The 72,089-nt window shown below is 34.2% G+C and overlaps 2 protein-coding genes across 2 annotated transcripts; one reads left to right on the top strand and one right to left on the bottom strand.

Annotated features, from left to right (window-relative positions):
* The first annotated feature begins 32,602 nt into the window (after window positions 1-32,602).
* On the top strand, window positions 32,603-37,238 carry LOC128546840 (uncharacterized). The gene is made up of 3 exons (XM_053518235.1): window positions 32,603-32,606; window positions 32,986-33,170; window positions 35,825-37,238. Exons 1-3 carry the CDS (start codon window positions 32,603-32,605, stop codon window positions 37,115-37,117), a joined length of 1,482 nt encoding a protein of 493 aa, XP_053374210.1. The 3' UTR covers window positions 37,118-37,238.
* Window positions 37,239-50,259: 13,021 nt separating this feature from the next.
* On the bottom strand, window positions 50,260-70,500 carry LOC123531569 (general transcription and DNA repair factor IIH helicase subunit XPB-like). Its single transcript, XM_053517900.1, has 20 exons — window positions 70,342-70,500; window positions 66,776-66,865; window positions 65,286-65,410; window positions 64,603-64,683; window positions 63,732-63,887; window positions 60,816-60,890; window positions 60,387-60,509; window positions 59,806-60,032; window positions 59,107-59,178; window positions 58,132-58,342; window positions 57,436-57,508; window positions 56,876-56,995; window positions 56,156-56,358; window positions 55,744-55,809; window positions 55,037-55,173; window positions 54,636-54,732; window positions 54,169-54,286; window positions 52,849-52,997; window positions 52,133-52,255; window positions 50,260-51,009 (listed from the first exon to the last, which is right to left on the bottom strand). The coding sequence occupies exons 1-20, from the start codon at window positions 70,373-70,375 to the stop codon at window positions 50,887-50,889; spliced, it is 2,403 nt and encodes an 800-aa protein (XP_053373875.1). The 5' UTR covers window positions 70,376-70,500; the 3' UTR covers window positions 50,260-50,886.
* Window positions 70,501-72,089: the final 1,589 nt, after the last annotated feature.

Below are 72,089 nucleotides of genomic sequence, written 5' to 3'. Positions count from 1 at the left end.
ATGATATTCAGCAGCCTATAGAACTATTATATTAAGATATGTTTGCTGGTTGACTGTGTGCTGAATCTAGGAATATGTATCTCAACTTGTATGTATTTTGTGGGATCACAACTATTTGATTTGAATCACTTACTATATATTATGTTGTGTATTTTGGGCCGGAGGTCTTTGTTACATTTAATAAACTTTTGACTTGACTTGACTTGACCTAATAATAGCTGCACCAACGTCGGAAGTTCATTCTAAAATCAGTTCATTTAATGACCTCTTGTTAAAACAGATACATTGTCATTTACTTAGTGAATGCCGAGGGGTACACATCGTCGGCAAAAAAGTAATCTTCAGTAAATCTTGCTTTTTAAACATGTACTTATCTTAAACAATACTTAATGTTCTAGTTTTATTGTGATAAGTATTTCGTTTTAGATCAGTAATATTCTTTGCTTTTTAATATCATCTGTTTTCATTAAAAAAACATACATGTATTTGTTCATTTAGGTTTGAGATGAGTTTATATGGTTAAGTATGATTAATATACTATTTGATTTTCTTGTAGTATTTTGTTTTCATGTTTTCTTCCCGTCTAGTGCTGAGCACCTGACCCTCAAATATGCCCGTCCACGCCCTAGATATACGAGTCACCTCCGTATACTTCTGAGAGACATTTTCTATTTATAGAACATAAAGTCCCTTTAGTATGACAGTCTTAAAATAAATTTATAATTATCGTTTCTGTTTATTACATTGTGAAGTCATTCTAAAAATAGAAAGATGATCTCATTCTAAAAATAGAATTCAAAATGACCATTACGTCATTCTCATGCATGCGCAGTCCTGATGCCAAACCGAGCAGTATACTACTGTTTTGAATCAATACTTAAGTCTAGTATAACATAATTACCTTCAATATGATACGATTTATTGTATATGTTGAATTCTAACACGGCTCGATTTGATTTTCATTCAAACAAACTGTGTATTCTGCGATAAACAATGGTTGACGCACGGACCTTTAAGAGAGCATTATGATGTCAATTTTGACGTCAAATTGCCACATGACGCCCGGTTCATTCTTCCTCGGGTAAATGAAGTCCAGCATAATATTAATTGAAATATTTCAATGAGCATGTCAGAATGAAAACTATCAAAATAGAGAAAAGTGGAAACTTCACAGGTCGCTCAACACGACAAAAACGAAAATGTTGCAGGCTTGGTTTGATTGAGCCTGTTCATGGACGGTAGTGGAAGTGCATGCTACCGTCCACGCCCTCTAGCCCCGGGTTGAGCAGAACTCAACATTTACACATGCTAAAAGTACAAAAAGCAATTTGGAGACCTTTTTGTGAATTATCGTCTTATTTACCATGGTTCATCGTTCAGATGTTTCAGAATTGTATCACTTTGGCTCGTGGTTCAATTCCTACGCATCTGAACTCTGAACAGTGGTAAATTAGACGATAAGCAACTCAATGGGCTTGATTATTTGTTAAATCTACATTTCGTTTAATCATACTGCCTACACCTCTAGAATTTGCTTCGCCAAAGCTGAAGAAACATTCTCCATTCTATTCTGAGTACAAAGTGTTTGCATATCAAATGTGCATGTCTTGTACACAAAATAAATCAGCCACCATCCCCTCCCCCTCCTCTCTTTCAGAAAACGACACATATCAGCTTTTTTCTACTGTCTTGTAAGCCTCTACAATTGTACGAAATTATTTTTATGTTAGCCATTGTCATAAATAACATTAAAAATGTTTTACAAAACCAAAGTATACGATACATAAAAGATACAGTTCTCTGTACATAAATATGACAACGGCCTACGGCCTCGGGCAAATACGACAACCCTTGGATAAATAACAAGACCAATATGAAATTGCTTGATTAACGACATTATTTTATGAAACTCATATTTTAACATATAATTATAACCATCATAACAATTCATAAAAAGTGTAGTTCAAGTTTGAATTTTATTTAATAGTTTAACTTACTAATTATGCTTTCTCTTGTTGCTCTGTCTTCTGAAAAGGCAATGAGTACATACGTTTTTTGGTTCTTAAGGTTTGCTTTTCATATATTTATACATGAGCACTTTTGTGTTTTACATGCCATGCCTTTTTGTTTCCATTACGTGTGTTAGAGATTCACCTGGAGGGGATTGCTTTTATTTACACTGTCCCGTATCTTTGGAACATGGTGGGGGTAAGAGTGTGGTTGGGTGCGCACCATAAACTGATTTAAGCTCCCCAGTGGTGTTTCTGCCTCTCACTTTCAACGACGGTGCCCCATTATTTTTCTTTATTTGTTCGCTTTGTCCTGTGTGCAAGTTTGCGTTTGTGTATGTGTGTTTGTGGTGTGCACGTCTGCGTGCTGTGGGTTTCGTTTTGGGGAGGCTGCGTTTTTGGTAAGTGACATTCCCGGTTTGATATTTGTCTTTGTTTTTTACCTTTAGGATTTATCTCCCTTTCTAACGTGCAGACTCGCCAAACGCTTGAAAAATAAAATCAAGTGTCTTAGTGATCGAAACTGGAAGTGAAGCACACATGTGCTCAAGTTTATCCTTACGGTCAAAACGTTCCTATTATAAAAATTACCATGGGATGAATGTGGCATCAGAAAGTTAAACTATTTCATAAAATTCATACTTGAAGTTTAAATTTTATAATTTTACTACAATCTAGTGTAACTTACAGATTATGCTTTACCATTAGGATAGATTTCAAAGCAGGTTTTACCTTTCTATCTTGATGGTGACACTGGTAATTTCATCTTACTATCATTATCCCAATATCACTTGTCTGAATATTCATAATCATCCTAATAGTGTTACATGATTCTTTAAAAATAATATAAAATAAAAACTTCTTTGACTCCATCAGATTTATATCGTGTTACCTGGCGATCCCTATGTACATCACTTATATGCATATATGGATCAGATTCATTAGCTGTATTTCTAATTCATTGATAAATAACCATTTGCGACTCGCTAAAGGGACAAAATTATCCTATTTCAAAGAAAGGAGCACTTCTTGTGCTTTTTTCTACTGTGCAAGATAATCAATTAAAAATGTGACTTGATATTTAAGCCGACTTGCCCCTCAGACAGTATTTTACAAATGTTGACCTGCGGCTCCAATCAGCTGCAGCGAAGATAGAGTCTAATGAAGCACCTTTATACAAAGCATAAGAAGATCCAATTGCTCTTGTGCTATGACCACTTGTCCCATGGTTCCTAGTGTTCATGTCAGCTTTAAAGTCCAGAGTGATATTGTTTGAGAGGATACACGTTTGTGAGGGTCTTTCAAACTGAGAAAACACTTATTTCCTCTGTTCAGTCAGGTTTCTTACGGATTTTATTCTGTTTTCATTAAATAGTAATACATACTGCGCTTCTTCAAAAACTGGAATAAATATCTTTGCACCATAATGGTGTTCTCTGTCTTGTTTTGACAAACCATGTCTTGTAAATGTGATTCCTGTGCTCTGTACATTCATTGAACCCTCTTCTAGTCGCAGGGATTGAAGATCACTGCTTCTCCGCAAAGATGTAATTGCAAAGAGGAAAACAGTTTTGAAAGTAACTAACTTCATAGAAGCAGTTTTTAATGGTTCAGAAGGTTTCTTCCTTAATGCTGACAATACAGACTTCAAATTCCACTTTGGTATCAGTCTTCTTTGCGATGGCCTAGAATCAAGGTGGAATAGCACTTTGTATTTTTTTTACAACCTGCATATGATTTTGATATCATATTAAAGTAGAAGTTATCCCCTGCATGAATTATTTTTCCCCTGCATGTTTATTTTTCAATTTACGGCGATAAAACTTACATCTTTATGTGTGTTATTCAAAAGCCTAAGGCACGGGACAGTATTTGTCACTTTTGTTTTCAAAATTATGAAAAAATGAAAAAAAAACAACATTCTCAATTTTTTAGATTTTTAGAAAAAATGGCACACTTGTCCATTTAACGGAAAAACAGCTCGAAATATTTTTGCCATTTTTTTATATTTTCAAGATAAACTTAAGTTTGATATAATATAAAAAAATTAACTACTTTTACCATACAGTTATTTTTTAAATTAATGGTTTATTAAACATATCCGTCAGTAAAATGTGACGTCAAAATATAACGCATAAACTCTGTCTAATCAATCTTGCGTCAATAGAATAATATGGATGAACAGATACATTACGTTTTCACTCACGCTTTTTTGTATGTGGATATGACAAAAATAGCAAAGTATCAAGCTTTAAGTATTTTTGCATTATGTATTGTTCTTTTAAAAATACTTTATGTTAAATGTATAACATATTACGTACTCTTCCTGTGTGAGGTAATAAAGGAATTCTATTCTATTTTCTATTCAGAACATATTTTACTGAAAAAATCCAATCAATAAAACAAAAAAAAGGCTATTGAATGAAAGAACAAAAGCAGTATCTGCATTAACTCATTTTCATAACAGTTGGGGAAAATGTAGTATTGCATTTAGTTTAAACATATTTTATTCCCAGTAATACATATACAAATTAAATACTTACATCATAGTTTGAACAAGATAAGTAGGAAAGGATAAGAATGAAAGACACATAGACTTATAGAATTAATTGCACTTGATTAAACATTTGATATATGTTGTTCCGCGCAATATCTATGCGGTTCCAAACTTTTACTAGAGCGTGCAGTAAACTTCTATGGATGTAAAAGAAACTTGCATAATTTTTACAAATAAATTCCATCTTTTTGCCCGCTACATATACAGATTTATGTTTTACAAGTGCATTTTAAGCGTGTACAATGAACATGCACAAGCTGTCGTATTCTGAATTTCAACAAGTCGGGAGTTTAAAAAAATACGAAATTTAGAAATGAAATGCTACTCGTATATGCACACTTACAACAGCACTGAAACGTACACTAAAATTGCATTTGCTACAGTACATTTTCATTTCCTATCAAAATATGATGACATCGTCGTTTATATGACTGAAAAATTGTTGAAAAGGACGTTTAACCCGAACACACACACACACAAACACACACGCGGATGCACGCATACACACACACACACACACACACACACACACAAAATATGATGACAATGAGTTCATTATTTTTGACCTGTTAGTTACACTAGCACTTTTCCGACCTTTTTAGTTAATATTGCGCGTATGCCCTGCTCACGGTCTCGACAATGTGCAAATTAAGCATTTCATCCTGTTGGAAAAAAAGTTGCAAATAATGGTTGCAAATAATTTGAATGTTGATATACTTTTAATGTTAGGAAAGATCCCTACAAACAAGATCGAACTTTACAGTGTTAATATTTTAATGATACCAGCACTGTATTATGTGATGTTATGTTTAGGAAAAAGACATTTGTTTTAGATTAAATCGTCTTATCTCGAGCTCACGACGTCCTATATCGAGCGCATGACATCTTGTCTTGTGCGTTCCACATTTTATCTCGTGCGCGCATATAATCTCTTGAGCATAACAATTTATCTCTTCCCTTGAATAATGCACAAACGGGAACATAGGGTCTCTTCCATCATCAAAAGCTGGAAAGCCGCTATATGATTAAAAATGTGTCAGTGCGGCGTCATTCTCAACATCTGTCTCTTTAATTTTTGTTGCTCCACATTGTGAAAATGCTAAATGCAGTGTGATATTTTTGTAAGCACAACCTTTGTCTAACCCCCTCAGATAAGTGTGACATTTACCTTACAGATAGAGGTCCTATGTTTGCTCGCGAGAATCGATCTCACTGAGTAAATCATAAAAGTATTTTTAAAATATACGACGAAGTTAATATCTGGGCAAAAATTAGCCGGACAGATAGATGGACGGACTGACTGACGTACGCACGCACGTACGTACGCACCCTTGCATGCACTCACGCATGAATAATTATATCCCTGTATCTATATGACATGAAAAATTTTGTTATTTAAAAGTCACATCGTGTCACTGTTGGACTCACCAATGGACTGTTCAGGATGTGTGGTGGAAGGGGGTCAGGTAAGTGGGGATAGAGTAGTAATATTTCGTTGAGGACAGACAAGCATATCATAACTATTCATTACTTTCAACACTTTTTATCGCAACTTTGATTAATACAATCGTATTTCGTTATTCCGGAAGTCCAAACTTGATACGATGTTTCTTTTTCTTTTAATATTTATTTTTTGTTGGTGAGGGGGCGGGGGTTGGGCGGAGGGGGTAGCAGTAGTGGTGGTGTTCAGATGGGCGAGAAAACTGAATGGCACAGCGCCAATTAGCTCGACTATTTATAGAATAGTAGAGCTATTGGACTCGCCCATGCGTCGGCGCCCGCGTCTGCGTCGGCGTCCGCGTCCGCGTCCCGATTTGGTTAAGTTTTTGTATGTAAGCTGGTATCTCAGCAACCACTTGTGGGAATGGATTGAAACTTCACACACTTATTCACTGTGATAAACTGACTTACACTGCACAGGTTCCATAACTCTGTTTTGCTTTTTTACAAAATTATGCCCCTTTTTTGACTTAGAAATATTTGGTAAAGGTTTTGTATGTAAGCTGGTATCTCAGTAACCACTTGTGGGAATGGATTAAAACTTCACACAATTATTTACTGTGATAAACTGACTTACATTGCACAGGTTCCATAACTCTATTTTGCTTTTTTACAAAATTATGCCCCTTTTTCGACTTAGAATTTTTTGGTTAAGGTTTTGTATGTAAGCTGGTATCTCAGTACTCACTAATTTGAATGGATTGAAACTTCACACACTTGTTCACTGTCATGATCTGACATGCACAAAGCAGGTCCCATAAATTTATTTTGCATTGTTACAAAATTATGCCCCTTTTTCAACATAGAAATGTTTGGTTAAGTTTTTGTATATAAGCTGGTATCTCAGTATTCACTAATGGGAAAGGATTGAAACTTCACACACTTGTTCACTGTCATGATATGACATGCAGTGCAAAGGGTCAATAACTCAACTTTGCATTTTACAAAATTATGCCCCTTTTTAAACTTAGGAGTTTTGGGTTAAATTCTTATATGTAAGCTGGTATCTCAGTACCCACTAATGGGAATGGATTGAAACTTCACACACTTGTCCACTGTCATGAGCTGATAAGCACTATGCAGGTTCCATAACCCTATTTTGCTTTTTTTAAATTATGCCCCTTTTTCGACTGTCGAATTCATTCAATCGACAAGGCTGTTGAATAGTCGAGCGTTGCTGTCCTCTGACAGCTCTTGTTTTTTATATGTTATAATTTATTACTTAGTCAGTTCTATTTTTATCATTTTGGAAGCGGGTTTCGTTTATAGTGGTATAGTTACGAGACTGCGGAAGGCCGGTGCGCCATGCTAATTATAAATGCCAAAATGTCGTGCCCTCCAAATAATATTTCTCGCACACGTGATAAGTTGTGGAGAGCACACGATAAGAAGTCGTGACCACGAGATAAGATGTCGTGCGCGCGAAATAATTCAATCTTTAAAAAAAATAGACGCATGTTCTATACATACTACCATAGTATTAACATCCGCTTGAAAAAGTTTTTAATGACAAATGTACGCATACGTCTGAATTTTAATGTAATAATAAGCGTGAACTGGAACTGAAATGATTAAAACTGCGACATCTCTGATGCTCAACAAAATAAAGCACGAACTCTTACTTAAGTTACTAGCAAAGGTAACAGAACATGTATAAAATCTAAACGTCTATATTCTAACACCTATCACTGCAGTGTATTATAATTTTAAAGCAAAACAAGGTATTGTCAACACTACTACATTAAGATATATTACTGCGGAAAAGTCTTCCTGTAAGACATTGTCTTTATGACTACACTTGATTGAATCTGTTATGTCACATATTCTTGTGAACTCACTGTAGTCATGAGATTCTTCTTTTTGTTTGTTTGTCTTGAGTTTTTCAGCAGTATGTCTGTTATGTAACGGCGGGCAGTTGACCAAACCAGTCTTCCTGGATTCTGTACCAGTACAAACATGTTCTCCGCTAAGTAACTGCCAACTTCTTCTCATGAACCAGAGGTGGACGACTAATGATTTCAGACACTGTCTTTTATCATTTCGTCACGGAGAACGTACGCCTCGCTCAGGGCTCAAACTCACGAACCCGCGATCCGCAGATCTACGCTCTCGCTACTGAGCGAAACGGGCGGACTCGAGATCATACTTTAACGTTCTCCAGCTTTTACATTCTTCAGCTAATAAAATTTTCAAACAATTTTCTTTTCGTCGAAAATGCAAAATTGGTATATTTTCAAATGACTTTGATTGCCTACATGACGGGACATTTTTGCCAGATTTAACAGATGGAAACCAAATTGTTATAAAATTCATTCATGAAAAAGATTTATTATAAGACAATTAAGAATTGAGAAAAAATGAAGTACATTTAGAGGAATATTAAGTGCATACATGCCTTTTTAAGTACATGTATATAGAATATTCTTACGAAACCATACCCGCGTTGTATGTAAGAACGCACTTTGACGTCACTTTTTGTTCGTCGGATAGGGGACAAAATCAGTGATTAAAAAGAATACTAGATGGTAAAAGTTTTCAATTTTTTGAAATTTTATTAAACATAATTTTATCTTGAATATATAAAATTTTGGCAAAAAAAAAATACGAGCCGTTTTTCCGTTAATTAAACGAGTGTGGGATTTTTTTCAATAAAACTTAAATACTGAGAATGTAGTTTTTCTTCCTTTTTTCCATCGTTTTGTAAACAAAAGTGACAAATGCTATCCAGCGCCGTAGACCTTTGTATAACACACATGATGATGTAAGTTTCATTGCCGTAAATTGAAAATAAACAAATTAAAGAAAATAAACCGATTTTTTATCGTTGTTTAACGTGGCGCCAAAACAGACGTGCATGGTAATGTTTGCGACGTCATAGCTAAAACGTTTCACTAATAACCAAGAAAACAGTTACACATTCATGCCGATGATAACTTCTACTTTGATATGATTTGAAGAAAAAAAACTAAAAAAAAAACTTTGTGTCAAAAATCAACAGTCACTGCCAAAACATACCAAAAAGGCTTGAAAATACATAAAAGAAGCAAAGACCCTTAAATAATGAAGGTTTAATGACAATATGCCCAAAAAATACATGACAGCCACTCAAAACTTGAATCCAATATATCTTAATGTTTACCGACACACCCTACTATCCGACCAGGGATACCTGACAGTGACGTCATATTGTGTACATTCCATTGTTTACCTTATATTGTACTGGATTATGATTATGTCTCATCACCTATAGCCTGCATGGATACGTAGCCCAGAGGACAACGGCGCTATCGTAGTAACCGAAAAATACCGAGTTCGAATCCGGTCGGCGGAACTTTTTTTTCCCGCACGATATTTTTTTTATTCAACTATATAGTTATTTTGATTTTCTAGTGAATCACGAATTATGCGTACAGAATAAATAGTGTTATTTCCTAATTCGCTACGCTCAAACGTAAATAAATTATTTATCCCATAATCAAAGTAAATCGAGGGAAGAAAGGAGAACAAATACATAAATGCATTTTAGGATTTGTTGTCTGCATTGTCATGTATCCACATTGTTAACACATTTCAAACTTTAACACAACACATCATGCATGAACTATAATACTATTTTGTTGGTTTTTTACAGAGCGAAAACTGCACATATTTATATACATAATATATACAAAAACTGCATAAACCTTCTTTATAATTATATCCTGTTCAACTGACTTCAATCATATAAAATATCAATTTTCTTTAATTCCTACACGGAAAACTTACATATATGAATATACTTTCCCAGTCAGTGTGCTGCGAGGCGGCTACTCAACCCTAACTCCGTCGTGGGAGGGGGAAGTAGAAAGATACCAAGTCTCAAGACCAGCTACCATCTTCCGGCGGCCTGACAACCCCCACAATTTATTGCCGAAAAACATTATCCTCAGTGAAGATAATGTAGTCCATAGAAGTTCAATTGCTAGCCAAAAGCATGTACATTCATTAAATGTATGTCTTCCGAACATATCATTTCATTAAACTTATAATATACGAGTATATATAAATTCATTTGAATTCTTACAATGTATTTATATCTTAATGAGACTATGATAAAATCGATTTTGCACTTCTGGTAAAATACTGTCTCTGTTTTTCTATCTTACAAGAAAAAGTAACTTTCTATTTTTAAAAGATCTTTAAACAAGGCAAATGATTGTATCATTCGTGGTACGTCAGTCCATTGTAGAACAGTTCTCTATATGCATCATTATAAAACACATATCAATCCCGAGAAATCTAGGCGACAATGTATCCAGAAAAACTCCTCAACTCTTGGAATAATCTGTAAAATATAAACTAAACTGTATTATTATCAACATCATGTTGAAAACTGTACCGATTATACTTAAATCAGATATTACAATTAAGCCGAGCAAGTTAACCAAACACATCATAAAATACATGAGGGAAACTTCCATGCAGTGCTATGTGCTGTTAATATTCGAAATAATGTTAAAACTCGTATTACATTTGTTTATGACGTGACTGTCACACTTTTATGAACATAAAAATATAATTTATTTTTAGTTCCTAATTTCTTTCTTTTGATAATTGTTTTCTCCAATATTTGAAAATTTGTCAGGAGTTTGATGATTAATTGATATACAAATTCAATTGAAACTATTATTGAATTTTCTAGTTCTGATTGCCTCCCTTTATGCATGACTATTGTATAATTTCGTTATAAATATTGAAATAAATGCCACTCCAACCGTGTACAAAATGTACAACATGTATATCGACCGATTTGTTATTATCATTATTATCATTATTATTTATTTTAACTTTTATATCTTTTCAAGACTTCAATATCTTATTGAAATTCAAAAAAGCTTCCAATGGGTGGGCGGGATGGGATCCAGTTTGTATACATGTAAGTTGTGTGTGTTGTGTTAAGCAATGCAGACAACCTCGAATGATTTAACTGACTATTCAACTCAGCTATATACCAACTGAAATTTGCACGAAATAATCGTGCAACCAACACTTCAATAACTTTTCAATACAGTAAAATCTCGATTACTTTAAACCTAGAATAAATACATTAGAAAACGTTCGTTAATTAACTCCAAATAAAATGGCTATGAACACGTTTTTAACTGTAACGAGTCATTGGAGAATAACGGGAAAGTAATATCTATTCTAAAACACAATAGACTGACGGTGAGACAGACATATGTTGCATTAACATTTGATATACTTCATACTATAATAAATGAATGATGATGAAAAAAAAAAGTTACGAAAAGAAACATTTTTCCAAATCAAGGAAGCAACTGTAAATGGTCTTTCAAACAATACTTTTGCTACAAAAAATACATAAAATATACATCTCCTACCACTTGTTTCGAACTTAAATTGCCTGTGTGACAAGTAGCCGACACATCCGCTGGACTATACCTTACTTAGAGTTTCTCATTAGATAAGGACATATTTCTATCTATTATAGGCACTGGCATCAGATCAGAAAGAAAATGCCTCTGTACGTGTTATACACTACCCCTAGGTATTCTATAAGAACCATGGTCATGAACGGGAAAATATACTAACCCGTTTCAATTTAAACGCATATACTAACCCGTTTCAATTTAAACCCTCAGTTCGGTGAATGGGTACCTAGCATATTGAACAAGGATAATTTATCTTCCATCGCGCACCAGTCACATTGTCTCAATATTCCATATTGCTGAGATTATCAACAAATTTTATGCTTTCGTCAACGTTACAGAAAAAACTTGCTTGGCCTTCTCAAATGAACATCCGGTCTAGAGGTCACGACAGTGTGCACATGTTTGGCTAAACGTAAACAAACAAAAACAGAATTTAAAAAAATCACAATTTTACACTAAAACTCGAAATGATGAATGAAATTCATCTTGTATATGATCTTTAATTTGAAATCGTACATTGGTCTGCATCTGTTCTGTTTATTCTATTCATTTTGCATATTAATGCTGCATTTTCAAATTTTAGCGAACACGTGTAGTAAAATGACGATTGACATACATTTTCACAACAGCCAATCAGAATGGTTTTGTAATCTAGAACGGAACTTCACCAGGGAAGTTCAAGCAAGTTTTTTGTGTAACGTTGAAATTACTATAAACTACGCGTTCTTTTTCTAAGATATGATGGTTTAAGGTAGTAGATGTGTAATAGAGTACCTCCTTTTTAAAGAGTATTCAATTCCTACCATAAACCCACATTTACTGCAATTCTCAGGGGGGCGTAGGTTCAAGCCCTACTGGGACCAAATTTTTTTTCCCCTTATTTTCGATTTTTTCTAGTAAGTTTTTACTTCTTTCAAGACTTATGATAGATTTATTGTACAAAAATGAAAAAAAAACATTTGCTAAGCGATTTCTTGCTGTTCAAAGTGAATTTACTACTTAAACAGAAGGGGTAGAGTTACACATCTGTAAAAATATTGAGTTACATGTGGTAAAAGTTCTCTATTTGGCTTCCATTCTTTAGATTACATATTGTGGAAGAAATTTAGGTAGGATTTACATTTGTCCCAAGGTAATTTTTGAATGAAGTAAGCAAAATTCAAAACAGAAACAAGGATTCGACCTTATTTTTTCAACGTTGAAATAAGAATTCTGTATCATTAAATCCGTTTACTTGAGGAACACTATATAAAATGATATCCACATTTTTATTTTGTGTTTAATAATTGTTTAACTATAGTTTGATGATTCTTTTATTAAAATTAATGGTAAAATGAGTTCTCTGCAAACATTTTATATAGCGTCCATCACTTTGAAATTTTTCTCTACTTGAGCTAGAGGAGATACCACAAGTTATACAAAATTTAGAAAAAACGGCATGGTAAAAGTTGTTTAAAATTTGCAATGCAGTGCAAAACACGGTCATCTTTAAGAATATACTATGCAAATGCCATTTTGTAAACATTGCTATTACACCTCTACTACCTTAAAAAAATGTGACCGGTACACAATGGAAGATAAATTACCACTTGTTTGATATCCATAGTACACATTTACCGCGCTGCGTGTTTTAGGTATGAAATGCTCGACGGGTTAGTATATTTTCCCGTTCATGACCATGCTTCTTGTAGAATACCTAGGGGTAGGGTATAACACGTACGGAGGCATTTTCTTTCCGGTCTGGTGCCAGTGATTATAGGTATACTATTCGACCTGGGATACCTGACAGTAACGTCATATATATTACTTTCCAATGTTTACCTTACATTATACTGGATTATAATCATGTTTCTGTACCTATGACCTGCATGGATACATAGCCCAGAGGATAACGGCGCTGTCATTGTAACCGAAAAGTATCGAGTTCGATTCTGGTCGGCCGAATTCTTTTTTTTTTCCTGCACGATATTTTCTTCTTCAACTATTTAGTTATCTTGATCTTCTAGTACTTCAAGAATTATGCGTACAGAATAAATTGTGCAGGAAATTTTCGTCATTTTACCCCACATAAAATGGCTGAATGGCTATGAACGCGTTTTTAACTGTGGAACGAGGACTTGGAGGATAACGAGAAAGCAATATCTAATCTAACACACAATAGACTGACAGTGAGACAGGCATATCATGCATTTACATTTGGTATACTTCATAATAAAATAAATGATTGATAATTATAAAAAAAAAACACTTACATGAAAAACATTAAAACAACATTTTTCCAAATCAAGGAAAGCAAAATATTAATGTAACTGGTCTTTCAAACAATATATATTTTGTTACAAAAAATATATACAAACTATACCTCGCTAACCACTGGTTTCGAACTTACATCATCTGCGTGACAAATAGTCAACATATCCACTAAGCCATACATTACTTATAGTTTCTGATGTGATAAGGACATATTACTATTCATCATAAGTATGCATCCGTTTTGGGATATACCGTAGTTGTTTATAGTTTGTTGACAAAATGACGTCACTGTCAAAAATTGTTGGTGGATTAGTATAATTACGCACAGTATTATGGCGTTTTTATTTTTAGCAACATGTAAATAAACAATCAGTACTCACTCCGGGAGAACTACGTTCCAACGTAAGTCATGTCTCAACGGTATCACGTGACATATCTCAACGACATTTGGTTACGGTATCGCTCAATATGACACGGCTTACATAATTTTCATATATAATAATTACTTTGATTATATTTACCTGTGTCTTGACATGAACATGTTTTCATATTCTAAAAGTAATCGCATAAATTGAATAAAACATTTAGATTTTAAAAACAGTCGTCTGAAAAGAATCATTTTGCTATTTTACAGAATAGAAATATATATACTACACTTTTTACAAAAGCAATAATTACAGACAGTCAATGAATCGATTAAAGGCAATGCCAGTTTTAATCTTAGAAATGTATTTCTGCAACTGCTTTATCATAAACACGCAATATTTATTTAATATCATGTTCCTCACTCTAACCGATGATGTTACTAACTCTAAACGCGACACAAGTAAGCGTTACTGACACTCATCGAAGTCTTGCGACTTAAAACATTGCTTTTCGAGTAAAATATACCAGAAACCAAGATATATTTGTCCAAATGAAAGCAATATGTACAAGTTGGCGCGGAGTTGACTTATACTATCGAATGCGCACACCTTAATTATTATAAAGTCTGCAAAACGATTCTTTTGAAGCACAGGAAGCAACTAAGCAACATGACGTGAGTATGTAATTGTAGGTTATTAAATTTGTATATTGAAATATGAACGTGTTCTGCAGCAGAAATATAAGAAAATTGCGCGACTTAGTAAAGAATGAATGCATATATCTCTATGCAAATCTAAAAACCTTTTATTATTACTACACGTGTATTATTCATTATATCAATGATATAAATTTTGTTCTTTAGCCCGAGTGGAACTGAAAATGTCCTAGTTAAAGAACTTAAAAACGTGACGAAATCCATGAAACTGACGTCACAATTGACGACACACACCCGAAATGAAACTGGAACATCAATATTTATAGGTTATTAACTTTGTAAACTATGTGAATATATGCCTTGTTCTGCAGCGGTACTTTAGGAAGGCAATATTATCCGCGAAAGAACAAGTGCATATACTTACATACAAAATTGATAACCTTTTTATTATATACCCACTTCCAAATGATTACTTTATGTCTAAATTATCGTTTTGTTACGAAAAACAGGGAAAATACCAGAATTTCTTCGAAAATGTAACAAATAATTCAAACTGACGTGCATTAATATTTTCCGCGAAATTGAAATCAACTTGTTGTCGCAACGTGCGCATGGACACCATGGACGTCACGCGATTTTTTCTATTGAAACGTTTAGAAAACATCCACGTCCGATATGAAAGCGTTCCGTGTCAGTATGTATCGGTTAATCAACGTAATTGCCTGTTTATTACATGTGTACCTATAATATTGTAAGAAAAGTTTAAAGTGCAAATTTTATGGGTACTAGCATTTACTGCAGCTTTTCAGTTACTATATTGTTTGTATAAGAGGCTATACATTGTATAAAATCAAATGCCTTGATAGTTCTCCTTTCTTACATAAAGCATAGTTTATGGTTGAAGAAAACATTTCACGAAGAATTACTAAGAGGTTAATATATGACTGGGTTGTGCTTTCTTGCCATAATGGCACGCCTATATGGCTTTAGCCCGAGGGCCAGTATGAAACTATGTGTGCCAGTATGGCTATAAGGCACAATCAGCCGTTTGTTGACCTTTTTATTATATACCTTCGCTTCATATATATCTTCGTTTTTTCATTTCACATATTTTCAAAAACTTAAAAGCATTATTTGTATTGCTTTTTATCAATAGTGCCATAAGTATTTGACAATCGATCTGAAAATGATTCAGTGCCCTTTCAATCGCCATAATAATGTTGCTACATGACGTCAACATTAGAACGCACTGACATCCGGTTACCCGGGGCCATTCTGATTATGGCGCGTGAGGCGCACTGCGCCATTATTGATGCATAAACAGAAGCCGTAATGACCGTTTTAAACGGCTTTTTTGTTACTATTTATAGTAACGTATATAATAAGGAAAATATTGCACGATCCCGGTCCATTGAAACTCAATGGAAAATAATTTTTGATATGTAATAAGGAAAAAAAAATTCTTGCACACCGGACTGGCGTTTCCGTTGATTTTACCCATGCATGTAAAACCCATCTGGCACCCCCATGCCAGATGGCTTTCGTGCTGGTAATGACAACTAGCGCTTCATGCATTGATTATATATGGTATTATATATGCAAACTAAGATAATACCAGATACCTTGAGACCTTCTCTCCGTCCTTTTTACATATAGTATATTTGTCGGTCCAAAATACGTTATTTTACGGAAAGAACACAACGTTACCCTACAAACAATCAAACTAAAGTTTCACTGAAACGTCATGGGTCACTTCAGCTTTCGGACATTAATTTCATGTGCTGTGCGTTAATACTCGTACTCTACTATAAGGAGTGCTACAAAAAAAGTATTTCTATTTGCTTTAGATTTCTATTATTTGTAAAATGCGGTATGCAACACAATTATTTGTCAGAATGAAACGCTTACTTGTACTCGTATACGATATGCAAGAAAAACTTCAGTCATGTGTTTACGAATTTGATAGAAGTATCTGTCCTAAGGGCACTTGCGCCGTGGGCGGTTACGAGTTATGACGTCTCAGCTTCCTAATACATTCGCACGTAATATTAAATAGTATTTGCGGACAAAATGAGCGATACGCCTGCGCAAAGTGACAAAAACATTTGTTGCGAAATAGCTAATTTATGTGCAAAGTTCTGGAAGTTCTGATTATCTATACAGTTTTGATTGTGTACGCATGTACGTACTATTTAATGCGTTTGAATGTATAAGCTATTCTGAGCCCATTTAGTAACATTAACGAAGCGTTCTACGTCTCTCCGAGACAATTAAATATATTAAGGTTCATGGTGATGGAAAGCCCTAGGTGCCCTTCTGAACATTATTTCATATACGGACGGGCATCTTTGTAGAGCAAACGACCTACTGCAAGCGTACTGGATGGATATCTTACATGAAAATCCCACACTTAAAGCTTAATTTCAAGCACTGAGTTGAGAGGACAAGTGATTCGAAGTCAGCGACCATTGGCCTCGGAGGCCTTTCACGTTTTAACTTACTGAGGGTGCACAGAATATACAATTCCATTTTAAATGTGTTGTTTTTTTTTCCAAATCTATCTGAGATTAAAATAAATGCTTATTTTTGCATGACTTTCAATTTAAGAAAGGAAAAGGGCGATGCACTAAAACGACAAAGTAAAAGATATTCGAGTTACCGAACGACTTTTATGAATTGAGTTTGAAAAAGAAAAGTTAAAAGGTGATGCAACAAGCTGCATAAGTTTGGCATATCTTAGTAAATGCACAAGTTTTGTGAATCTAAAAAGGAAATTGGGAGATAAAAACAAATCGAAATAATGAAATTTTCAGGAAATGTGCTTGTTTAAAAAGGACGAGGAAGAACGACTGCAGTGAAGTATAAATAATTAAATTGTGATGTTTTTCCAAGTATTAAAACCTGACAGGTTCTCTATCCACTTTTAACGTAGAATGTAAACATTGAAATGCATAACATGTATGCACTTTTTTCAAAACTGGATGTATGAGTAATGATTCAGCAGAACACCACTATTGTGAAGGAACCACCGACAAATGCTTACAACATTCCATGAACTTTGGTATAAATAAAAGTATTTCTATAGCGAACACCTGAACATAATTGTTCCTATTGAACAGCAATAACTTTACGTTTTAACTTTCATGCTGAAACTTTATAGGAATGTATGCATCCATTTCAAAGAAATTTACTCCAGCCTGCGTATGACTATAATTAATGTGTAAAATGATAACGACAAATACATTTGTCATACTGATTAAATTGTTGTACCTTGCTCAGACGTCATCCAGTCATTTATGAAAGTGTCAAGAAATGTTCTCGACGTAAAGATAAGATGTAGATCTACATAAGAAGTTTCTAAAAGTTAAAACAGTAAGTATATTATTTAGACTTCGCAACACTGTATGTGAGACGTTGTCACATACTGTCTGTTATCGTTGCGGCCTTTCAACATTCATATAGCTTACATAAGTTTATTTGTAACTAGTTCGTTGTATCTTCCAAAATGCTCCAAAAAGCTAATATAGCTTCCACACATCAAATTCATCTTTTCAGTTACGAAAACGTACAAACAATGCTTTATTGCACATATTAAATGAATCAACAAGGTCATACGGAGCGACACCGCAACTAAATCGTTGAGATATGTCACATGATATCTTGAGACATGAGACATGACTTGCGTTGGAACGTAGTTCTCCCGGGTGTTACTTAGTAATATCTTTTAAAAGGAAAGATATTAAATGTAAGATAAATAGTTGGCATAATGGCGCAGTAGGTTGAGTGAATAGACTTGTGATCTTTTTGGAGTTATAGTTTTGATGGTTCGAACCTTAATTGCATCCGTCATTTTTTTATTTTGCATTTAATCTATATAATTTGTGTAAGATTTCTAATTTATTCATGAATGCCTAAAACATCAGATCATATTAAAGATGAAGCATATTTAAACATAATTACGTATTAACAGTGACATATACATGTTAGTAAACAAAGTTAGTACTAGATTAACAAACTTCTGTTGTTTTCGTTGAATCCTATTAAAAAAATTAAATAAAGTTTTCAAAATACTTTTTTACGGGTCCGGGAATCGAACTCCCGACGAAAAAGTATAGAGATTCAAGATAGTTTATTTAGGCAAAAACATACAATATGTTCATTGCCGAACATGGAATATAACATTGTAATATGACGGTACAAAACAAGGTTTCAAAAAGTTAATATATGAGAAAAGTATGAAAATAATGATTAACAGGGTATAAGTTACATACAATTAATGTATGACAAACTACTATGAAGATAGTCGTAAAATGAAAAACTTTATACAATTATGGAACATTTTCTCTTTTACAGTTTGCTAAATATATATATTTTGCTAATTTATTTATCATACTTTTTTGGTTCGATTTCATAATATGTTTAAACTTATGTAAGCTAGGCCAAGAATAATAATAATGTGGTAAACAGCTATATCTTATATCTCTGTAAAACGGACAAACTAGTAAAAAGTGAAATTCGTTCTCAACTACATTCATATTACAATGAATACATATCCTATTCTGTCTTTCAATATTTCTGTATCTACCTTCTTCTATCAACAATTTGTGAGCTGAGCATCTAAATCTACTCAAAGCTTTTCGATGATTTACATTACTTACACAACATTAATACTTTTCTATTACAAAATCATCTTTAATTATACAATAGGTGTCTAGTTTAGGCAAGTTATTGATTTCATTATACCATTGTTGTAATTATTGGTCTTTATGCGCTGAATTATTTGATTCAGTTCTACATTTGTAATATTTTGATCATTCCATATATACGCAAATCCAAGTTCATTTAACATACATCTGACATCATCAGACCACTTATTTGATATAATACCATTATTATTCTTCATATTATAAATCCTATACACCAGTGGATCTTTATTTGTTTGTAATCTATACCAATATTTTATTATTCTTATTTTTCTGTAAACATATAACGGGAATCTTCCTAGTTCGCCGTACACAGTGGAATTTACTGTTTGTTGTCTAACACCTAACAACTGTTTCATAAATTTCATATGCACCCGCTCAATATCTGGTGCTTTGTGTAGACCCAATATTTCCGAGCCATAATTTAATATAGGTAAAACCATAGAATCAAACAGTTTTAGCTTATCTTGTAATTCTAACGAAACTGTATCAAATAACGTATTAAGTGAAAACAACGCTCTAAGTGCTTGATTTGATAATGCTTTCTGTGCTTGGAAATAACGACCATTAGAAGAAATAGTTACTCCAAGGTATGTAAACGTTTTAACTATTTGCAATTTTTGATTTTCGTAAAATATATCAAAAATTTCAGATCCCTTACCTGGTTTACAAAGCATAACAACAGTTTTATCGTTGTTCACAGTTATAACCCATGATTTACAATAAGCATTCAACGTATCTAACAAATGTTGTAAACCCTCAACAGTATATGAAAATAAAACTGTGTCATCAGCAAATAACAAAAGAAACAATTTTAATTCTTCTACACTAAAAACATCTACTGTATCAGTCATCACATAAGTATACATATCATTGATGAAAAATAAGAACAACAAGGGAGACAATGGTTCTCCTTGTTTTACGCCCATGCATGTTTCAAAATAGTCTGTAAGAGAGCCATTGACACGGACACATGATTTCACATTTTCGTACATAACTTTTAACATATTAACTATTTTTGATGAAGCTCCATTTGTAATAAGCTTAAACCAGACTCCATTCCTATAAACAACATCAAATGCTTTTCTAAAATCAATAAAGGCTAAGTATAGTTTTTTCTTCTCACAATTTATAATTTTGTTTATTATAGAATTTAACACAAAAATACAATCTATTGTACTTCTTCCTTTGCAAATATACTAGTGAGGGTAATACCCCTGTAGTTATTAACATTGTTAAGGTCACCCTTTTTTGGCACAGGTACAATGATTCCTTGTGTCCAGCTTAGCGGATATACACAATTAGAATACATAAAGTTAAAAAGTTTGCAAAGAGTAGGTGTCAATAATTGTTTACATTCTAAAAATATTTCAGGTGTAAGTGAATCATTTCCGGCACTTTTACCCCTTTTAAGTGATGAAATAGCTCGTTCAACTTCTTCCGTATTAAAATCTCTATCGAGTTCATCTACAATTTGGCTATTAAAATTATCGTTTCTTAGTTGTGTTTCAACCTGATCATCTGTAAAAACATCACCACTAGCAAACAAGTCTCTGAAATGATCAGAAAATACCTCTCGACTTATTTTACTGCTATTTTTGTTTTTAGACTTTAATTTCTTGATTTCAGACCAAAATTTCTGAGGCTGGTTCTTTGCCATGTCATGTAATTTAACTTTTTGTTTATTTTTGTACATTGAAGTTGCCTTTCTTTTAACATGTTTGTACCTTCTACGTTTTAACAATAATAACTCTCTATTTTCTATTGATTTATTCTTTCTATAATTTCTATTTGCCGCTCTCAGTTTAAGACGGATACATATACCGCTCGGCCAAAGAGGAATTACTAATTGCAGCGTAACGTTGTGTATTGACTTAAATTTATGCTATTGTTTTGTTTTGTTTGTTTACATTTCAAAGCGCCTTATTACTGTGCGATACCTATACATTGTCATATTTACAAACATTGTGAAATGTAAACAAGCTGAAGGAACAGCAGGCGGATATGATACAAGAAAATCTGGCAATTTAAATATGTTTCTAGCGAACAGTGTCCTAGGTCCTTTTATTATGCTTATTGTATATAACTAATGTGTGGGCTTAGTTTGTATTTTAGGCAAATTTAGTGCCCTGGCCAGTTTCTCCTAAGATTTTATCTCACTAAATACGAATAAGAAAGCTGTAACTCTCATGAAGTGTTTAACAGAAATCATCATATGCAGTATATGGAAAACACTGCAGTCACCTCACCAGTGCATTAGGTACCCATGGTCTCAACCTTGTTATCCGGATAATACGAAATGCTGTGATAATTCCAAAATGCTACAATATGGCAGATGATCGCTTCTGAAAATTTTAGGTTTTTCGGTAAGTTGCTGTGGCTTGATAAGAGATTTTAACCACCAGATGTTGCCAAAAGAACGAATGGTAAATTTGTTTCCATGGAACTCAAATTATTTTACTGTATTTTTGTGAACACAATACACAATATGTTAAATAGTTTACAAAATTCATGTAAGTTAAGTTTGAAAATTCATAAAAAATATTTAGAGATGTTTTTTATGCTTGTAATTCACTGTATATACGGCTCTACCATTTCACTATCTGACATAGTTTTGAATAAGTTGTTTACATTTGCCGTTTTTTTATGTCAAAACCATATATATTCAACCTTGTGTGAAAAATGGATAATAGCCGAAAATGACCATGGATAATGCCCTACATGTGTTGTCTTTGAAAGTGGATAATAGCCGTCATTGATTTTTTTTTCATTTACATTCCATTACACATTGACCAGTTGTGTGTGTGTGTGTGGACATGTTTTGGTGAATGAGTTTGTAACAACATAATAATGTGAACCTGTTAACGATTTTTATACCGGTACCAGGCACAGCTTCAATTTGCACCTTTCTGGTATCAAGTAGACATGTGAAAAAATATTATTTTCTCTCGCTGTCCCAATTTACCCCACGGTTTCCATGTTCATAAAATACATACATTTATTTACTTGTCAACTACCTTTTATAATCACTGATGTCACAAACCCTGTTCATTTTCTCAAAACCTAGGTGTACATATTGGTACACCAAGACCTCTTTCTCTCGCGCGCACGCACGTAGTAATACGGTCTTCAAAAATACCCAGGATTTTCAACAGAATTAAAATTACCACAGATTTTGAACAGCAATCAAAACAAGAGCTGTCCGTAAGACAGCTAAGCTCGACTATTCGAAATATTGTCCTAGAAACAGGAAAATATTACCCAAACAGGTTAAATATCAAAAGAGTTTTAAGTTCAAAAGGAGACATAATTTGACCAAAAGGCATATCAGAGTTATGGGACTTGCTGCTATCAACTAGTTTTATAACCCCGAAGGCACATGTGAAGTTACAATTCAATATCTGCATTAGTTCAGGAGATAGTTACTTGCATGTAAAACTTTAACCAGAATTTTCTAAGTCCAAAAGAGGGCATAATTTGCTCAAAATACATGTCAGAGTTATGGGACTTGACCCAGTGATGTTGGTAATTGATCTAGATAAAGAAAAATTAAGTTTCAAATCTATACACCTTTAAGTAATAGCTGTATGTACTTGCACGCAAAACTTTAACCAGGATTTTCTGAGTCCAAAAGGGGGCATAATTTTGCCAAAATGAATGCCAGAGTTATGCGACTTGGGGCTATCAACTAGTTTTATAAACCCGAAGACACATGTGAAGTTTCAATTCAATATTTGCATTCGTTTTGGAGATAGTAACTTGTATGTAAAACTTTAACCAGAATTTTCTAAGTCCAAAAGGGGGCATAATTTACTCAAAATACATGTCAGAGTTATGGGACTTGACCCAGGGAGGTTAATAATTGACCTAGAAAAAGAAAACATAAGTTTCAAAGCAATATGCCTTTGAATGATAGCTGTATGTATTTGCATGCAAAAACTTAACCAGGTGTGACGCCGACGCCGACGCCGACGCCAGGGTGAGTAATAGCTAGACTATTACCATGGTTATTATAACCCAAGAAACAAAGCAAAAAAACTGATCTCAGTTACAATTCATAACACCAACTTAATGTATTGAACTTACAGAAGAGGAGAGAAGGGGATATTGAACAAATATTAAGTTAATAAACGTAGACCTTCCTATACATCTGTGAGACCAACTCTTTATATTTCAGTATAGAAATGTATGTGATAACAGTTTTGTATTGCGTATGAAATTTTGGTAGGGTAAACATTCTAAGGGGGGCAACTTTGTATAAGTTAAAAAGTGTACTAAATCATTAAGTACAGTATCAAACTACTATCAGCTAAGGGAATGTACTTCTTCTATGAATTCACAGCAGTATTCAGCATAGTTCAGCAAACCTGACCTGTTAAAGTGCCATTATTTTCACACGCTTAAAATGCTATCTGGTACTGACTATGTGTATAAAACATTACTTTGGGCATGCTACAACAATGAGTTACCACATTTTATGAGTATACTTCTTCAGTATACAACAATCGATACCTTTAGAACAGCATATGCAAAATTTCAAACTACAATATTGGCTATCCACAAAACATTTCCGGCTTTAACTTCGAAACTTCTATGAGCACTTAGGTTAGTATCCATCGACTACTACATATGCTTATATATTTGTCAATGTGGGTTATTTGATCTAAAATAAAAACTTCTGATAATGTTCATATCATTGTTTATATAATAACTGAAAAATGCAAAATAATATTCGTTACCAAAAGTCCATTAAATGAGGTTGGCAACGCCTTGGATCGCCAAATCCATTCTTAAAAGCAAAATGTACACATTGTTTAGGGCTTTCCATAGTGAACAAAATGTCTCATATGCAAATTGTTTAGTTCAAATGGTGCAGCTTCTAATCCATGTTGAATCAGTTATAATACTTTAAACGAATGGAATGAGTAATTAGAAAATATTGAGAAAAAAAACAATGTCCTTACCAAGTTTGACATTTCATCCATTTTGTAGCATTTTTGGAATTATCACAGCATTTCGTATTATCCGGATAACAAGGGTGGGTCTATAAATTAGTGTCTGTCAACTTTTAATGCAATTTCACCAGATATCATCCATTAAAGGCCCATTCACTTGTAAATTCAATGACTAATTTTGTTTGTTTTGTTTGTTGCAATATATAACTTTGGCAGATAAGGAAAGACCTACATACGACTATGCAGGTCATAAAAATAAATGCATTACCATGTTCATTTTTTTATTATTTTTTTTTTTTTGATAGTAGGTCTTATGATATCCATTAAATCAATCAGAAAAAATATCTATAAACAGAAAAATAATACTCTTGTATTCCAACTCTATTTGGAAACAATTAAAAAGTTAACATTTAATAGTTTTCTTGAATTGGAGTTTGTAAGCTGTTTAGGATTCTTTTGCCCTAATTAAGTTTCATGTCCACAACCCTTCTCCGTTCATTTTAGCAAAATACCATTCTTTATAATATTTATGTTAACAATAATTTATTTCTTACAAGTGAGGAGGGTAATTAGCAAGACAAACATAAAATATTTTATGCCACTTTACATATCTTTTAGATAAGGTGAATGTGCGGATGTCAAGGGCTTGAATCCTAAATAAGCTCAAAAGCATGCAATTTACAAAATTAATGTCCGATTGAATTACACAAACACATGTTCTTGTCCTTAAAGTGCACAAACAGGCGAGACAACAGACTTGTTCAATTTTTATCACATGTTGTTTTTTTTTTTTTTCAAATTTTTAGTGTCAGTGTATTAAAGGTATACAAATATTATGGATATTTGGAAATTTACTCCTGAAAACTCTTCCTAATGACGTTTCCAAAACTTATATACACAATCTTACTGTCATAACAGCTATCAATTTTGCATACTGGTGTGATTGTTGGGATAAAACAGAGGCTGATTTTGAAAAAAGAAAATGGTGAGGGAAATCCTTTGACCAAGTAATCAATTTGGGGTGGCCTTATGGGGAATGCCAACATTTATCTTTTATGTAACAAAATAAGTCTTGTTAAAGATCCACCATGACCTAGTGACCTACTTTTTTCACTCACAAAAACTTCATGAAAATCATTTTTGAAATACAGGTAATATACAGTTATACTACAAGTTCTCAGGTGAACAATTTCGGCCATTCCTGAATAAATGTGTTTTTACAACTTCATCTGCAAACGTATTCAGTCAATCTCTTTTCAGCAAAGTTTCAAAAAGATAGATAAACTATCTTACACTGTAGAAACAAGATGCACTTTAAATTTCAATAATTACACCGATTTCTGTACATATTGCTACAGTTATTCAATAAAATGTTAAGACATTAGACACATTGTCCTCGCCTAATATATGTCACTGTCAATTTGTAACTATATACTTGTTATTTCCCATTTTCTTCATGCAAAGCATGTATAATTACCATCATTGACTAATATTACATTTTGAAAAAAAAATGTAGTATAAATTACGTGAAGATGCAGCACGTAAGCATGCACAACGTATAAGTTGAGTATCTATCTATCTATTTAAGTTTAATAAGGGTCCATCCTCCCTTTCGGGCACAGTATAGTTTTCGCTATGTAGAGTATAGACCCCCGGCATGTCACCAGGCATGCCGTTAAAGAAGCTTTTTGAAGCCAAAATGGTGAAAATTTACCTCTACGCAATTTCCGTAGAGTATAGCCAAAGATAAGTAACTTTGATGCCAAAAGTGGGTCACTGTCGCGGCCAATGAGACCTAAATGACAGTTCCCCGATGGTAGCCAATAGACAATATGAGAAGGTGTGGCAAGGGTCGCCCTTAAAAGGGCGTTTGAGGCCGCTGGTGCAGGCTGTCTCCCGTGGTGTTGATGCCCCTCCCCACTCGCCCCTCACGTTGAGCGTGAAGTTTGAGCAGCTCGGGGTCTTCTCCGCATGCCGTTAGTGGATTCGTCGATGTACTGGCAGGTCTTCTATCTGGTCTACACGACTGTGCCAGCCAGAAGTGTCCCACGAAGATCTGCCACAGCGTTCTGTTGTTCACTTGCCGTCTATCGCCATGCAGGGGTTCCATCATTACCAGCCGAGTTGAATGGAGCCGGGTGGCCTAAGCCTTTCTGTTGATAAACAACCGAAGTTGAGTAGGTTGGCTCCCCCGGGTAGAGTCGTTGGAAGTCTGCATGGCCCATCCTCGTCGACCCAACCTTTGCAGGGCCACTCCCTCCAGATTAGAGAGGACCACTCTTGTCATCCGGATAATACGAAATGATGTGATAATTCCAAAATGCTACAAAATGACAGCTGAACGCTTCTGAAAATCTCAGGTTTTTCAGTATTTTGCTGTGGCTTGATAAGAGAATGTAACCACCAGATGTTGCAAAAAGAACGAATGGTGATTTGTTTCCATGGAACTCAAACTGTTTTACTGTATTTTTTGTGAATACAACACAAAATATGATAAATAGTTTACAAAATCCTTGTAAGTTTAGTTTGAAATATCATAAAAAATATTTAGAATTGTGTTTGTGCTTGTAATTCACTATATATACAGCTCTACCATTTCACTATCTGACATAATTTAGAGTACGTTGTTTACGTTTGCCGTTTTAAGGTATTAGATCACTAATAGAGAACCTCCTTTTTGAAGAGTATTTAATTCCTACCATAAACCTACTTTTACTGCAATTCTTAGGGGGCGTAGGTTCAAGCCCTACTGGGACCAAATTTTTTTCTTTTTATTTCCATTTTTCACTAGTAAGTTTTTACTTCTTTCAAGACTCATTGATGTTTTGTACAAAAATGGAAAAAGATGAATCTTATAAGCGATTTTTTGGTGTTCAAAGAGAATTTACTACTTAAACAGAAGGGGTAGAGTTACACATCTTTAAAAATATTGAGTTACGTACGGTGAAAGTTCTCTATTTTGCTTTCGCTCTTATATTATATATTGTGGAAGAAATTTAGGTAGGTTTTACGTCTTCCCTAAGGTTATTTTTATATGGAGTAAGCAAAATTCAAAACAGAAACTTATCATTCGACCTTATTTTTTCAGTGTTGAAGTATGAATTCTGTCTCATTAAATCCGTTTACTGGAGGCACCATAGAAAAAATGATATTAACATTTTTATTTTGTGTTTTATAATTGGTTACCAATAGTTTGACGCTTCTTCGATTGAAATTAATGGTAAAATGAGTTCTCTGCAAACGTTTTGGATAGTGGCTATCACTTTGAAATTTGTCTCTACTTGAGCTTGAGGAGATACCATAAGTTATTCAAAATTTATAAAAAACGGCACGGTAAAAGTTGTTTAAAATTTGCAAAATAGTGCAAAACACGGTTACCTTTCAGAATATACCAAGCAAAGGCCATTTTGTAAACATTACTATTAGTGACCTAATACCTTAATGCCAAAACCATTGACATTGATCCTTGTGTGAAAAATGGATAATAGCCGAAAATGACCATGGATAATGTATTGTCTTTGAAAGGGGATAATAGCCGTCATTGATTTTTTTTCATTTACATACCATTACACATTGACCAGTTTTGTGTGTGTGTGGACATGTTTGGTGAATGAATTTGTAACAACATGATTATATGAACTTGTTAACGATTTTTAGCTCGACTATTCAAAGAATAGTAGAGTTATTGGACTCACCCATGCGTCGGTGTCGGCGTCCCGATTTGGTTATGGATTTGTATGTAAGCTGGCATCTCAGTAACCACTTGTGGGAATGGATTGAAACTTCACACACTTATTCACTCTGATAACCTGACCTACATTGCACAGGTTCCATAACTGTATTTTGCTTTTTTACAAAATCATGTCTCTTTTTCGACTTAGAAATTCTTGGTTACGGTTTTGTATGTAAGCTGGTATTTCAGTTCTCACTATGGGAATGGATTGAAACTTCACACACTCGTTCACTGTCATGATTTGACATGCACTTCGCAGGTCCCATAACTCTATTTTGCATTTGTTTTTTCAAAATTATGCCCCTTTTTCAGTTATTGGTTTTAAGTTTTTGTATGTAAGCTGGTATTTCAGTTTCCACTAATGGGAAAGGATTGAAACTTCAAACACACTCAATCATGAGTATCAGTCATGAGCTGATAAGCACTGTGAAGGTTCCATAACCCTTTTTCCCATTTTAACAAAATTATGCCCCTTTTTCGACTTTTGTATTCAAGGCTGTTGAATAGTCGAGCGTTGCTGTCTTCCGACAGCTCTTGTTGTACTGGTAACAGACACAGCAACCTAGTAAGTAGATCATATGAAACCCATCACAGATTAAGAGTTTTTGCCTCATATATTATCGAAAAGAAATTTTAATACTCTCTTTCCATGAATGTAATTCTTACAATTACATAGATAGTCCGAATGATGACTTTGGATACAGGCCCGATTAAGATATGGCCATATATTGGCGCTTGTTTCAGTGCTAGTGGGGGGTACCCGGCAGTCAACCTATACAGATCTTTGGCTCCTTTAGAAATGGCTTTTGGAGTTTGGCTGGAGGTTATCTTCAACCTACCAAGATCTACAAGACGTATTATACTGTCTCCAAAAATGCCAAGGATTTTCAACACCACAAAACATACCACATATTTTGAACAGCAGTCAAAATACCATGGTTATTATAGCCCAAGGAACAAAGAAAAAAAAATGATCTCAATTACAATTCATAACACCAACTTAATGTATTGAACTTACAGAAGAAGAGGGAAGGGGATATTGAACAAATATTAAGTTAATGAACTTAGATCTTATCCTATATACTGGGACCAACTCTTTATATTTCAGTATAGAAATGCATGTGAGTCTTGTATTGCATATGAAATTTTGGTAGGGGACAATTTTTTATAGAAAAGTTAACAAGTGTACTAAATTATTAAGTACAATATCAAACTAGTATCAGTTAAGGGATTAAGGGAATGTACTTCTATGAATTCACAGCATTATTCAACATATTCCAGTAAAACTGACCTGTTAACATTATTTTCACACTATTAAAATGCTTACAGACACCTAGCATACTTAATTTCTAAATATAGATGTAACCCTCCCCCTGTGGAATCTCAGCACATTTAGATTCAGGTGTTACATTTACCTGATCTGGCTTGTTTATTTTTTTACCAAAATATAGCAGAAAAATACAGGCATGTAAGCTGTAGAACCTTCTGACAGCGGACTTGAGTTTTAAAACAGAATTTTACAAAGATATAGACATTTTCCCTTTTGATAAAATGTTTCAGGAACATCTGGTACTGACCATGTGTATAAAACATTACCTTGGGCATGCTACAGCAATTAGTTACCACATTTTATGAGTATACTTTTTCAATATACAACAATTGCAAAATTTCAAACTACAATATTGGCTATTATCCTCATAGCATTTCGGGCTTCATCTTCGAAATTTCTATAAACAATTGGGTCAGTATCAATCGACAACTACATATGCTTATATATTTGTCAATGTGGGTTATTTGATCTAAAATATAAACTTTTAATCATGTTCATATCATTGTTTATATAATAACTGAGTATTACAAAATAATATTCATTACCGAAAGTCCATTAAATGAGGTTGACAACGCTTTGAATCGCTAAACTCATTTTCAAAAGCAAAATGTACAAATTGTTTAGGGCTCTCCATACTAAACAATATGTCCCATATTCAAATTGTTTAGTGCAAGCTTACAGCTTCTAAACCATGTTGAATCAGTTATAATACTTTAAAAAATCAGAATAAGTAATAAAATATTGACAAAAACAATATCCATACCATGTTTGACATTTCCACAGGTTTGTAACATTTTGGAATTATCACATAATTTCGTATTATCCGGATAACAAGGGTGAGGACACCGACAGCTGTCTTGGCTCCACATCTGTCGATGTCCTGTGGTTTCTCTACGACGTGCACGCTCTGGAGGGAAGGAGAAGTATAAGTTGAGTATTGTCAGTGAACAAATATAAACTACAACTATATAACATGAAAATAGGAAATCTTAAACAAATATTTTGACTCAATTTTACATCAGTCGTCAAAAATTAAAAATAAAAAGATAAAATTAGATATAGAAAATAAATAATATGAATCGGTCATTATAAAAGCTGTACAAAAATAGGAAAAAAATCAATTATAAAGGGAAGTAATTCAAAACGCTAATCTATACTCAGAGACGAAAAATCAAACAGTTTCTTATAGCAAACTCCTACGAAGTGATCTCCCTTCCCACTCGAATCACTGAATTCAGGACATTAAGGAAGAATCGCATGTATATACAAGTACAGTACTCTGTACAAATTATAATTCAGATCATATGCTGTTTTATTACTGACGAGTACAATATGTAACATTAAGGCTAAATTAGAAAAATCTTTATAACACATTTCGAACTTTTTTATCGACATATTTTCAGGCGCTTCGGTCACATCATGTTTTAAAGGAATACACCTTCACTTTTTAAAATTAGCCATGATGGCTCAACAGACTTAAAAACATATTTTCTCGTGCGAAATGATGCATTCCTTAACCTTACTGTATTTACATATGTATGAATATTTCAACGGACTGTAAACAATGTTTAGAGAACAGTTTATATCTGTAGAAATATCTGCCGATTAGCCTGAAACGGGTAAAAGCCTTTCAGTGAAAACTGTCAGTATGATATTCTTGCAAGCTCTGAAGTACGGTAGTTATAGGTCTCAACCGCTTCGCGGTTTCTACCAAGTATTTGAGAATATTTGGAATATTAGCATAATTATTCCAAAAAGGTTAAGGGGAAAATTTGACCATTATCGCTGTAATATGTTTACTTCACGTGCAACTTGTGATTAATTTGAGAGTTATGAAGTAAACTTTGTATTGTCCATTCATTGATGCAATAGTATTACCGTGTAAACCATGTGTATTGGGGGAACGAGTGGGAAATTTACAATAGAAGTAAACAATGTTAAGAGTTCTTCCAAGTATTTGAGAATATTTGAAATATTCGCATGATTATTCAAAAAAGTTAAGGAAAAGCTTTTGAATATATTTATCACTGTATTCCTTTATAAAGTTTTTATTAGTATATATAGGCCCACACTAATTATGTACATTTAGCTAGTCTCTGTCATACATGTGCATATATGTACATTTTCTAAACATCTCTCCTCTCCCACGGATCTGTCTTTAATTTTCTTACTTCTAGGAACACATTTATTCCAATTTCTACTATTCTAGTCTTTAGTTTCTCCTCATGCCTAATCTTGTGGGCTACCCTAGGTAGGTTTGACCTGATCTTCTTCATTTCAAGTGGTAAGAATTCTTTTTCTCTGATCCCTTAAAACTGGACTAAGAAATTTGGAGTAAACAAGATCTCTATTTTCATAGGACACTAATCTTATTATGACTGGTTTTGGTCCATCAGCATCTGAAGGCACTCTGTGACAGTTCCTGAAAAGCATCATGTCTACTCTTTCTATCTTTTAACTGAAGTTTTTCTTTAAAGAATGTCTTCATTACCTCTTGGAGATTCTCAATATCTTGTATCTAGAAAGCCATAAAACAGGAGATTGTACTTCCTTTCATGTTTTTCAAGTAACAGCATCTGTTTCTTCATCTCATCTAGCTCAAACCTGACATTGCCAACTTTTGAGTTTTGATCTTCTGCCATTTCCTCCAACTTTTCATCTTGAAATGATACACAGTTCACTATCTCATTTACCAAGGATTTGATTTCTGCCATTTCTCCTTTTGTGGAAGCTATATCTCCCCTTATGAGACTGATCTCCTTCTTTAGCTAATCAAATACATTGGTGAATTTATTTTCAATTTTCTTTATTTTTTTCTAAATTGTCTTCAAATAAATGAAATAAGCCTTTTATTTCATCTTTGAACCTATCATAGTCTATGTCAGGTTGTCCGGGTATTTTATCTTTTTCTTTCCCAGTTTTCAGCTTTTGTTCCTCTTCCAAGGCAGTGTTCACCGATTCGCTCCTTGTTGCGCCTCTATGCGCAATCTTGACAGTTTTTTATGAGCTTTTATGTTCAAAACAGTTGATTTATTACGATTATAACGCTTTGGACATTGTGCACGATAACAAACTAATAAAACTTTCTGAAATTGTCTGCACTTGCAAAATGGGTGGGTGGTTGGGGTACTGTAACCTTATACCCTTTTAACGTAGTCTTTAAATTTCTCGATTCCAGCAGCACGTTTCAAAAAAGTTCCTCATGAAACCATGTAAAGAAAATGTTCCTCAACCTTCATCTGATACACAACAGTCCAACCCGGCAAAATTGTATAAAAAAAACGCCATTTTTGCAATCTGCTTAAATTTTATACCGCCATTTCTGTGCTTGATTTCTATTTCTCTCTAATGCAGTCTAATTATTTTATTTTACATATGTTATATTTCTAAAGCCGACCAGAATTTTAAGTTATTTGTCATAGATGTATGAAAAATGAATATTACTACCTCGTTCTATTTTGTTCAAGAAAGAAACCATTCATTTAAAAACAGGTACAAAAGGTGAAAGCTATAATCGACGTTGGAAGACAATCATGCTTGTAGGAGCTACTGGGACAGGAAAGACAACTCTAGTGGATGGAATTGTTAACTACGTTCTGGGTGTTAATATGGATGATCCATTTCGATTTAAAATTGTGAAACTAGAGGAAAGTGAAAGAATTAAGGAGAAAAAACAGGTAAATCACAATGATGTTATTATTTCTTGCATTTTTACACGAATGTCTATTGAAATATATGATAATGCACTTGATAAACTTTCAAAGGTAGCAAATAAATCGATACCATTTTCCAGATATGTTTATACCTGCTGGAATTTAGTATATGTAGGAAAGCAGACACAAGCCTTCGTGAATTGTTAAGTTATCCAAATGGAATCAGGAATGATTTATTCCATCAATATGGTTTGTTCGAATTTGAGTCGTTTAATGCACCAGTGACTTCTACATTTACATTTCATTTTTGATCAAATTTATTTAAGAAATAATATATCTCATTTAGTGATATGTCGCTGAATAAATCATTGTTTTGAGTTCAGATGCGAAGGAACTATATCACGAGGGCGCAGCCCGAGTGATTCAATAATACGCATCTGCACGACAAACAATGATTTTATTCAAGAGCAATTCACTAAATGAGATATATTATTTCGATTCTGACACGTTACCAAGAACTTTAAATTACATCTTTGACGGCATTCATTAAATATTTGCCCGTTTTCAATTGGGTTTTTTCCAGCGCGCCGCTATGCCGTTTGGCGCCTATGACGTAATAAATGTGAGAACAGTAAACAGAACAGTAAACTGTTGCATAATAATTCACTGTTTTCAGCCTTCTTTGTTTAGTAGAAAAATGAATCGGATCGTGTTAGAATATACGATATACAGGTAGTAATACAGACATTCGGTTACCAAGTGTAAATGATGCTAATGTTAAAAGCACATCATTTAAAAGGGGTTTGATTTTAAATAAACCGCATGTGCTAAAATCAGTATCCTGTCGGTTCAAACTCCAAATGGACTTTATTATTAATTGTACAAGAACCATAATTCAGTCATACATCCGACTTGCCGAAAACCATTTGTCGTTTTGACTTGTCCAAAACCAAAACCAATCTTTTTGAAGTTTGAATGAAGTTAGCATGCATGATTAAAACTAAACAGTCAAAGATGATAATGTTTTCTGGATAAGTTCAATGTTTCAATGTTAAATTCACCTTTAAATGCCAACTGCCGATTGCATGTCCAGAGTTTTATGTTATGCATAAAACGATCTAAATTTAACATAAATGGTTATTGTAAATTGATCACGATTGCTAAGAGGTTTAGACACGACAGAGCCGGGCCAGGAGGTGATAATCGGCCCGGAAAATGAATAATGTCATCATTTTAACACCACGTACCCGAACACTGTTGAAACTCGGAATTCTAGCTCCAATGTAAATATGAGCATGTCCTGTTTTATTACTAAAAACCAAGCATTGTAATTCTGCGATAAAAACAGTTTAACGTGTAGACCAATGACAGACTATTATCACGTCCAGTAACGACTCCAACGTCCGCTCGACCGCTATGTTGAAAACGCACTGAGCATGATGACGTTTCGTGTAGCCATTGGTTTCACGCGCACGTGTTCACCGGGCGGATTATGATTATGAGTTTTCGGGCCGTGCCGATAAGTGATAATCAGTGCGTGAAAGAAAACCTACTGAAAACACAGTCATTTTTGTTACTATATATACAGAACCTCGGGCCATTATTCATTTTCCGGGCCGATTATCACCTCCCGGCCCGGCTCTGTCGTGTATTAACCTCTAAATAACTGCGAAATCAACTGCTATGGTGATACATGAGCATCATCATATTTTGTGGTCTATTCAAAGAAAATGAAATGTTTACAAAGCAAAAGATGGTTTCATACAAATCAAAATTCAATTTCTGTGCTTTAAACCGTTGAAATTCCTTTAAGTGTCCGTGTAATTCTAAACTCATTTGACTATCACGATACTAACGTGTGAGGATATAATCCCGGTTAAGGACCTTGTTGCACTTGTTACATTAATAACATACTTCTGTTTTAACCATGGGAAATGCAGCTCAAAGACAGGGAAGGCTAATCATCCGTTGCGAAGTCAAGTATGACCTATAAATAACCGATTTTTTGTAGAATATTATTTCAGAGGCTACGATTGATCCGCTTATCTGTAAGGGGTTTTGTCATGAATTGTGGCTTCTTGCAAGATGCAGTTGCAATTTTAGCATTCTGATATCTTCACGGCGATAGTAGGATTTTTAATCAAAATAACTTTTTCCGAAAGTTAACATCACTTTAATATCAAAATGTTTCTCCAGTGTCTGCTGAGCTTTTCAGAAAATTTTATGACAATCCAAAAATAAATAAAGTCAGAATTGAAATAGTTTAAAGCATTTTGGTGTCCAAACTAGCCGAAATTGACAATAGAATATCAAAATCGGTTTTAAGAGATTTATTCAAAACTAATCAAGATATTTTAGACTTCAAAAATAGTCATATTAATATCATCGCAGACCTTCATAATGGTGCCTTGTTTAAATGTTAATGTCTTATATTTAAAGAGAAATAATGAAAAAAGAATTTGTTACGAAAAAGTTGAATCAAATAAATTGTACATGAAAGATATTTGTGAGACGTATAATTAATTGTGCAACACCTTTACGCCCTCAGTACCAAGCAGAATTCAATATTAGTGAAAGTGAATATACTCCATGATCCCAAAGGAGAAGAAAATATAACAAAACTTAGTCCAACACTTATATCCATAAAGAAATAAACATTTTCCTTCTAAACATTTTAGGCCGAGTCCCAAACGGAGTGGATCACGTGTTACACGATACATTCTTCCAAATATAGCGGACGATTAGAATTCACACTGACGGTTGTAGATACGCCAGGGTTTGGAGATACTCGTGGGATAGGGTACGACAAGAAAGTTATTGATCAAATCAAACACCTTTTTTCTCAACATGGTCCTAAGGGCATTCTATCACTTGATGCAATTTGTTTTTTGAACAAAGCACCTGACGCCCGTCTTACTGCTCATCAAAAATATGTTTTTCAACAAATTCTGTCAATGTTTGGAAAAGACGTTGAAGAAAATATCTGTTCACTGATCACGTTTGCTGACGGTCAAGAACCGCCGGTTTTACACTCACTGAGAGAATCTAAACTTCCTATAAACAAAGATTTTTGTTTTAACAATTCAGCTTTGTTTGCTTCAAACGGTACGGAAAACACTCATGAATATACGCCACTGCATTGGAAAATGGGTCTCAAAAGTTTCCGAAAATTCTTTGCTCACCTTCAAAAACTCCAACCGAAAAGTTTAGAAATGACACGGAATGTACTTCATGCACGCGACACTCTTGAAAATACCATAGAGAACATACAACTGCAGGTAAGTAGTGGCCTTTTTACTATTCACAGTCTACGTGAAGAAATCCGTATTTTCAATCAGCACAAAACAGATGCAGAAGCAAATAAGGACTTTGAGTACGAAATAAAATTCTCAGTACTAAAACATAAACCTTTGCCACCAGGTCAACACATCACTAATTGTTTACATTGCAATCACACCTGCCACTACCCATGCTACATCCCGAATGACGAAGACAAAATGCGGTGTGCTGCCATGAACTTGTCAGGAAACTGCAATGTTTGTAAATATAAGTGTCATTGGTCTCAGCATAAAAACACGCCGCAAATCATATACCCAGAGATTGTTAAAAAAAAGGAAACGTATTCAAATAAAATGAAAAAATTCAAAGCAGCAAAGAAAGGGATGGTAACTCATGAGGACGCTATTGGAATGCTGAAACAAGATATGATAAATAAGATGTTGGACGTGCAAGAAAAAATGGCAGTTGTTAAACGTTGCAATGAGCGCCTGAAAGAAATGGCATTGCGCCCAAATCCACTAAGTATGGTTGAATATATTGATATTATGATAGAAGCTGAAGAGTTTGAACAAAATGATGGGTATAAAGAGCGAATTAAAGAACTGAAGTTCTACAGAGATAGAGCTACTACAGACAAAAAAGCAGCAGATTTTCTGGCTATAAGACTAGACGAAGAGCTGAATATGGATTAGATAAATGCATGTCTCACTTTGGTGCCGTATTTTGGAAAGCTTTTAAATGATATTGTCTCTTCTAAAGACAATTATTATTTTCACAATTCATGTCAACATGACATCCAGATTCTTCTCACTCAACTGCAGCAAACTAAAAGCAAACTATTTACGGGATAGAGACATATGCACCGGTACCTTTGTCGTGCACTTAAATATATAAAGGTTTTCGAAACATAATAGTTAAAAACATTAAGTTAGAAATTACGTTTAAGTAACCTTGAATAATCTTTCCAACAAATTTTGATATTTTAAACAAAATCTATAAGATTGGTCTAGGGAAATGATAGCGGACTCGGTTTGATTGCAAATGTGGACATATACTCTTTTAATCAAATGACTTGTACTAGCTTTGAATTGCTTTAATTCATACAGACCATTTTAAACGTAACTTCGTTAAGTGAACTTAACATCTCGGTTTAGACTGTTTAGTCATTATGTTTACTCACTTAAAGTCAAACTTTTTAAACAGTAGTATTTATTGGATATCAGTTACATGTCGGTACACTGTTTCAAAGACAATATGAAGAGAAACATACATGTGATCTAAACTTGGAATAGAGGGACGAATCCACTTCAGAACGTCAGAATGTATTCTAGAGGTGCTTTCCTTTTCTATATCGTCTTTACTTCCGTCTCCTAACTTCCATGTTTTGGAACATATTCCAACAACAAGCCCGTCTATATTCATACATTCCTTCAATAAACATTTAAAAGTAGAAGACAGTCTATTCTGGCCGTACTAAAGCGGTGCAACAGTTTTTTATCTAATAGTAAAGGTAGGCAGTGTATTTTTATTTACGGCATAAAGACTCGTTTTGATCATTAATTTCTGTTGGCCAGATACTTTTCTCTGTTACAATTTTAATCAGTTACTGCAGAGTAAAAAACTAAACGTTGCTAACGGTGCTTTGTTCAAAATGCTACATAAAATTTTGAATAAGATAGATCATGCATATACATATTGTTTGTTGTTGTTTTTGTTTGTTTGTTTGTTTGCTTGCTTGTTTATATGATTGTGTTACTTTCATTTAGATGAAGTTTGCTGAGGTTAGATATTGAAATACTGTTTGTGGACTTTTCAAATATTGCCTCCTATTGCATTAAACCTCACAATGTCACCAAACAAATTCTCCAATCAAACGCATGAAATATTTTCTTCTGTTTTTTTTTGGCCATTCTTTTTCATGCCATTTCCTTATGGTACATAATATCATTTTTCAATTTCCCATTACCCTTACAACACGACAGTTAAAAAAGAAGTGCCATTTTTCACTAACACAAAGAGGAAACTCCACCCCCTTCCCCACCCCCAACACACACACCCCTTCCATCCCACGTTTTGTGTACGTTTTCCATATGAGTTTCTCTTTCTGTTTTTTTTTTGTTTTTTTTTTTTTTGTTATTCATTTTATTCTTAATTACCACATCCTAACTAACCCAGTCCAAAGGTGAACTAAATCATTAAAAAAAATATTCTTTTTCTTTTTTCTATTGAAGAAGTTTTCAATTGGCCATCACGCTGTTTTGTTTTGTCAGTGAAAACATAATGTATTTGTAAACTTTGGTTACCACCGATGTCTTACTAAGTATGCAAGCGTAATTATAATGCTTTTAATGTTTAAATGGTAGGTATTTTGTAACTAAGTGGTAAAGACTAGGTACTTGCAAGTGATTTTACTTTTGTTGTAAATATGTAAATAGAGCCAGTTTAGAAACAAAAAAACTATTTTGATGTTCTTGCATGTTTGCCTATATTTCATGTTATCATCTATTTAGTAACATGCATTCTTCCTAATTTTTTATACTTTGCAAATAAGAAACTTGTCACTTGTGAAAAGTTACCTGTTTGAATTTTCCTTGAAACTTATTTATATCTGTAATATTTCAGTTGACTAATGTACTCTTCTGAAAATGTTGAATCTGTCATTTTCTCACTGTGTTGTATAGTTATATTGGCTATAAAGATTGTAATACGTTTTATGTTTAGCAGAATTTGTATTCTTATTCATATTCGTTTGAAAGATAAAAAAAGAATTTGTGTAAATACAACGTATATATGAAGCATATGTTATCGCTAACAGGTTAATAATTATCAAAACCACACGAAAGTCATTCAAGAATTTGTGACGCTGAGGCTATGATGTTTTTAAATTACTTGAAATGTTTACCTGATTGCTTTTCAGAAATACAAATACCAGGCTTTCAAAAGAAGGCTTTGCTGTTGCAAGGCAACTAGAAAGCTAATAAAAGTGAACTCTTGTTCTTATTTTCCAACATTCGGTTGCTATTGAAACGGCATAGATTCATTCGTTCATATTGTTACGATCTTGAATCGATAAAGTATATAATAAGAAACCCCTGCCTAACTCATTTTGGCTTAAACTGTTTGTTTTTAATAGTTCAACTTTAAATTTCAGTTATTCAATATCATTTTTCATCTTTGTTCAATCAATTTCTGCTGTAAAAATAAATTAATACGGTTATCCGTATGCAGTGGACAATTTGCGCTTTAAAGATTATGGACTTTTTCCAATTACTTATATCAATTAATCGCCCCATACATTGTTAACATTTTATTTGCTTGTGTAAAATAGTAGCATGGTTTGTATTTTACAGAAAATATAACTATTCCTGTTATGGTTTGCTTAACAAAAACATTTTGAGTTGATGATTTCAATTTAGAATTGTCACAGTGTATGTAAGATAGTTCACTATACTGCGAAAACTGTTGCAGAGAAAAAAAATGCTAAAAGCAATCTGTACATGATTTTGACTACAAAAGTTTGTCAATTTTTAGATTTAGGATGTATGCAAAAATGCTAAAACAGTGTGAAATTAAGCATGATTTTTTTTTCAATATTTTAGATTTAGGATGTGTGATTTAAACTTTGTCTTTTTTGAAAATAAAATAACACTAAAGGTTTTTGCTATTTCAGCTTTTTGTAAATGTTTCAATTTATTTAGTTTACGTTTTGTCATATTTATCTACATGTACTTTCTTCTTTGTTGATTGTCACTGTATCTTTGGTAAATGAATTATTGCAGAGAGAAAATAATGTGTGCATGATTTTGAAGATGGATAATTTGAATCTAGTTTTGATTCTTCCCGGCTTGCTGTGTATTTGTGTCAGCAGCGGTTTTATTTAGTTTAGGTTTTCTGATATTGGTCAACATATATTCGATTCATATTTTATGTAAGCATAATATTTAAATACATTTTATGGACATGCAAAACCATGAGCTATGTGCTATGTACTGTAGAATGGTCTGAAAACAACCATTCACAGAATGAAATAAGTCCTTTTTATCATTGAACTATTTTGAAATTTACGCCATTGTAAAAATGGCTACTAGTATGCTACACGGCGTTCCAAGAAACCATTCTTCCATTTATTTATTAATTCTGTTGGGTTTAACGTCGCACCGGCACAGTTATAGGTCATATGGCGGCTTTCTAGCTTTGATGGTGGAGGAAGACCCCAGGTGCCCCTCCGTGCATTATTTCGTCAAGAGCGGGCACCTGGGTAGAACCACTGACCTTCCGTAAGCCAGCTGGATGTCTTCCTCACATGAAGAATTCAACACCATTTGTTCCAAGTCGTATTCCACGTTTAAGAATATCTTTTATATTTGACCTTAAAATTGTAGCAGGAATGTAGGAAGCTATTGGTCATTGGTGCGACGGAGGGAATGGGTTAGGGTCCACGACTGCAGCCCTCGCGATCCCAGCTCCTACGCCACTGTGTAGCATAAACATATGAAGTGTCGTAAGGACATGCCCAATATATATATATATACGTTATTTTAACTTGAAACTCGATATCTCGAATTTCAAGGGACCGAGCGTGTTTTTTGTTGTTCTCTTTTTCGAAATAACTAAAATTCGTTTGAAATTATATTTTGTACACATGTTTTTGGGACGGGATTTGAAACTTTCTTTAAGACAAGATTTTGAGATAAACTAGTTCGATATATATAGTTTCAACTGTACATATTACTATTACTTTGTTGTTTTGTTGTTGTTGTTGTTGTTTTATTATTATTATTATTATTATTATTTTTATTATTACTATTATTATTATTAATAATGTTTCATTGTACCTGTAAGTTTTGAGAAAATCAAGAGGTAGAAATCGGTGGTGAAGCGAGAAAATGTGCTTTTCTTTTTGCAATAATTGACATGTTTTCAAGAGGAATAAATTTCGTCTTATCAATATTTTGCAACTTTGCTGTTTATTTTATGCCAAGAGGGAGAGTTACATGGTAATAATGAAATAAAAGATAAAGGAATATTGTTTGTTTCAGTTAAAACGTAATTCTTCCAAAAGATATTTGATGTTACATTTATAACAAATTGTTTCATTCCATATCTTTTATTTTTAGGTTTTACATGTATTACATATGCAAATGAATGTCAGCAGAAAAAAGAATAGCTTTATGAAATGTAGATTTGGTTTTGAATCATAGTTTTAGTTTTGTAAGTTGTTTTGTTTATTTGAGTCTTTAATGAAAATTATTCATGACTAAACGTTTTTTTTATCCTGTTTTACAGTGGCTTTACTTAAATATAAAAAAAAGAACGTTTGACTATATCCTCAAACACTCATTCATTTCAATGTGTTTATAATGTTGTATACATTGATGAAATTTTTTTCAAATTTTCAAATGCTGACATGAAAAAATGATATTTTTTACTCTCAAATATCAGACTTTAGTGGAATATCATTCGATGATAGATTTTAGTTCATCGCTTATATATCCCTGAAGTAATATGTTTCAACAGTCTTCGTGTGTTAATTATTCTTTAAATACTTATCTGCATACCAGATTTTAAAATTATATAAGAAAGATATTGATTTCCATCGCATAGGTAAAAATGGCCATTTTTGTCATCATTATTCATTTAAAAAATCTTAAAAAGTCAAATTAAAACATTTTTATTTAGTGTTTCAATTTCCTATTTAGATTTTTGTTTTGTTTTGTTTTATACTAAAGGGACTGGACAACAGATGTTCTGGCTAAAATGATCATAACATTAGAACTTGATGTTGTTTTATTATTACTATTATTATTATTTTGAAAAATGCCATATCAGGAAAAACGTCAAGAGTTGGGAATTAAACCAGGGTGTCCTTGGCAATATAAAATGTGACCACGACCTTTGATATAAAGCCTTATAGTTAAGGCAGTTTACCTTCAGTACCCCGTGACAAACGCTTGAAAATTTTGTAAAACCAACTAATTTCCACGTGTTTCCATAACATTCAATCTATCAGAAGCTCTAAGCCTTGTTATGAAAACTATAGAAATGATTTCCTGATATCTTGAAAATTTTATATGTTGTCAGTTCCTTTAACGAATCACGTATTATACAATTGTTTCCTAAATAACCAGAGTATAATTAACATACCAGTTTTTTAGATAAATAACGTTATGTTTGATTTATAAATATTATAGATAACTTTAAATACAGTGTTAAAGGTATCAGGCGACAACCAGTTTTTGATAATTTGCTAGTAAAAAAAGATAACAAAAGCCGAAAACTTTATATCCGTAACTATTTAATTTAGAAGCATCGTAGTAGAAAACTTGAAATACTAAGAACTAAATAGAAGTTAGTGTGTCTGAATTAAAAAATATTAAATCCTAAATTAAGAGTTACTTAGACCTAATTTGGAGTAACTAAGTCCAGATTAGAGATATTTACTTATTCAGCAATGCCTGAGGGTTATTTTGTCATATCAATTTAATAAATGCAGTTTGTTCTTATCATGAAAAAATATATACTAAGTCCAAATTAGAGATAGTTACTTATCAAGCAATGCCTGAAGGTTATTTTGTCATACCAAGTTAATAAATGCAGTTTGTTCTTATCTTGAAAAAATATATAGAAAGAGAGTCGCCTTGTGTCTTTAAGTATTAATAAGGATTGTCTATGACAAAACTGTAAATCTTGTGTTTTTATTACACATTCATTCAGATTTTTGAGACAACCTTCATGAGGATGTAATACATGTTTTTGGTGCCCCACTTAGTTACAAACAAATACTGTAGCATTATAAAGCCGTCTCGTAGTTACCTATTTGTCAATGATTCTTAAACTTTGATGATTTTATATCTCATCGATTATCAAAAAGAAAATGTTTATAATACAGAATTTAATTACCGTTAGAACTGAAAATTGACAAAAGTCATCAAAAAGCTGGTTTTTAATACAAATGTTCGAATAAATGTTCAGTCTAATAAAAAAAAAGTACACGCATTATTATCTGATGTTACTGTACATGCACATTAGTTATGAATGTAAACTGTATTAATTGCTCGAGAACCAAGCTCTGTTTTACTTAGACAGGAGTGGAAATGACTAGGAAAACATAAACATACGAACAAATATTTGTTTTGGCTAAAATACATTACAGATTAAATACTGTGTAACTTTTACTTTCAACATATTCTGAAAATAAAATTTTCATCCTCTTCATTTTCACTCTGCTGTTCCTCAACTGTATTTGAAGTTAATCTTATATTGTGTGCTGAATTATCAAATAAAGTAATCATAAAATACATCTTTGTTATGACTATAAGCCAATGAGTCTGGGCTATCATTCGTTAATTTTGAATCCTTACCTCAACAGTTCTGACAACTTCAATCAAAATTTAATTAAATTTCATTGCATAATTTTGAATTTGTCATCTGAAGTCAGTTCTACGGGTCCCCTTCTCCTTGCCCTTAGGGATCTGAACCATCATTCTACAAATTTGAGTTCCTAGTTTCCAAAGATGCTGGAAGCTAAATTTGAATGAATTTCACCAAGTAGTTAAGTGGAAATATGGTTTGAAACGATTATTAAAAGCCCTATGAAAACTTCCTCCTTGCTACCATATGACTAGTTAATGTTTCCATCCAATAGAAACTTAGGAGGAAGCTGTTAAAGACAAATGACTTTTCACATTTTTAGACTAGGGTCCTTGTTCCAGGAGAGCCGTTGTTCCAGAAGAGCCATAGACATCATATCTAAACAGCCTTATGATACTTCCATCCAAATTTGGTTGTCGAACGACCAATAAAATAACATTCGAGGGACCTTGTTTCCCAATTCTTAAAGGACCACAATCGTACGGCATTTATAATCCCCCGCCGGTGAAATCGGGAGGGGGTATTGAAATGGCATTTTCCGTCTGTCAGTGCGTCCGTCCATGCGTCCGTCTGCAGTCATTTCTCAGTAACTAGCAGGTAGCATTTCATGAAACTTGAAATAAAAATGAACCAACATACTGTGATGATGCCCGTCGTTTTTTTTTTTTGTTGTTGTTTTTTTGGGATTGGTCAATTTCCCTTAGAGTTATTGCCCTTGATTTAATGAAAAATGCCCAAAAATGTCCGTCCGCAGTCATTTCTCAGTAACTAGCAGGTAGAATTTCATAAAACTTGAAATAAACATGAACCAGCATACTGCGGTGATGCCCGTCAAGGTTTTTTTGGATTCAATTTCCCTTAGAGTTATTGTCCTTTAATTGTTTAAAAATCCACAGATTTGTACATAACAAACCAACCAATTGGTGGAATTTCATTAAACTTCTTTTATTCTTTTCCATGAACGTTTATTATAAACATGTGAAGTTGTGTACCCACACATAGTCACCACCTTGCCTTGGTCACATCCCCTCCCCCTCCCCACAAAAAAAAATCATTCCTTTTTTTTTTTCAAACCTTCCATGAATATTTATTAACATGCAAAGTTGTACCGTTCCCCCACCTCACTCTCCACTCAGTGATGCAACCCCCGCCCCCCATCCCCCACTCCCCTATTTTTTTCATTTTTAATTTTCCATCAATATTTATAATCAACATGTGAAGTTTTGTACCCTCACCCGCACCCCCCCCCCCCCCCCCCCCCAAAAAAAAAACATTCATTTTCTGTTAAAATTATTTTGACTAATGAAACGATTTGCTTCTTAGTAACATCCTTAACTTGCTGCCGGATATATTTTTTTGCCATTTCTCACCACAAACCCTTTCGGCGGGGTATACCAATTCATCGAATTTGCTTGTTAAATTGCGATTGTCCCTAAAAATAGATGCTTCCAGTTACATATTTGGTCGTTTAAAGTTACACACAATAACTCGTAATTGTGGTTTATCTTTAACTTCACACCGACACAGTTATAAGTCATATTGCAAATTTCTACCTGTTGATGGTGGAGGAAGATACCAGGTGCCCCTCTTCTTCATCACGGTAAGGCCACAGACCTTCCGAAAACAAGCTGGAAAGTACCTTCACACGAAGAATTCTACGCAAGGTTTCGAAACCAAAGCGGTGAAGGACCCTCATCACGTTTACATTGTACCCAAGAATAAAAGACTTGTATTCTGATCTGAAAACATGACCAGCGTTTGCTAATCCATTTCAAGCAATACGAAGAGTTAAAACATCTATTTCAAATAATCATTTCATCAAACACCTTAAATGGGGTAACCTTCTACCTTCTGACAACAAGAGATCACAGAGTGATCTTGGCGCCCACCAAAGTGCCATTTTTGAGTGTTCCAAATTTCAAGACTTACTGACTAGCTCAAGGTCAAATTTCATTTCCGTACACAACACTGTGCATGTGGTCCAAATTCGAAAGCTGTAGCTTAAGAAATGTGAAAGTAGGTCACTAGATCAATTTCAAGGACAAAGTTCTTTTTACACAAAACTATGCATGTGCATAAAGTTTGAAAGCAGTAGCTTGTGAAATTTGAAAGTAGGTCACTAGGTCAATCTTAAAGTCAAAGTTTAATTCGGTACAAAAAACTATGCAAGTGGTCCTAATTTGAAGGCTGTAGCTTGAGAAATGTGTAAGTAGGTCACTAGGTCAAAATCAAGGTCAAATTTCATTTCAGAACACAAATCTATGCATGTGGTCCAAATTTTAAGCCTGTACCTTCAAAAATGTGAAAGTAGGTCACTAGGTCAATGTCAAGGTCAAAGTTTTTTTCGGTACACAATCCTATGCATGTGGTCTAAATTTGAAGCCTGAGGCTACAGAAATGTGAAAGTAGGTCACTAGGTCAATCTTAAGGTCAAAATTCATTTCAGTAAACAAAACTATGCAAGTGGTCCAAATCTGAAGGCTGTAGCTTGAAAAATGTAAAAGTAGGTCACTAGGTCAAAATCAAGGTCAAATTTCATTTCGGAATACAAAACTATGCACGTGGTCCAAATTTGAAGCCTGTACCTTCAAAAATGTGAAAGTAGGTCACTAGGTCAATGTCAAGGTCAAAGTTTTTTCGATACACAAAACTATGCATGTGGTCAAAATTTGAAGGCTGTAGCTTGAGAAATGTGGAAGTAGGTCACTAGGTCAATCTCAAGGTCAAATTTCATATCCGAACACGAAACTATGCATGTGGTCCAAATTTGAAGCCTGTACCTTTAAAAATGTGAAAGTAGGTCACTAGGTCAATGTCAACGTCAAAGTTTTTTCGATACGCAAAACTGTGCATGTGGTCAAAATTTGAAGGCTGTAGCTTGAGAAATGTGGAAGTAGGTCACTAGGTCAATCTTAAGGTCAAAGTTCATTTCGGTACACAAAACTATGCAAGTGGTCCAAATTTGAAGGCTGTAGCTTGAGAAATGTGGAAGTAGGTCACTAGGTCAAAATCAAGGTCAAAGTTCATTTCCGGACACGAAACTATGCATGTGGTCCAAATTTGAAGCCTTACCTTCAAAATATGTGAAAGTAGGTCACTAGGTCAATGTCAAGGTTAAAGTGTTTTCTGGTGCACAAAACTATGCATGTGGTCCAAATTTGAAGGCTGTATAGCTTGAGAAAATGTGAAAGTAGGTCACTAGGTCAAAATCAAGGTCAAATTTCATTTCGAAACACAAAATTATGCATGTGGTCCAAATTTGAAGACTGTACCTTCAAAAATGTGAAAGTAGGTCACTAGGTCAAAGTCAAGGTCAAAGTTTTTTTCGGTACACAAAACTATGTATGTGGTCCAAATTTGAAGGCTGTAGCTTGAGAAATGTGAAAGTAGGTCACTAGGTCAAAATCAATGTCAAATTTCATTTTGAAACACGGAACTATGCATATGGTCCAAATTTGAAGCCTGTACCTTCAAAAATGTGAAAGTAGGTCACTAGCTCATAATCAAGGTCAAAGTTTTTTCCGGTGCACAAAACTATGCATGTGGTCCAAATTGAAGGCTGTAGCTACAGAAATATGAAAGTAGGTCACTAGGTCAAAATCAAGGTCAACTCATGTCAAGGTTCATCTTGCCACTCAAAAATATACATGTGGTCCAAATTTGAATGTTGTAATTATTGACAAGAATATTTTAAAAGCTTTTCCCTATATAAGTCTATATCAACCATGTGACCCCCGGGGCAGGGCCATATTTGACCCTAGGGGAATAATTTGAACAAACTTGGTAGAGAACCACTAGATGATGCTACATTACAAATATCAAAGCCCTAGGCTTTATAGTTTGGACAAGAAGATTTTCAAAGTTTTTCCCTATATAAGTCTATGTAAACCATATGACCCCCAGGGCGGGGCCATATTTGACCCTAGGGGTATAATTAGTAAAATTTTAGTTGAAGACCACTAGATGATGTTACATACAAAATATCAAAGCCCTAGATCCTTTGGTTTTGGACAAGAGGTTTTTCAAAGTTTTTCCCTATATAAGTCTATATAAACCATGTGACCCCCAGGGCGGGGCCATATTTGACCCAAGAGAAATAATTTTAATCATCTTGGTAGAGGACCACTAGATGATGCTTCATACCAAATATCAAAGCCCTAGGCTCTGTGGTTTTGGATAAGAAGGTTTTTCCCTATATAAATCTATGTAAATTATAGAAATAAACAAAGGGCCATAACTCACTCACAAATTTTTGAACCAGTCTGATTTTCAGGGGGACACAACTAGGGTACCAATACATCATTCTGACAAAGTTTGGTCAAAATCCCCCCAGTAGTTTCTGAGGAGATGCGATAACGAGAAATTGTTAACGGACGGACGGAAGTTCCTACAGATGGACCTTTATTGGGTATTTCTTTTGTTAAAAAGTACCCAATATGCTACAAAAAGTACCCAATAAACACTACGGAATGAATAGAATTTACCGTTACCTATTGTTCTCTATACCCAACAAATGTTCATTCGTGGGCTCGGACGGAATGACGGATGGACGGACCACGGACGCAGAGTGATTTTAATAGCCCACCATCATCAGATGGTGGGCTAATAAAGCGAAACCTTAAATCAGAAATATTGAACCGACACAACGATATCAAATGGGCAGAAAATATAACATCGAGTTCAAAAACTCACCAAATTTCTATCCAAAATAGATTTTTATCTTCAGTTTAACTACTCCAAAACAATGTCATGTTATAAAACAAGTATATGTATATATATATACAGAATTTGCAGACAACTCACAACATATCCCCAAACAATTGTCTCTTCTTCTGCATCCTTTTTGCTGCAGCTACCGACCTGTAAAAATAATGTTTTGGAAGGGTTTATGCTATTTTTCTAAGGCCATGGAAATCAAATAGTGTAGCTCTCTACTTTAAAATAATATTGGACTGTTTTACTTTAGTGATAAAGACAACGTATTTTGTTTATTAACATTTGCAGAAAATATTACATCGAGTCCACAATTTCCCCCAAAAGCCCACGGGATTGTTTGTGACCCTTCCAAATTTGGAAATAAAACACTATTTTTACTGGTGTCTATAGCTGCATCAAACAAGGATGCAGAAGAAGACACAATTTGGGGGAGGGGGTTGTAAGTTGAGTTGTCTACAAGTTATAAACATTTTGGAGAATTTGTGAAATTTTGGACTCAAAATCATATATTAACATCACGTGAATTGCTTTGTCTGCACACGATTTTTCTCCCGTTAATACATAGGTGAATCCAGTGAGAAAAAATAAGTTTTATGCAAGTATGTTTGTATATGCCCACACGCATGGCCTACCGAAGCACTCATCTTCTAACCATACGGTACGATTTTAGATGCTAGGGATACGTCAATATTTTTTTTCAAATCACTCCTTCGCAGCTGTATTTTGACTACTCTTGTAAGCTTGAATATTATACAGTAAGGGAAATTGTAAAGCAGATAATGGAATATGTCATTTGTTGATGTCACTTAAGGTAGATATGCATGTTTGATAAACCAGAAGTAATGGCATAACGTCATTTATCCTGATAACGTAGAATAAAGCCTGGACTCGGCATACAGAAACGAAAATATTTTTATGAATCAATGGCAACCCATGAGTAAATTTCTTAAAGTGGCTACATTACTACATTTCTTAATATAAAATATTATATCAAAAAGTTTGAAATGTTAAGTAATTCCAAATACTGCCTTAAAATCAGCTTGGAATGTGCAGACTTTTGTAATCACAATATCTTAAAAACAAGCATACATACCTATACATACTATTTCACCAAATTATAGGCTATATATTAATGTATAACTGTCAGAATATTGATAAGAATATACATTGTAGAAAAAAGTATATGCGAAAATGTCATCAAAGTTGTAATTTTCCCATAGACTTCCATGATGAAAACTTGTGCACATTCCGAACTTTTCAAATCAATCTAGCAAACATTCAGTCACACGACCCTATCTTTTTTTGTGTGCCATTTTTCCATGTATATTCTGAAGTTTTGGAGAAAAAAAATTATCTGAACGAGAACTACCTTAACTAAGGAAATTATGGAAATTATGGAAGTTCACAATTCAATACACAACCAGCTTATTGAAATGTCTACCAGTATGGCAACACATTTTTTGAGGAGAAAAAACACACAAGAAAACAAACTTTTAATGCGGTTCAAACCGAGCCTGCAACATTTTCGTTTTTGTCGTGTTGAGCGACCTGTGGAGTTTCCACTTTTCCTATTGTATCACTCAAAACCCTGGATAGCTCAAGTAGTTTGCATGTCCCCTGGCAAACTCAAGCAATCAGGTGCTTTTCAGAAATTTGATAACTTCATACCAAACAAAACTTTGGTCTCCTTAAACTTTTTTTTGCACAAAAATCGAATAAAGTGGATTACAGACAGAAAGAGAAACACTTTAAGCTTTGATAATTTATTAACAAGTTCATCAAAACATAAATGTACAAATCAAAGATCTACATAAACTTCTTTGAATTGACCAATACCAAAAATGTACAAATTTCTGCTAGTAATGAGAACTTGTTACAAAATGTCTGCAATAGCTTTCAGGATCTGCCAAAAGATATACAAATGCACCAGATCTTTAGGTGTTTCAAGAAATGCATAAGCGTTTGCATTAATTTCAGACAGTATCCATTTTCTGGTTGTGTGGTATAACATTGTCTGATCTATTATTTTGGGAAAACCCTATCTATAATCATGTTTTGTTAAGACATTTAATAGGTGCCTAAAATACTCAAGATTTTATGGCATTTAAATGTTTGGCAAGGAAAAATGATTTAGTTATAAGAATTGAAATCTTAATAACATTAAACTATTGCTTTATTAATGATCACTATATATACACAGCACTGATGGTCCTGCTGAGGTAAGTCGACAATTGTGTGAGCACTAGATTCTGCATTCATGCTACCAAAAATAACATACCAGCATCCGAAATTAACATTTCAGTTACTATAACATGCCAGATACAAAGTCCATGAAAACGACCCAAAGTTTATCCTGCATTTTAGTTTCCAAGTTTCACTTTCTGAACTTTTTGAACAAGGGATGTAAATGTTTATTGGATGATTTTCTTGACAGCTCCATGTACACATTGTCATCTGCTCCAGACATTGAGCTCATACTGCCAACTTTTCTCCCCATCTGAAGAGGTAAAGTAAATAACCCATTGCTACTGTAAAATCATTTAATTTTGTTGGCAAAACATTTTGTAGTTTCTGCAAAACTGAATATTTCTTGGGGATATGGACTTGCGGAATTCAATTTTTTAAGACATAATAATGAGAAAATTTGCTTGTTTACCAGGTTTTACTTTTACGGACTGACTCAACCATGAAATCAACATAAAATAGTTCCCCATGATTATTACTGATTCAACAGGATGGAAAAAAAATCTATGCTTTTTCTTGTGCAACACACTCTAAAATGCCATCTTTACAGTAACTTAATATACAAAATATGAAAAACAATGACCCACTAAAATAGATTCAGAAGTTTTATAACTTGACAATTTACTAACTTGAAGACGTTAATTAGTAAAGAATGCGCATTGAATCATCATCAACTGATCTACTTTAAAACTATTTAGTTTGGCTAGATGAAAGGACAAATGTCAACAGATATGAAAATAACCAGGTCAATGAGTTTCATAACCTATACCAGGCACAAAAAGACATATTAGTGTGATGTTTTCCACTTAGTGAGACAAAAAAAGACAGTATAATTTGTCAACCATTCTATTTAGTGAGGCAAAAAGAACAGTATAATTAACCAAACATGTCATACTAATAGTTTTAAAGCAGATGCAAAACATTTGACCTCCTTAATTCTAACAATAGGACCATAATGATCCTAGCTCTCTCACCCAAGTTACGTTGTTTTGTAGATGCAAGGAAAATGTCTTTGAAATTATTATAAAATAGTGCCAGTGTTTTCCGACAAGAACATTTTGAAAGTTTCTTCAAATAAATATGGGCAGGTAAAGTGTGAGTGTTTGTTGTGTGTTGGAGGTAGAGGTTGGGTAAGAGGCTGGGGGATGATTACATGGGATACTAAGAGACAATATCAAACAGTTTCCATTGAATGCATATAAGGAAAATTGACCACACATCCTGGTGGCCATGTTTTTGATGAAACGGAATACTTTGTGCTCAGGTGAGCTAAAATCTGTTCTAATCTGAAATGAGAAGGGAGGGAACACTTCCTGTTCAGAAAAACAACATTCCTGTTCAGAAAAACGACAAAGAGTTTGCAGATGACAACTTACAACAGATTTCCCGCCTAAACCTTCTCCCACAATTCTCTCCTCCTCGGCATCCTGGTCTGATGCAGCTATCACCTTCTGTAACACCTGTGCCTGTTCCTCTTTGGTAGTATATGCTAGTTCCTCCTGTAAGTTACCATGGTAATCAATCAAACTATGAAAAAATATTCCAAACTCAATCACTTTACTTTGGTGATGAAAAACAGTAAACAAAATTAAAATTGTCTTATTTTGTTTGTCGTGGATTTAGTGCCATTTTTCAACAGGATTTCCATTACATAATACAATTTTAGTTGTATAAAAGTAGGCAGTTTTCATAACTAATGTTCCTGGATTCTGGACCTTCTCAACAAGTAACTGCTAACTTCTCCACATGAATCAGAGGCAGATGAATGATTTGAGATCCAAACTGCCACCAGAGTACATATTCCTTACCTGGGAATCTATCAGAACAACAAACTTACATGGCTAGCTCTGCTTTTGACTAGCTCAGGTTCTTACTGTGAAATCATTTAAATTCGCTGGCATGAAATTTCGCGCAAATGTGAAAAAGGACGGTTTCGCGCGGGCTTTAATTCGCGCATTTTCAATTTTAGAAATGAAAAATAAAGTTAGAAATAATAAAAGCGCGGTTTTAATTCGCGCATTGGTCCTAGCGCGAAATACGCGAAAATTCGTCCTACGCGATTAAAAAAATGATTTCACAGTATTTGACTCACCTCTTCCATTCCAGCAAGCTTTGTGATAACTTTATAGCTGTATCCCTGGTTGATGAGAAACCTCTGCCGCTTGAGGGAGTACTGCATCTCCATTGTATCTTGTGACACGAGTGAGTAGAAAAATGCATTATATTCTTCAGCTACAGCTCCTAAAACAGAATACTGTGTAAATGTGACAACATGTTTTGTTTTTGTTGAGTTACATCACACCAAAACAATTATAGGTCATATGATGATTTTCCAGCTTTTTATGGTGGAGGAAGACACCATATGGCCTTCAAGGCATTATTTCTGGTGCAAATGGGCCAATGGCCCGCTGGATGGAGTCCTCACATGAAAGAAATCTACATCCGAAGCAAGGTTTCAAACCAACAGCAGTGAGAAGCAATTGATTTCTTAACCTTAACCATTCCACCAATGGCGCTTTTGTGTAAATGTGTGTGGTTTATCTTTTTCAGTTCAGTGATGGAATCAATTTAACCTTAACTTGATTCAGGAATTTTGACAAGCGAACAGTATAAACTTATTCTATTGAAGACTTTGTTGGTTTTGGGTTATGGGCATTTTTCAACAGTATTTCAGTTATGTAACAGCAGGCAGTTAACCTAACCAGCATTCCTGGATTCTGTACCAGTACAAACTTGTTCTCCACAAGTAATGCCAACTTCCCCACATCAATCAGAGGTGGAGGACGAATGATTTAAGACACAATGTCTTTTATCAAATCATTACTGAAGACAGCAAGTTCCTAAAACATTCAGCAGATTTTTTTACAACCAGTCAAAGATCAAAAATACTGCAAAGGAGTAATATGAATTTTGCAATATTCAGTTCTTGAGTCTGACACAATTAACTATTACTACTTTCTAATAGCCCTGGCCACCTTATACCAAAGATGTAAAAAATGGTACTAGTAGCTTCCTCGCTTAGCGCTCAGGTTTATGAGGATAGTTCTAGGACTGGTTAGCCCATTGTCATTTTAATGTGACTGGGTGAGGTATCATGTCATGTGTCTATAGTGTGATATTACAGTGAGGCAGCACTATAAAGTTGGGCATTGTGCTTATTGCTTCAAGTAGACACCATCATTTATTTGACTGAAAAACTGTTGAAAAAGACATTAAATCCAAACACACACACACTTTCTACTAGAGGAAAATTTAAACCAACTTCCTGTAAACATTTCCGGCCACTTCTTAGATTTTAATTTTTTTTTAATTTGGGTGCTGATTTTGGCCCATATGAAAGTAACCTTTAAAAACTTTTTAAAAGAAAAAGTACTTATCATATTTATTTAAGAGCGAAAAGTTTGAACAGTACCTTTCTTTGCCCTGAGAATTCTACCAAGTCTTTGGGCTTCCTGTCTGCGAGAACCACCATGGGCTGAAATCTGTATCAATACATTTGCCTCTGGGAGATCAAAAGATGTATCTGCAACCTAAACACACCAAACATGTACATAAATTTATACATAGATAAGATAACACTGTAATTCGATTCAACTCTCAATTCCAACACAAAAGAAATTTTGCTTCGAACAATTACATTTCGCTGTATTTAAATGACATCTTCAATATGTGGTTAATTTTCTCAATGGCCTTTGACCTAATTACCAAAAACAGAAGTGAACTATTGGCTGCATATCATTTTACGAAGTTTCTTTGCTGCAGGACAAAGCATTCCACAGCTACTGGCAGGAAAATATTTTTGGTATTTATCAAAATGGCACCTGCCTAGGTTTCAGTCTTCTTGTTTCTCAAAACATCATTGCAATAAAGAGAAACTACCTTTGAGACAAATATAGTGTTGACTTTAGGGTTGTGTTGAAAGTTCTGCAGAATTTGTAATCTTTCTCCCTGTGATGTCGGTCCATACAAATAAGGTCTGAAATAGGTAGTGAATATAGCATTTTATTTGAAATCTTATTGAAAACCCTACATATTCTCAAAATAACCTACCATTTACAAATACAGTTTTATGACAAACAAATCTTGTACTTAGAAAATTAATAAAGGATCTTTTGTCACTGACAGAAAAAGGGACAAAAGGAAGAGCCATAAAACTTTGTTGCTACAATCTTCTGTTACACAAGAAACATCTTTATTTAAAATACTATCATTTGGTAATTATTTTATTTTGCTATTTTCTTTCTGAATCATTACTTGATTGAGTTTAAAACTTGACCTACTTGTTCAGTTTGATTGCGTAGTTCTTCAGGGCAAATACATTATCCGAAAACACAATGATTTTATCGTTCCTTCTCTCATGGTATCTGATCAAATATTGACATGCCTGGAACTTGTTTGGGTTCATCGCATATAACAACTGAAAGTATATTTCATTCAGCATTACCAAGCAAGTCACAATGTTCTCCAGCACCTATATTGTTTGATTTGGAGCACAGCTTTGAAAATAACAAATACAAAGATTTATGGAATTCAATAATGAAGCTTGAATTTAAATTGTCCTTTTAATCACATATACAACCTGCATAAAATAAAAGAACATTATATTATTTGACGTAAAAACAGTGAAAGAACGATCTATTTCTTCCATTAGCCAACCTTCACAAGTTGACGAGGAGGACATACATTACAGTTCAGGCTACTGAACATTAAAAGTCGTAGCTTAAATCTTTTTAAGTCTTTATCCAAAAATTTTTAAGTCTTTCACCCATCAGCATTTAAGGTAGTGGACAAGTTATTACAATCAGCAAATTAAGTATTATCCTTATCTGATATAGGCATTTTGCGGCTTTAACTGAGTTATGTGCCCGATGAGCCACTTACATAAAAAGAAAGCCGAATTTCCAAACAAAATTACATAATCACACAGAAATTGCAAAGTGTCATCATGGGCCCTCTACCTTAAGCTATATAAAATTCAAGAAATTACCAATTTTCTCTGCTGTTTAGTGGTCAAATACTCCCTGTAGAATTCAGGTGTCATAGGGCACCATACCTGAAATTATAACGTAAGTATTTCCTTTTCACAGTACTAGTAATTTATTTATATAATCAGTAAGTGTAAGTCGTAAAATTAGTTTGTACTTATTTGTTTTTTAGTTTGACTGTGATGAAAGCTTGAAGCTTATATTTAAACCATTTCAAGTCTGCTTCCTTTAAAAACTATCAATCGTTTCATAAAAGGTTAGGTGGTGATCCCAGTAGGACTCAATTCCATGACCATCAGGATGAACCTGAGCCATTATCATACATAAGATTTATATTAATTACATTTAATAACACTTGAATCAAAAATAAAGTTTTGCATTCAAATGATCGTATCAACAATATTAGACCTTTACCTCTGCACACTGCACTCGAGCTATAAAACCGAGATTCTGCAGTTCCATCCAATTTGCCTCATACAGTTTTGGTCCTATCAGGAAGTTAAGATCAGCTATTTTATCATCCTCTCGTACCAGTGTTGCAGTAAGACCCAGCTTACAATGTGCATTTACAATCGTTAAAACCCGCCGGAACATCTTGGCAGGTATAGTCTGCACCTCTGTTATAATGCATAAATTCAGTTCAGTCAGCAAGAATAAAATTCAACTATGAAGGCCTAAAAAAATCTCAATGCTGAAGATTTTTCTATGGAAGAAATAGATTAGCATCTTAACAACATTTTTGTGTGCTGAAGAGACCGATATCTGAATGTTTTACAACCTAAAGGAATAAATATTGAAAAAGTTTCAAAATGTCTTGACTTGTAAACTGGCTGGAAAAGTAGCGTAAACACATTTTAGATTCCAACAGATTGGTTCCTATCCAAGGCAATTTTTTAACTATTGTAATATCTTTATCATATGTGATCTATTATGTCTTAAACATGGCAGATACTCAATTAGCTGCAACTTTGCTTATAAAGCTGAAATTTTGCTGGGATGTCTATACTTATAGGAGGCACATTCATGCAGAGTTTCATTACAATCTGTGCAAATTTAATGTCAGAGCAAAATGTAAATTTAACATTCTAAAACTCCAAATCTAACTTTCAGACCTAAAACATTGACCCTACTTACCATCCAGCACCATGAGCCCCCACTCCTGACTCTGCATCCACTCCATGACTTTCTCAGCCTCCCATGACCTCTTCATCGTATGGGCCAACATGGAATAAGTACTGATACAAATGGAACAACCTACAATAAATTTCTTTTGTTGAGTTTATCATCACACAAGTATAGTTATAGATCATGTGACAACTTTCCAGCTTCTGATGGCTGACCCCAGGTGCAACCCATGGTATTATTTCTGGCAAGGCCAGGCACCTGTGCAGAACAATTGACAGAGAAGTGGCCAAAACATCATAAAATTTGTTGAATTAAGGTCTATAATTCCACTGAAAACCACCAAACCGGAACATTACTACCATATGTACCACTAGACTTGGCAATGACCACTTTCATAAAATTTGGTGTAATTCAGCCTGGTGGTATTGCAAGAGTTGCATGGACAAACTTTGTGACAGACTGGCAGACATCTCAAAATAAATGAAAACTTTGTGAATTATAACAAGATGTACTGAATGCCAAAAACCCTTTGATAACTATCCATACATGAAATTACAGTGAGAACTAACCTATAGGTTTATCTTTAGCATCAGAAGTGAACCTACAGATCATACTGTCATCTGCTGTACACCACATCTTAAACTGAAAAATAAGAATCGATTCCATGGCATACGACAAGAAGGGTTATCAGCCTCTTTTTGCTCTACTGCCTACAAATTCTGTAGTACATATATATCCTAACAATCTATACTGCAGTATACAGTGTTACAGATATATCAGCAATATGGAAAAAAAATCAGGAAGCATAAAAATGGTTGTAGTGGCACATGTAGTATCTGGTGCATGCACTGCCACTGCAGTGTTGGAAGAAGTGCTACCTAAATCAAGTGCTTTAGCAAACATAGTAACTTAATTATTTAACAGACAGAGTTAAATATGCTAGCAGTAACAAATAACTGATAGTTCTAAATATTTGTTTTGTTGCTTTAGTTCTGTTTTAAGTCTGACTGCACAATTACAGGTCATATAGAAAACTTTCCAGTTTCAGATGGTGGAGGGAGGTATTATTTCAGACTTGGATGGGCAGCCAGGCAGAACTTCCCACCTTTCTTATGTGAGCTCTAATCTTCTTGGCTTTTACAACCTAAACAAGCTTTAAAGCCCACAGCAGTGAGGGGCAAGTGGTTTGAAGTGGTGAACTTAACCACCCAGCCATTAAATCCCCTGTTAAACATGTTAACTAGAATAAATGGCACTGACAGTACCTGAGATCTCCACTGCTCTACAGCCACACCTGATGTAGCAAGACACAAGCACCGTTTCCTGACAGTACACGCTGCTGTCACTCCGACAAGAGTCTTCCCCGCACCACATGGTAGCACAATCACTCCGGACCGAGCACGTCCATTACCGAACATCTTTCGTAAGCTCTTCTCCTGATATGGTCTTAATACTGTTGATGGTTTCAAATCTATACTGAAATATTAAAACAACAAATTTTCTACAGAAAGTGAAACAATTTAATTTTTAAAATGCAACTATTAATGGAAAGCATTTTCTACAGAATCAGTTCAGAATCACATTTCTTTATGTTTCCTTTATGATTCATTTCAGGGATTTTTGAAGGCTGATTTTGGGGCCGAAAATGGGCCCCATCCCCATTGCAAAAATTTGCTTATTTTCCCAATTCTTGGGTTTAAATTTCCCAAAATTTAACTGACCGTTGAGTGTCTGCAAGTTTCTCAATGAAGAAATACCAGAAAATTTAGTAGACACTTTCAAAAGACAAAAAATATAACACAAAAGACTTGTAATATGACATCAAACAATAACAATGCTGAAATAAAGGTTGTATGATGGTAAAACTTATTTTTTGTATTTCCCAATTTACAGGTTTTACGCGCCATTTTTCCCAATGGAATGGGCCCCGGGCCCCAGTTTCTAAACGGTAAAAAAATCCCTGCATTTATTAGAGCTGGCATATCATTGAAAACTTATAAACCAGTCAACACGAAGCATATGTATAACATCATTACATATCACCTGTAAATAACTGGGGAAACTTTGAGAGGTAATTTCTTTGATTTTCTGCAAATGGCTTTATGTACACCAGAAATTAGTAAATAGAATTCATCACACTGCAAATAAACTCCTAATTGCACATGTTTACAATTTTCATGGTTTAAAATGAGGAAACTGTATGTTGTAACCAGTTTATATACAAATATAAAGATACTTACTTGATGTCAGGATTGTGGGTATCATTTCTGAAGTCATACTCTGCCAGCAGAGGGTACTCCAACTCTATACACCTGCAAGTACACATGTATACTCGGTACTTATTACAGAAGTGAAAATACGAATAAAGAAATGACTGACCTTTTATAAAACATTCAGCAAACCAAAAGTAATAAAAACTGACTCTAATCAAACAGCAAGAGAGTAGTTACAGTTCTGACAGTAATCTAAATATCTTGGCAAAATAGACGTAGAAATAAACTTAAGTTCAAACTGGATAAAAGTTTACATTATCAAGATGAATCTCTTTACTGAACAACGAAAGAAAACAGATATCTTTATATAAATAACAGTTGTGGTTAAACAGATGCAAGGCACTTAATCATGTTCCCGCAATATCTACAATAAGTCTTTAGGTTTTCAAGGAATCAGGCTGGAGGTTACCACAAAGCTTCCATTATTAATATAACTGGTAAATAATATTCCTGCTACTTTGTGCTGTTTTTGTTTTTGTTGTGCAACTCAATGAGCATATGTCAGAAAATTGTTTAAAATATTTACCATCCATGATGTGAAAAAGGATTTTAACAAATCAAATAGGGCAGGCCTGTGACCATCAAACAGTATAATAAAGCTTAAACATGTAATATCCCTTTTCTATATAATTTAACATAATAAAAGCAAGCAGTGTTAAATGTAACCTTTTCTGGATATCTTCTATCCTATCCTGTTTCACTTCGAACGAGACAGTTTTTAGATCTTCCCCTTCTTCATCTTCGTTATCCATCTTGTCATAATAATCAAAAATATCTGACGGAACTGCTTCAGTTTCCACAGACTTTGCACCATCATCACCAGACGGTCCTGCGGAAGGGTTACTGCTAGTACTTGGGCCGGGTACCGAACCATTTGTGACTGGTTTGTTGAACTGGATAAAAATATACAGGGTTAGTACTAAACACTGTAAACATAAAATTACTGCCAACTAATTATGACTTTCATGTAAAAAGAGCATAATTTTTTTTAAATAATTTCAACTTCTATGTTAGAATTAGTCAGTCAGAATTCCCATTTCTTTAAAACCTATTATTTCAGGACAATATAGAAAACATTGGAAAGATATAATTGAGACAGATATTGTAAGTATAGAATGTGTGTCCAAACTCTTCCGACAAAAACCCTTCTTTTTACAAAAGTTAGATCAAAATGTATGGCCACATGCTAAACTTAATTTTTTAAGTTCCTTGATACAAAATATTCTTTCTTTCTTTGGACTGATTACCTGTATTGTTGCAGGTTTGGTTACACTTTCCTGTATCACTTCTGTGTTTTCTCCCTCCTCCAACTCGGGACGATATCTACACTCCTGTATCACTGGATCCTTCAACATCTTCTGCACAACCTCCTGTGGTACAGAAAGACACAAAACTGTTCAAGTGACACTCCACCTTTATGATATCTTTGTATAGTAATGAATGTGTATCTCTTGTAGGAAAAAATAACTCTTCTTAGAAAAAGTAACAAGCTGGATAAGTTTGTTTTGAATTTTTGCTTGTTCATCGCCATTATTTCTATTTTCAGACTACAAAACAGAGGTCTGATATCAAATACTTAACAAGAACCAATGGGAAAAATAATTCATTTCATAATTTGGAATTTTCATCTTGAATAAGATTGTTAGTTGCTACAGAGACTGACTGCTGGTACCTACCGCATGCTGACTTTCCACATAGTATTTATTGTGTTTTAGCACCAATTTCACTTTTCCATAACTCAATGTACATAACTGGAATATAAAAACATATTTTTTGCTTAATGTGAATAACATTAAATGTTAGCAGATATTTACAGAAAATTTTCTGCTTAAAGATCTGTAGGTGTATATTACAAATTTCAAAATTTTTATATGCTTTGAAATCATTCATTTTCATGGGGGACTAAATTTTGTGGATTCTGCAGTTGTGTTTATCCAAGAAATGAATGTGAAAAATTTCCATTCATTTTATCCATCCACAAATTTGTATTGGCAAGAAATAGCTGTTTAGGCCAAAACCACAAAATTTTGTGCCCAAAAATTTCATGATATTATAACAGATAAAGGAATATGTTTAACTTAAGCTCTAATTTATGTGTCAGCTCTGGAGAAATAAAAAGTGGGAGAGACAAAAATCAAATGTCCATTACAAACTTAAGAACCACCATTTCGTAAAACTGACCAAACTTTTCAACAAGAGCTGTCTGTTGACAGTGCGCCCGACTATTCAAAGCATTGATGGAAGTATGGGGTCAAAATATTACCAGAGATTTTCTGACAAAATAAGAAAAATAGATAAGACAAACAATGTATCTGCATTTGTGGATTTGGATAGTTCTTGCACTATATGGCAATGTATGACCATGATGGTTAGCAAGTGTTCAAAGTTTCAAAGCCATATATCAAACAGTTTAGACAAAATATAGAATGGTATGCGGAACTTAACTAATTTCTATGTCAAAAAAAAGGCCATAACTGAGCTAAAGTCCTCATCCTAGTTATGTAGTCTTGCCTACATATGTAGACTATGATGGTTAACAAGTGGTCATAGTTTCAAAGCCATATGACAAACAGAATCAGGGATCATCCTAGGTCAAAATTTTAGGGAGAAGTGACTTCTCCCTTCGCAGAATTTCGGGAGAAATCGTGGAATTTAAGGAGAAGAATCAGCATAGTATTCAGTTTCCAGCCTATAATTATATATTTCCTCTTTCTTAGGGTCTTGCTATAACTTATAAAACAGTAATTATTTAAGGAAATTGATTATTACATTATTATTATTTTCATGAATGTATAAATAAAGTATTAACTTCACCTTAAAATTTTTATCCGAAATTTACACGTCCAAAACTTGTAAGTTTTTCATTCATGTTTCGATTCTCATGCTTTAATAATGCCCGATTCTTGCATCAAATTATTCAGATTTATACATTTAATTGATATATTTATTAATCTTTTCAAAAATAATACTAAACTCGTAGATATTGGCGATCTTTTTGCAATAATTTTGTACGGCAGTTCAGACGTCCGCGGAATCGTATTTTTTATCCACAGCGCCCGGACAATTAATTTATAGAAATTGGCCGTATTTGAAATATTTTTGAAGTAAATTTTAATAAAATCAATTAATAATATACTGCTGATGCATAAGATCATGCACTCGTTAAGTTTAACAACTTTTTACACGCCAAATGAAAATTTTCAAAATGGCGGCGGCTAACAATATTATTGATTAACACTGTGGGATATTAACGATACCATTGGCTGAAGTCTGACAGGCAAGTAGGCGGGGTTGACTATGGATTTATCGGTAATTTAATCTAGAATATGCATCAAGTTTTACAACTTTAAAGGTCCATTACTAAGAGAAAGTGAGTTGGCAATTTTTTTCATAGCCAGTGCATAGACTTCTGCAAGACACTAAATAATGAAGATTGGCAGGTCAAAATTTACAGAAGGTCTTTGGAACTCAAAGAAATGTATGTGTATTATGTTGAAATTTCAATGAATCGACAGAATGACCCCCCAGGTCTTTTTAACTTTCTTCATACTTCATAGAAAAATAATTGTACATATACTACGATTTATTTCGAATTTCTACATACCAACTTTCATTTTCCAATAAAATGAAATAGTTTCTGTGCTTTTTAAAAGAAATTAAAATGTTCACTTTCCTTAGTATTGGACCTTTAAGTAAACAGATTACAACACTCAGAAAAACTCGGCGATTCGGATTTCGCCTGGAGGCGATAATTAGGCGAAGTGGCCGACTTTACAGCGATGATATCACTCAAATCGCCTTGTAGGATGATCCCTGAATATCAGGCAAAATATGGACTGGTATGAGAAACTTAACCAATTTCTAAGTCCAAAAAGGGCCATAATTCAGCCAAAATACTTGACAGAGTTATGTTCTCTTGCCTACAGATCGAAATCATGATGATAAGCAAGTGTTCAAAGTTTCAAAGCCACATGTCAAATAGTTTTGACAAAACATGGACTTGTACAAAAATTGTACCAATTTCCAAGTCCAAAAAGGGCCATAATTCAGCCAAAATAATTGACAGAGTTACGTTCTCTTGCCTACAGATAGAGACTGTTATAATAAGCAAGTGATAAAAGTTTCAAAGCCATATGTCAAACACTTTACACAAAATGTGAACTGGTACGCAAAACTTAACCAAGATTTCTAAGTTAAAAGGGGCCATAATTCAGCCAAAAACCTTGATAGAGTTATGTACTCTTGCCTAAAACTGGACATGGTGATGGTACACAAGTGTTGAAAGTTTCAAAGCTTTATCTCAAAAGACTTTGTCAAAATGTGGACTGGTATGAAAAACTTTAGGTGTGACGCCATGATGAGTAGGATAGCTCTACTTATTCTTCAAATAGTCGAGCTAAAAATTTAGCATATTATTATTAAAATCATTACTAACTTGTATTCATGTCCAAAACAAGATCAATTGACATTCAATTATTTTGAAACGATGGAGTCACAGAAAATATACTGGACAGACTGCACTATTTCAAGCATGTATTAGAAACTTGCATTCGCCAATACTGATTTAACGACCAGTGAGGAAAATGTTTTACCTTAATAAATTCTTCAATTCCAGTGGGAAGTGTAGTCTTACATAATCTTCTTAGATACTCAATAATATCCTTGGTTTCTAGGCCAACAGATACCGCCGCATACAGCGAGTAAGCTGTCAATTTGTACTCATGTATATGACTAGGTCTACACACAGGCTGAAAAATAGTTTACAAATAAACTTCATGTTTACACATGGAAATATGTATTCTTCATGTCTGGAGCAATAATCAGGTACCACTATTGATTTTCTGCTTTGACCACAGTGAAGTTTATCTCCAGAGTTTTTACCTCTTAACACAACAAGACAATGTTCTCTATTAAAATTACTGTGTCTAGTTAAATACAATGAAATCTTACTGTTGCCAAAAATTTCATGCTTTTGGCTGACACAACTGAAATGCATGGAACTTGAATTCACATGTTTCAAATTGTACATATTAAGTTAAATAACAAGTTAAAGTCTCAGCCAATTACAGGTATTTTGTGACACATCTTTGCAAACCAATTTAAACTGTCCGTGAATAACATGACTGCATCCATCTCAACACTGATACCAATTGAGGGATTTTTTTTTTATTTCTCAAGGTAAATTTCTGAATATCCATTCAGAGCCTTGGTAGGCACAGTCAATTTGCACAGCTTTATTTACTGTTAGCAAATACTTTTTTAAGATACTGACTGAATTTTAACTCAGCTGACCGACTATAGGAAAACATTGTTTTCTTGAAACTACTGCCAGTGGTAATTAGGAGTGCACATGGACCAAAATAAATCTGAGGTTTGTCTCAGAATGTGACGATCCTCTGTTGGATGAGAATACAGATATTTATAAATGGCTACTATCTAGATATACGGTAAAGGTTTCATTACCTCAGATATGGCAATAAGAAAATCATGGGCATGTTTATACACAGGGGAGAATGCCTCTAGGAATATATGACCATCTGGTGCCTGAAAACATAAGAATGTCAATAACTAAGTGTCCAAAGCTGAAAACATAAGAATGTCAATAACTAAGTGTCCAAAGCTGAAAACATAAGAATGTCAATAACTAAGTGTCCAAAGCTGAAAACATAAGAATGTCAATAACTAAGTGTCCAAAGCTGAAAACATAAGAATGTCAATAACTAAGTGTCCAAAGCAGAAAACGTAAGAATCTTAATGCCAGAGCCTGAAAACATAAAAAATGTCAATTACTTAATGTAGCGTCATCTGGTACATGAAAACATAGGAGTGTTAGCAATTTAAAATCAAAGTGGAATTTACTGCATGAAAACGTGAGTATGTCAGTAAATTAATGGCTCGTGCCTGAACACATCAATAAGTTAACAGGATTGTTAGAGCGGCATCTAGTGTTTACACACACAAGATATTATTAAAGAGTTACTGATTTCTACCTGCAACATAGTCATGTTAAGTGCAAACTTGGAGATTGGGCATATACATTTTGTAGAACAACAGTTACTACAGGTTATGTTCTTACTACAGTTTACATTCATAATACACCCGTTTATCGATGGTAGAGCTATGGATATGGCAACTGAAATACCTACCACCCAGAGAGGTCTGGAAGCATGGTCAAGCTTTAGATCTAGAATTTTGCGATAATCTTTTGCACCAAACTCATCTTCCTGTGTTGTGGACTCTGACACATGTCTTGTGGCTGCATCAGGGATATCTATCAAATACATTAACCATTGCAATGATACTACATAATGGAAATTAGACAAACACATCAATACTAACCAGAAATTCCCCATTGAGAACAGGAAAAATACACCTAAAAACTTCAGACTAACGTTTGTAAGTCCATCAAAGTGAACAAGAGCTGCATAAGACAACGCGCTTCACTATTCAGCAATTTGACAGTAAAATGAATTTATGTCTCAATAAGAGACCTCTGCTTTAAAAGGAAGATACACCAAGATATAAAAAGACCCTACTACTCAGAGGGGTTAAAGGTCAAGTATGAAAGGGGTACTGACATTCTTTAACCTTAAAAATAACTTAAGTATAACACCCTGGTGACCTTGACCTTGGGTATAATGAGCCCAGTCCCTGCACATACTTTGTTTGCATGCTGAACAATGTTAATGTGAAGTTACAGTAAGATATAAGCAATAGTAACAAAAGGAAAACAAAGGTTGCCGAAAAACTTTAACCGAGAAAGCTCACGCCGACACCAACGCCGGGCGAGTAGAATAGCACCCCTATTCTCCGAATAGTGGAGCTAAAAAATGCCTTGTATATGTTTATGGTTTATCTAAGTTTTATGCTTGTCAGAAAATTTCAGTGACCTTCTGATATTCTGAAAAACATTTTAACTAAAACTACCTGAACAATATGTGCTTCAATAAGTCACATCTCCAAATTAAGAACTGATCCATGTAAAAGTCAATCAATCAAGAAGACTGCACAGCCAATGTGCATTATTCCATGTGGCCTATAACCAATTCAAAGTCTTTAAAAAAATTAAATCCTGCTTCTGCTAATTCAAACACTTCATACATTTTAGGAAAATCAACAGTTTACACCCTAGTGTTATTTCTTGAGCTCAAAAGCAGGGTGCTGTCTAAAAGGGACAGAGTGCTGTTTTAAACAAGAAAGGTACATGTATTTCCAAGTCTCGTCAAAGTATACTTTTGATTTATCTTTTTGTGGACTTTCATGATGCAGTTGAAGAACTGTGAGTTTGCTTTCTCTTTTTCTATTTTTTAAATAACTAGTTTGCAATGATGTTACTGTTGTAACACATCACTGTTATGATCTGTATATTTTTTTCATTAATGGAATAGATAATTTATTAGTTAAATAAAAATATTAAGGTGAGGAAATAAATCAACTATGCCAGTTAAGTTGTGGAAATAAGCAAATTCTAGTCTTTGTTTGAGTTATGTTAAAGAGCTCGGTAAAATCTCATTTGTGGACAAAATCTTGGGAGTTCTTTATCCAGAATTCAAGGCCACGGTGATTCATTTTTACACCCTAACTTAGGCCGACTTATTTACATTCTAAAATGGTATGAAAACTGGATATATTTTACCTGTTGTATTGTCCACATCTTGACTGTCTTCATCAACGTCATAACTTTCAAAATCAAGATCCGATCTGTGCTTCTTTGACTTTCTTTCTTCTGCAAATATTTTTTTTATAAGATACAAAATGTAGTTTTGTTTGCATGCTGTGGATCAAAGCCATTTTCAACAGTATTTAAATATTGATTAGAACAAAGAAGAAAAATAGTTTTTTGTTTAAGGTGTTACACTGAAATATCAAGTGAACACCACACAATATCTGCAAGAGTACCTTGAAATAGGCAATTAAGTAATTCATCTACTTAATGTGTAAGGGGAGCTCCAAAGCGACAATTTCATTCATTAACCTGTTAAGTCAAGCAGGGTTCCCGCTGTCGGTGGCCGCCAATGGTGTCAAATGCTACAAAAAATAAATTCTGGCGCTCCGCTAAAAATCTTCAAATGTGAATTTCAGTGGCGCCAACAAAAACAAAAGGACCATGATGGTCCTGAATCGCTCACCTGTTCCCACATGACCCAGTTTTGAGTATGACGTCGTTTTTTCTATTATTTGACATAGTGACCTAGTTTTTGAGCTCATGTGATCCAGTTTTGAACTTGACATAGATATCATCAAGATAAAAATTCTGACCAATTTTCATGAAGATCCATTGAAAAATATGGCCTCTAGAGAGGTCACAAGGTTTTTCTATTATCTGACCTATTGACCTAGTTTTCAAAGGTATGTGACCCTGTTTTGAACTTGACCTAGATATCATCAAGGTGAACATTCTCACTAATTTTCATGAAGATCTCATGAAAAGTATGGCCTCTAGAGAGGTCACAAGGTTTTTCTATTTTTATACCTACTGGCCTAGTTTTTGATCGCACGTGACCCAGATTCGAAACTGACCTAGATATCATCAAGGTGAACATTCAGACCAATTTTCATGAAGATCCACTGAAAAATATGGCCTCTAGAGAGGTCAAAATTTTTTTCTAATTTTAGACCTACTGACCTAGTTTTTGACCGCAGTTGACCCAGTTTCAAACCTGACCTAGATATCATCAAGATGAACATTCAGACCAACTTTCATACAGATCCCATGGAAAGTATGGCCTCTAGAGAGGTCACAAGGTTTTTTTAGTTTTGACCTACTGACCTAGTTTTTGATGGTATGTGACCCAGTTTCAAACTTGAACTAGATATCATCAAGATGAATATTCTGACTAATTTTCATGAAGATCCATTCAAGGGTATGGCCTCTAGAGAGGTCACAAGGTTTTTCTACTATATGACCTACTGACCTAGTTTTTGACTGCAGTTGACCCAGTTTCAAACAGTTTAACTTGACCTATATATCATCAAGATAAACATTCAGACCAACTTTCATACAGATCCCATGAAAAATATGGCCTCTAGAGAGGTCACAAGGTTTTTTCATTATTTGACCTACTGACCTACTTTTTGAAGGCATGTGACCCACTTTCGAATTTGACCTAGATATCATCAAGATGAACATTTTGACCAATTTTTATGAAGATCCCATGAAAAATATGGCCTTTAGAGAGGTCACAAGGTTTTTCTATTATTTGACCTACTGACCTAGTTTTTGAAGGCATGTGGCCCAGTTTTGAACCTGGCCTAGATATCATCAAGGTGAACATTCTGACCAATTTTCATGAAGACCTTGTGAAAAAAATGGCCTCTAAGGAGGCCACAAGGTTTTTCTATTTTTAGACCTACTGACCTTGTTTTTGACCGCAGGTGACCCAGTTTCGAACTTAACCTAGATATCACCAAGATGAACATTCTGACCAATTTTCATAAAGACCCCATGAAAAATGTGACCTCTAGAGTGGTCACAAGCAAAAGTTTACGCACAGACGGACGCACAGACGATGGACGCTGCGCGATCACAAAAGCTCACCTTGTCACTTTGTGACAGGTGAGCTAAAAATCAGCGATCTAATCTTTCTCATGGATGTAAATTTCTTACACTGTGCACTGGAAATTGATGCAAGGTAAAGGTTGCTCGTGATCGGTTATACATGATGTGTTGTTTATTTCACCTGTATGACACTTTGAGATGAGTGTTTTCAAAACACTGTTTTGAGTAGCTAGAGACATTTTGGGGGTCAAACTTGAAATTAATTGTATAATTGGATGAAGTGATGAGTATAATTACCCAGCTGATTAGATAATTATGCATGCGTTGTTTAATGTTGTTTGTAGCATATTAAGACAATGAAAAGAAATGTCGCTCGTGATGTCGGCGACACAGTTAACAGGTATCTAAATGATTGAAAGAAATTTTAGTAAGTATATATACGTACTTGTTACTGAATGCCTGTAATTCTTATTATATCTAACAAAAGTTAGAATTAAATTATGGACACAGTTCATACACAATATGCTTACCATGTCTTCAATACCATGGATATAAAATTTATTAAAAATATATTGTCTTACAATAATGTAGACTTCAGATTATCAACTCTCTGACTTCACTCAGATTGAATGTCAGACATAGTTCAAACACTATATGCCAGAAAGTACACACTATATGCCTACTGTGTCTTCAATACTGGGGAAATGAAATTATAGGGGATGAAAATCCCCGAGACTGTAACGTCCGTATATAGTTTTTCGTCTTTGTTTTCTGCATATACTGAGGTAATTTTTTCGATGTTTTCAGGTTCCTGTTTATGTACACACCGCAGACTGGTTCACTGCATGAACATCTGAGCACCCCAAATCAGTCACAGAAATTTGTAAACTGCGCCAATATGATTCTTTTACTTCTTTTTCGTAATGAAAACTGTACATGCAACTGAAAAACACTTTTAAAACAGTAAGGAAGTGTAAAGGCCGTCAAGTTTCTGCGTGGAGTTCAAACAAACAAAAAATCCTAAAGCCAGTGCGAGAGCGCGGTGAATGACGTCACCGTCACGGCTTCCCGTACATTCTGCAATGTATGATATTCGCTGTAAGAGGTATGATGACACTAAATCATGTTTCACTTTCTTTTGAGTGTTTAATAATTCTTTGTAAGAGGATATATAAAAGACAAATCCCCATGCTAGGCGGTGCCTTAATTCTTATTATAATTTGCCATATTTTTTTTCTTTTTATGTAGATTTTACTCCCTATCCGAACTCATTCAATTCATAACTTTATCATGACATCACAGTACATTAGGGGTTCTAACTGACCAATCAGAGAGCTGCATTTTCGAGTACCTGCCAGTTTCCACTTAGATATAAACGAAGTATATTTACAATGAACATATAGTGACTTAAGCAATTAATATCACACTATCGTAGAAATCAAATTAAGATTTTTCACTGCATATGCTCCAGATAATGCTACAAACAACAAAACTTTGAAGTTTCATCAAAATATCATATCGATTTAATACCTTTATTTTTGTTAAAATTTTGAGATTTTACACAGGGGTTATATGATAAAGTCCGAGTAAAATGCAATCAATACCCAAGTAAAATTAGTACCATTCCGCAACGTTTTGGACATATTAAAATCATGAATATCCGAAATTAGTAAAAACCTTAGAATCTTATTTATCAGTTGTACCTTTGTCTTTTTTATCCCTTTTACTGCCTCCCATTTCTCAAACGGAACTGTTTACATAACTGAAAATAACTGTTCTGAATTAACTACGAAATTATACAAAAAAAATAGCAAAATTGTTTTGTCGGCATTTTCGTGAAGATCTATTTGATTTATATTTGATACATGGTTTCCACGTTCGATTAAAAATCGGTATGACTCTAGATACCAGAAAGGGTCTTTTCCGCGAAAAGGGCTGGAAAGGGCTGGCTGTATGTATGTTCTTCTTATTTCCCAATCGTGAAACATCAGCTATTTCCGTATAATACGTAGCATAACGGCCGAGGTGATCAGTCTGCATATTTCCGTCAGACATAATCAAAGAGGACAAGCGTCCGACTATAAAAGGGCTGAATATTATATATGCGGTGTGTCTCAAAATATTTTAATAAAATGTATCATAACTTTATACCAAATATCATTGGAAATATGTATATAATATATATCTTGAAATGAACAGTAAAACGATTCCGTCAGTGACCAGAACTTCTCATCTAGGTATAATTAGAACAGACTCCATCAGTTCAAACCAGAAAGAAAATGTAGGTGAAAATATTAAGAAAGCTAGGTGAGCAGCATACAGTTTATTTGGAAGTGGTCTTAAGGGTCAGATAGGTCTCAATATACTTGCCGTCGTGCATCTGTACAAATCATATGTTGTACCCGTTTTACTTTATGGGATGGAACTTCTGCTATCGACACAGTTATTAGTTTCAAAACTTGAACCATTTCAGAGAAAATCCATGAAAGAGGTTTTACTACTAACCGACAGTACAGCTAACAATGCGATATATATGATAACTGGTCTTTTATCTATAGAAGCTCAGATTCATACACGAGCACTAACTCTCTTGGATAATATATGTCATCAAAAAGAAGATAGTATTGAAAGAATAAAATCTGAAGAGACAGTTGGAAACTAAATAAAAAAAAGTAATAGTTGGTTCAGTGATATACAGATAATCCTCTGGAAATACGACCTCGGTCTGCTGTGTGACATCGTTGATGATAACCCTTCTATATTTCGAAGGAAAACTCGTGTGAATAGACAAGTACGCCAATTCTGGAGTGAAAGTTTAACTCAATCAGTAGCATATTACAGATCTCTACACTTTATGAAGTTTGAGGTGGTCAAACCAGGAACCTTGATGCCAGTGTTTTCATGTGAATTCTCTGCTCGTGAATCTGCAGTCTGAAAATCAAGCTACGGCTAACTACCGGAACATACATGCTTCAAACTACTCGTAAAAACTTTAATCAGTACAATATAGACACTACTTGTCAACTTTATGGTAATTTGCCAGAGACTGCAACACACTTTGTTTTGGAGTGTATATCATTAAATAGTGTGAGTCGCGGTTCTACCTAGTATTGAACAGCGGTGGTATGAACTGACTACCCACAGATTCCAAGAACAGCCGGCGGAAGTACGAGCTCAGATCATCATTAACTGTTGGCCAGTCCTACAAGAATATATCAACTACCCAGACCTGGTTGCATTCTACAACTTCGAGGTGGAGTGTAGCAGACTTCTATTCAACCTCGATAAGGCACGCCAGTCAATGCTCAGTGTTGTATCCCAGCATTAGCCCTCCTGGCGCAAGAACAGTTTACATTAGTCTGTTTTCTTCCAAGAAACTTTCAGTAGACTTATAATCCTAAGTATAAGTTTGTGTGTATATATACGTAAATAACTTAAGTCAACAGTGTTT

This window comes from Mercenaria mercenaria, chromosome 11, assembly GCF_021730395.1.
Source record: "Mercenaria mercenaria strain notata chromosome 11, MADL_Memer_1, whole genome shotgun sequence".
Lineage (NCBI taxonomy): Eukaryota > Metazoa > Mollusca > Bivalvia > Venerida > Veneridae > Mercenaria > Mercenaria mercenaria.
Note: the sequence above shows the minus strand (reverse complement) of the source record. Positions and strands in the feature narration are given on the sequence as shown.

Coding starts and splice junctions, on each gene's coding strand:
- LOC128546840 (XM_053518235.1), top strand. Junction 33,171..35,824: donor GAATTAAGGAGAAAAAACAG/GTAAATCACAAT, acceptor TAAACATTTTAG/GCCGAGTCCCAAACGGAGTG.
- LOC123531569 (XM_053517900.1), bottom strand. CDS start 70,375: ATGGGAGGCAGTAAAAGGGATAAAAAAGACAAAG. Junction 59,179..59,805: donor ATAGAAGATATCCAGAAAAG/GTTACATTTAAC, acceptor GTGTACTTGCAG/GTGTATAGAGTTGGAGTACC. Junction 54,287..54,635: donor ACACTATATTTGTCTCAAAG/GTAGTTTCTCTT, acceptor TGGTGTGTTTAG/GTTGCAGATACATCTTTTGA.